Raw genomic sequence first — 72089 nt, 5'->3', positions numbered from 1 at the left:
TTTGTCTTTTTTAAAACCTTGGGAAGGGTTTGCATTTTCATCCAAAAAAATTAAATGAATAAAATTTCAAAATGTTTTATCCCAGGGGCCTAGAGTTTATCTTTTTTAAAACCTTGGGAAGGGTTTGCATTTTATTCCTCAATGCTCCATGAAAAACCAAGGCTCTGTTTGGTTGCAAGGGTAATTAAAGAGAAGGGAAGGAAAATTTTTCAAATCTTAAAAAGAAACTTTTGTAATCATTACCCCATGTGATTATATAAAATACGTAAATTTCTTACCTTATCTAGTAAATATACATTTTACATATAATATTTATTTTACATTTTAAACCAAAGGGAAATGGATGCAAAGGAAAGTGAAATTTAATAACCAAATATGGAATGATTTGGAGTTAGATATATTTTCACATCGTGTCACATGGGGTAATGATTAAAAATGTTCCTTTTTTAAGTATGAAAATTTCACTTCCCTTCCCTTTAATTCCCCTTGCAACCAAACGGAGCCCAAGTGAAATGAAAGAAAATTGGAACTTTTTCCACTTTTCAGGGGGGAAAAGTGTGAAGTCGTACTAATTAGCACATTTGATTATCTTTTTTTAAGAAGTGTCCAATTTATGAGCCTACTTACCGAACCGTAAGATTTAGTTCATTAAATATATTTGAAGTAGATCCTAGCCCCATGCATGGGTTGACATACCATTGAAGAAAGAAGAACTAGACCAGCCAAGATCAGTCAACACGAGCTTAGCCAGTCCTTAACTTTGGGGCAGAATTGGACCAGCCAATTTGCCTTCATCAAGATAGTTTCTCAACAGCTCTTGAGCAGCTTCATCAAGCCATTCCCTCAGCAGCTCCTACCAGTATCTCAACAGTTTCTACTAGTTTCTCAATAGCTTCTAGAAGCTCCATATTTTACAGTATTGTTTTGACTACAGGTGTACCCTATACCTGTCTTTTGACCACAACTAGTCCTTGACCAGTCAATTACTGAGGTTTGTAATTTCTTAGTTAGCAAGTATCTACTTCTATTCTCTTGGCTAAGTCCTCACTATATATAGAGGCCTTATTGTAATCTTTTTAACAGAATTGAATGAATGAATGAAAGAAATGAAGTTTGCTTTTGCAAACCATTGTCTTGAGAAAGGTTGAGAGAGCAACTGAGAGAGTTGAGGGTGAGAGGCCCAGGACTGAGATAGTCGTCTATCCATATTCCCCTTCTATCCCTCCATCTTCTCTTCTATCTTCTGTATTTTATTTTAGGGAAAATTATGTTTACCACCCCTATTGTTTGAATGTATTACATCTATCACCCCCGAAATTAATCTATTTAAGAAACTCCCCTGTATTTTAGAAAAACCTTACAACCGTACCCCTACTATTAGATTAGAACAGTTAAGTGATGATGTCATCGACCAATTTCAATCTAAATGCCCACATTACCCTTAATAAAACCTCATTCTTTATTTACCCTCACTTGGAATAAGTAATATTATTTTTTTACCTCAAAACACCATCTTCTCAAATCTCAAAATGGGAAAAAAAAAAAAAAAAAACGAAAATCAGAGGAGAACCTTCATCGCCTCTCACTCCTCTGTAGGTCGACATTATAGGGAGTCCTCCACAAGCCGCTTCTCTGGTTTCCTGAAGTCCGGCTCTGGCAAGATCTTACCTAATGTAGCCACCCGTGGTGGCCATCGCAAGAGCCATAAGCCTTGGAAGGAACCTTTCAATGCAATCGCAGAAGAAGGTCTACTCGCCGATGACGGTACTGAAAAGAGCCTTTCCCGTCGATGTTACCTTCTTGCTTTTGTTCTTGGGTTCATCATTCTTTTCTCCCTCTTTTCCTTGATTTTGTGTGCTACCAGTCAACCTCAGAAACCCATTATCACCCTACAGGTAAGAAATTGATTTCCATTCTCAAACCCATCTTCAATTCCATTTATGTTTTACCTTTTCCCCTTCTTGAGCTCAACGAATCGATGAACATTTCTCTGAAATTGGTGGGCTGATCACTAATGTAGAATGGATCAATCCATTCCTTCTCCCTATTGTGCGAGTCTCTCAATGGGCTTTGTACACCGGCCATCCTCGAGGCAGAGACGATGATGTCATACTCGTCACCTTTGAATTGGTCTTTGCATGCATTTTTTTTTTTGCTCGATCACTAGCCGATCTTCACTTTTGAAAACAGAGATTCAGAAACGCAAAGACAGAAGACAATCACCAAACTCTCAGAGAGAGAGAGAGAGAGAGAGCATAGTAGACTTTAGAGTTTAGAAAAATGGAGATCTTCTTCTTTTCAATTCCTGTATTTCCGTTACCTCTCTCGTTTCTCTCTGTCCAGAAAGTCATGCAAAATGACACTCTTTTCCAATAGGTATAACTCTTGAGGCTTTGTTGACCAATGTCACTCTTTTCCAATAGGTATAACTCTTGAGGCTTTGTTGATCCCTTGTGGTTTATGTCTAAAAGGGAAAGAGAGAAGAAGAAACCTCCTTCGATTCTTGCCTGCCAAAGTCCCAGCAAAGGGGCCGACGATCGCAGCTTTAAGTTTGCTTTGGAATTAATAAATCGAATAAAAAATTAAGATTAATTGTGTTGTGTTATTATTACTAGATTTGGATGAAGAAAATGAAGTCGAGGAAGAAGAAGCAGAAGTTACTGTAGACATAACTACGGTCCAGGGATCAAACCATGGCTCCCTAGGAAAACCAATTTTAAACCAATTAGGGTATTGCACTCCCTGGGATATCCCATGGTGTCCCATGGGTGCCCCATTTAAATTTTAGGGCTTCCCATGGTCGCCCATGGGAACCCTGGTGCATCTCTGCTAGGGTTTCTCCTTCCCTCATGTGTCCCAAAAAATTTATCATCACAGTAGGGATGGAGAAACTCATCTCTAATCTATCACATGGCAAGAGGGATCCATCCCATACTCGAATGCGCAACGAAAAATAATCGATTCGAGTTTCTTTCGCATCCCATAAATATTAATAATTAAATAACTGAAGGAATAATAAAGATCTGCTAACCTGGTGTGCCTCAAGTGTTGCTCCTCCAATAGACAATGATTCTTCCTCTAGTGAGCGCTCCAAGTAAATAGATATGAACCTCCAATGGTGTTACCAAGGTTCTACACGCCAATCCCAGATGCTCTCAAATTCCTCAGCACAGATCTGGGTTTCTAAAACCCTAACTCTCAAACACAAATGAGAGAAGGAAGAAGAAGAAGAAGAAGAAGAGATCACAAGAGGGAGAGAGAGAGAGACCAAAACGTAGGAGAGAGAGTGTCTGCCCAAAACGTGGACAGCTCTTCTCTCTTCTACGTTTTTGGTCCCCTTTTTATAATATTTGAATTAATTAAATCCCAGTAGGATTTAATAAATTTCCAGTGAGAGTCTGACTTTCTCTCTCTTTGTTTGACAGTTCTGTTTAAACTCAAAGTGCTACACAGGTAAAGAAGCATAATCTAATAGGGAAAGTATTAATTAATTATTTTATTTAATATTTAATAGATAATTACAACTAGCACCATATCCATTAATTAAATAAAGTACTAATTAAAATAGCAAATTCCAAATAACTCCCTATATGATAACTATTTATCATATACAACCCCCCACCAATCAACACCATCCTTATGGAATCTAGGGCATGTACACATGTACTGCCAAACCCCAATCCATAGTACATGTCCATATAAGAGAGTCTGTGCATCTGATCAGGTCCCGCAAAATTCGATTAAATACTTTGTTCAAATTAATATATATAATGTATCAGTTTATGTAAAATAGATTTTTGCGAAACCATTTCCAAAACGGCACTAGATCCAAATTCCGATCCGACCATACACAGACAGTCTCAATCTTGGTGTTCCCCAATCGGGCAGTGGTGACCATGTTGGATAACTCCTTCACTCACAAAGTGTTCACGCATTCCCAGAACATCGGCTTTGACTCACTTGAGTCTCAGTCATTGATGAACCAAAGCATGCGATTACACTTTACAGTGATAGGGTTCCCTCAGGCATAGGGTGTCGGTGACACATGTCTATCCCTTCCTACATCTGGCAGTAATACATGAGGGAATCGACACGGTAGATTCTTCGCCAATGTACACATCAAACATGTGAGCATTCGCATTCATACCCTGACATCACATGTCTAGGCATACCCAATGTGACGACCATATGATAAGGGTGCCCAGCCCAAACCCTAGTCGTGACTACCATTTTAAGTAAAACTCAGGGACACATAATGCTTAAAAAATTTAGGGAAATTTATGAAACACCCCCTAAAAGTGGATCAAAACTCGGATCACCCCCTGAAATTTGAAAATACTCAGATCACCCCCTAGAATAGAGCCCAATACTCAGATTCAACCCTACCGTTAGTGGTCCACCGTTAAACGATGAAGTCAGCCATTTAAATAATTTTTAAAATCCTAAACTACCTTGTGCAATGTAAAGTTACAATATTACCCTTACTGAGAAAACCCCCCAAAGTCTAATGTTATCTTCTTCGTTCTTCACTCTCTTCCCAAAAAACCTGCAACTCCAAAAGTGAACTTCGCCGGACTGAAGAAAGACAAGGAACTTGAAAAATGGGTTGCCGAGACTGCCTTGGCTCATGCCCTTATGAATGTTTTACCTTTTTTTTTTTTTTTTAGGATGCGAATTAAGTAGATGGAATCCAAAAAAATGTAATGAATATTGTGTTTTAAGTTAAAAACTTGACTATAATGATCAATGGAATATTGGGTTTTTAAGTTCTAATTTAATTATTGGGTTTTAAGTTCATTATTACATGTAATGTAATGAGATGCATGATTCCATCGAAAACCCTTCCCATGTATGCAAGCCATAAGCATAGGTTCAATGGAACATATAAAGAGGTGAAAATTTACTGAGACAAACCATTCGGTATACCGAATTTGGATCCGGTATACCGTTTCTGTTAATGTCTTCACATTAAAATGAACAAAAAGGGAAACAGTGTACGCCGGATCCAAATCCGGTATACCGTTGCAAAAAAATTTCAGATGTGAAATTACAGAGAGCAAAACGACATACGTCGGATCCAATCTCAGATTTGTTTTTGCAATTTTTTGTTTTTTTTTTTCTTTGTTATTTAACAATCGAAGAGAATGATCACTGAGATCAATTGAAATTTCTACAAATCTGCCCGATTCCAGGTATGATTCTCTATCATTCTTGGAATTTCTTGATCTATTTGAGATTCTGAAGTTTGATAATCGACGGTATCTCTCCGAAAAACTAATTTTTGCTCTATTCGATCAAACTCAGAGATGACATTTCTGTGATTTTTGACAAAATTGTTGCAATTCCTCAAACCATCTACAATGGTTCCATTCTCGAATTTCGATCTGAGATCCACTTTTTGCAAGGATTGAAGCTGCTAAAGCAAATCGATGAGAAGAACATCAACCAGATTTTTGTTACCCAGTTCAATGCTTATTACGAATCCCCCGAGTTGCAGAAAACTTCGGCGAAATTGCAATGATGAGGTCGGAGTTGCAAAGTGAGGATTACGGGGAGAGGAGGAAGAAATGGGTGAAAGTGGGTATTTTAGGTTGAAGATGAAGGAAAGGGTAGTATTGTAAATTTGATTATAATGATTTAGTACAAGGGTAAAATAGTCTTTTTACACAAATAACTAACAGCAGACTAACACCGTTAGTGTAGAGAGGGTGATCTAAGTATTTTCAAATTTCAGGGGGTGTTTCATAAATTTTCCAAAAGTTTATATCGCATGTGATAATATTAAACTAAAATGTATAAATGTTCAATACAAAGGTGAACCAGGTTGAACCGGATTGAACCGGGTTTGATGGACACACACTTGTCCAACAATCTCCCACTTGAACATCAAAGCCAATTCCCCATACATTTTAAACCCATGCCCTCCATGTGTTTCTTAAATACTGCTGGTGACAAACCCTTTGTCATGGCTTCAGACACATTTTCAGTTGTGTCCACTTTGGAGATGCTCACGTCGCCCTGCTGGATAATCTCTCTAATGAGGTGATACTTCCGCTGTACGTGCTTGTTCCTCTGATGAGCCCTAGGCTCCTTAGCTTGTGCAATGGCCCCTCTGTTATCACATAACAGGGGAATGGGGCCCTTGACAAGGTCAGGGACTACCTCCAAATCTGATAGGAATTTCCTTAGCCAAATACCTTCCTTTATTGCATCGCAAGCTGCAAGATATTCTGCTTCGGTAGTAGAATCGGCTGTAGACTTCAGTTTTGCACTCCGCCACACAATGGCACCTCCACCCATTAGATATACCATCCCGGATGTGGATTTTTTATCATCCTTATCAATTTGGAAATCCAAGTCTGTGTATCCCAAAACTGACAACTTATCAGATCCAAAAACCAAGAAATATTCCTTACTCCTTCTCAGGTACTTAAGGATATTCTTGATAGCACTCCAATGCATGCGTCCAGGGTTAGATTGATAACGACTTACCATACCTACTGCATAGCAAATGTCCGGCCTCGTACAGAACATAGCGTACATAATACTCCCTACTGCTGAGGCATAGGGAATCCTCTTCATCTCTTCAATGTCTGTCTGAGACTGAGGACATTGAGATCTGAAAAGATTGACTCCATGTCTGAAGGGAACACTTCCCCTCTTGGAGTTCTCCATGCTAAATCTGGCCAAGACTTTGTCTATATTGGTAGCCTGTGACAAGCCTAGCATCCTTCTCTGGCGATCTCTCATGAGTTTGATCCCAAGGATATAGCTAGCTTCACCAAAGTCTTTCATCGAAAACGTTGTGGATAACCACTGTTTTACTGATGAAAGAAATCCTACATCGTTACCAATCAACAATATGTCATCTACATATAAAACAAGAAAACATACTGCCCTCCCACTGATCTTCTTATGAACGCATGGTTCATCCATGTTTTGATCAAAACCAAATGATTTGATTGATTGATCAAACTTGATGTTCCAGCTCCTGGAAGCCTGCTTCAGTCCATAGATGGACCTCTACAACTTGCACACCTTTCTTTCTTCCTCCAAGGAAGAGAACCCCTCTGGCTGTTCCATGTAGATTTCCTCTTGCAGGAACCCATTCAGAAATGCAGTCTGCATATCCATCTGCCAGATCTCATAATCAAAGTGTGCAGCGATAGCTAATAAAATCCTGATTGATTTCATCATCGTCACTGGTGAAAAGGTTTCCTCATAGTCTATACCCTCTTTCTGGTTATAGCCCTTTGCCACCAATCTTGCTTTGAATCTTTCGACATTTTCATCTGCGCCCTTCTTCCTCTTGAAGATCCATTTGCATCCAATTGGCTTGACGCCAAGTGGTGGATCGACTAGAGTCCAGACCTTGTTGGAATGCATCGAATCGATTTCAGAGCATATTGCCTCCAGCCACCTAGTGGCATCAACATCCTTTAGAGCCTCAGAGTATGTCATCGGATCATCATCCAATTCCACCAATACCATGTGGAACTCTTCCACTGTTTGCTCTTCGATTAGAAGAGTGAGCCTTGTGGGTGGTCTAATAGTCCTCCCACTGCGTCGAGGTTCTTCAGGTGTTGGTATTTCAGCGAGTATGTTAATTGGTCTCACTTCTGGGAGTGACGTTTTTGAGCTATCTGATAGCTCCTTAATGACTACTGGTTCGGACCTCTGGGTCATCATTTCTTCCTCCAGAAATGTGACATGTTTACTTACAATGACCTTTTGGTCAACCAGGTCATTGAAATAATAGTCTATCATGCCTTTGGGGTAGCCTAAGAAATAGCATCTTGAAGTCCTGGATTCCAACTTATCTGTCTGTTGCTTTCGCACATGTGCTATGCAACCCCATACCCTAAGGTGTTAAACACTGGGCTTGCGCCCTTTCGACAACTCAAAGGGTGTCTTGGCTATAGACTTAGATGGAACCCTATTCAAGATATAAATTGCCATCTCTAAAGCATACCCCCAGAAAGAAAGAGGTAGCTCACTATAAGTGAGCATCGTCCAGACCATATCCAATAGGGTCCGATTGCGCCGTTCGGATACACCATTTTGTTCTGGTGTACCTGGATTAGTTAGTTGACTAACTATTCCCTGTGATATGAGATATTCTTTAAATTCATCCGATAGATACTCCCCTCCTGATCTGATCGTAAAGACTTGATGCGTTTATCGAGCTGTCTTTCGACCTCTGTTTGAAATTCTTTGAATCTATCAAAGGCTTCCAATTTCCTATACATCAAGTATATGTATCCATATCTAGAGTAATCATCGGTGAATGTGATAAAGTACTCATACCCATACCTCGCTTGTATGTTCATGGGTCCACATACATCAGTGTGTATTAACTCTAACAGATCTGTGACTCTAGTACCTTTATTGCTAAAGGGTTTTTTGGTCATTTTGCCCTGAAGGCATGACTCACAGGTGGGGAATGGTTCCACCCTCAGACTCTCTAAGGGCCCATCCTTCACCAATCTACTGATTCGGTCCACATTAATGTGACCTAATCTTAGATGCCACAGGTATGTTGAGTTCACTGGAGCTGCTTTCTGTTTCAAATCAACATTCAAAACAACATTCATTCTAACAGGGTAATCTAGAAAATACAAACCACTTTGCAAATATCCGGATGTCACAAAAGAATTATTAAAACGAATAATTAACTTAGAATTAAAGAAAAAACTATATCCGTCCAAAATAAGTTTTGAAACTGAAATTATCTTCCTCTTAAAAGAGGGTACATAGTAGCAATCCTTTAAAACTAAACAAGCAGAACTAAAATTCAAAATAAAAGTTCCCACAGCCATCGCCATGGTCTCAGCTCCAGTGCCCATCCGAAGATGCACTTCATTTCTTTCCAAGTTCCTTGTCTCCTTGAACCCCTGCAAATCATTGCAAATGTGAATAGTGGAACCACTATCCACCAACCAAGAATTAGTCGGTTCAAAAGACAAATCAGACTCATAAAGAATGTAAACATCATATGTACCTTCTTTAGCAGCCTGAGTTTCATCCGACTTCTTGTCTTTCACAGTAGCAAGGTAAGCACGACAGTTCCTTTTTCAGTGACCCTTCTTCTTGCAGTAGAAGCACTTGCCTTTGCCTTTATTGCCAGACTTCCCACCCTTGGTTTTTAGGGTCTTACCCTTACTTCCCTTTTTCTTCTTCTTTCCACTTGAAGAAGGCTTTACCTTAGTTGCATCGACCTCAGCCTTGTCCTTTTTTAAGGACGCTTCAGCCTCTACCAGCGCGTTAGCAAGCTCAATGAGCTCCATCTCCTTGTCAGACATCTTGTAAGACATCTTAAAGGTTGCATAGGCAGGGGTGAATGACGCTAAGATCACATCAGTCTTGTATCGCAGGCTGAAATCAGTCCCTATGGATTCCAATTTTTTAAACAAATTGATCATTTTCATTACATGATCTATCACTGGAGTCCCCTGGGACATCTTGATGTTATGGATTTGACTCACCACATCAAAATGGGTGTGTGTCAACTGCCTGTTGAATAATTCAGCAAGCTTATCCATCTTACCCCCAACAGTGCGTACATCCTTGACCGTGTCTACAAATGACTTTTCCAACGATCCTAGGATATAAAGTGATGCCTTGAAATCCCTCATGAGGAAGTCCTGCATCTCTTCATTTGCCTCAAAATCATTTGGGTCGGGTTGAGGAGGAACTTGTTCATCTAGAACTGTGTACAGTCCTTCAGCAGTCAAGAGCAACTTAATGCTTCGATACCAATCGACATAGTTCGTACCATTTAATTTGTATTCACTAATGAGTGCTAATAGGTTGGAATTAATGGCAGCCATTGTATAATTATCTACACATGCACAAGTAAAAATCACATGCTAATTAACAACCATTGAAATAAAATTTGAGCATACACACATCAATGGTCTTTCATGATTTGGGTTTCCCTCATAACCCAAAAGATGAATTGGATACCTACAACCCTTGCATGCATAATTTACCCTGTCGGGAGTCATTATACACACCTTGGTAGTGTGGACTAAGCTGTCCGCCTCATGGGCTTCCAATATTTTTGGCCACTTGGGTGTCATGTCCAGATCCTGTCGGCTGACATACACCCAAGTCATATACTTACCTATTGCATTAGTTAGAATCATGGAATCATGAAAGATGGCTCACTGTCGCAGTGCCCTCTCACTATCCATACCCTAACGTATCTAGATAGAGATAAATAAAGATAAATGCGTGACAGAGGTCCTGGCAATGTCCTGTCGGCTTATGCGGGGTCATGTCACACACTTTCTATATTTATCTTCAATAAGAGGCCATGGACATTTCTACCGATTAAGACTAGTCCATATCATATATGTATTGTGAATAAAGAGGGATTAATCAACTCTCACATATCATGGACGGATTTAAACATTCATAATTAATCAACATTAATTAATAGTGATTATGGGATGGCGGCATTTTTATTTAGAAGCAATTTAAAGAACCCTCCCAAATAAAAATAAACTAATAACTTGGGTGCATCAATCATGCCATGGATGCCACGCCTCGATCATCTCCTCTGCCCGATTACGTCTTCAAAGTAGGTGATTTGCATCTCCATAAGCTTTGAGCGCCATATGTGGATCACCATCAACATGCCCTGTGAGTCCTAACTCCTCTAAAATTACAATGGAAACCTAGGAAAAATTCTATACATTTTTCTTTCTAAAATAATAAAGAAATCCCGCATGGAAAAACCAACCCACCATTTGGGCTGCCCATGGGGTGGAGTACATTTGTTTATAAAAAAGATAGGGGGAGAGAGAGAGAAAGAGAGAGAAGCATCACATCCATCCATAACCCCATGTATCACATACATAAACAATCCATCCATTTATTAGAATGTCATTCCCATAATCACAACATAATATAATTTCATGTATAGCATTAAAGCAAATAAACCAATAAAAATAACATGGATCCCTTCAATCATTAAACCACCACATCACATGTGATAACATGAATCCAAGCCAATAAAATTAAAATCACAATTTTAATCACAAGTGGGTGGAGGGAAGAATCCCTTCACCCATCTTCTTCCTCTAAAAAATGAATAAAAATTCTGTTTTGAAAAATCTATTTTTTTTTTTTTTAATGTTAAACTGGAGGGAAAACAAGGGGGTGCATGCAGCCCACATGCGCAGGCTGCAGGCACTCCCTGCGCAGCCTGCAAGCCCATGGCCAAGCCCGTAGGCCTGCTGCCCATAGGCTTACTGCCCACAGACAGCACCCTGTAGGTTACAGCCCGCAGGCAGCAGCCCGCAAAGGGAATGCGTACATAGGCAGGCAATAGGGTGAGGGCGTGCGCAGAGGCTTGGCAGCATGCGCTCCCCCCCCCCCCCCCCACACATATAAATCATGTTCAAAATTTTTTTTTTTAAAATAATAACCAAACCCTATTTGGATATATGCTTCCATAATTGGAATAAACAAAATCATAACAAATCCATCATCACATGGGTAGGTTGTTACACTAACAACCTTGTAACTACCCATGTGCACATGGGAAGGTTGTTACAACAACCATAATCTAACCTACCATGTGCTCCTTGCATCCCACTCATGACAATCATATTAATCTATTAATTATGCAATATTCATGGGTGGAAAAGGTAGCTCTGATACCAAATTGTAGGCATAACTACGGTCCAGGGATCAAACCATGGCTCCCTAGGGAAACCAATTTTAAACCAATTAGGGTATTACACTCCCTGGGATATCCCATGGTGTCCTATGGGTGCCCCATTTAATTTTTAGGGCTTCCCATGGTCGCCCATGGGAACCCTGGTGCATCTTTGTTAGGGTTTCTCCTTCCCTCATGTGTCCCATAAAATTTATCATCACAGTAGGGATGGAGAAACTCATCTCTAGTCCATCACATGGTAAGAGGGATCCATCCCATGCTCGAATGCGCAGCGAAAAATAATCGATTCGAGTTTCTTTCGCATCCCATAAATATTAATAATTAAATAACTGAAGGAATTAATAAAGAACTACTAACCTGGTGAGCCTCAAGTGTTGCTCATCCAATAGACAGTGGTTCTTCCTCCAGTGAGTGATCCAAGTAAACAGATCTGAACCTCCAATGGTGCTACCAAGGTTCTACAAGCTAATCCCAGATGCTCTCAAATTCCTTAGCACAGATCTGAACCTCCAATGGTGCTACCAAGATTCTACAAGCCAATCCCAGATGCTCTCAAATTCCTCAGCACAGATCTGGGTTTCTAAAACCCTAACTCTCAAACACAAATGAGAGAAGGAAGAAGAAGAGAGATCACAAGAGGCAAAGAGGGAGAGACCAAAATGTAGGAGAGAGAGTGTCTGCCCAAAACGTGGAGAGCTCTTCTCTCTTCTATGTTTTTGGTCCCCTTTTTATAATATTTGAATTAATTAAATCCCAGTAGGATTTAATAAATTCCCAGTGAGAGTCTGACTCTCTCTCTCTTTGTTTGGCAGTTCTGTTTAAACTCAAAGTGCTACACAGGTGAAGAAGCAGAATCTAATAGGGAAAGTATTAATTAATTACTTTATTTAATATTTAATAAATAATTAAAATTAGCACCATATCCATTAATTAAATAAAGTACTAATTAAAATAGCAAATTTCAAATAACTCCCTATATGATAACTATTTATCATATACAACCCCCCCCACCAATCAACATCATCATTATGGAATCTAGGGCATGTACACATGTACTGCCAAACCCCAATCCATAGTACATGTCCATATAAGAAAGTCTGTGCATCTGATCGGGTCCCGTAAAATTCGATTAAACACTTTGTTCAAATTAATATATATAATGTATCATTTTATTTAAAATAGATTTTTGCAAAACCATTTCTAAATCGGCACTGGATCCAGATTCCGATCCGACCATACACAGACATTCTCAATCTTGGTGTTCCCCAATCGGGCAGTGGTGACCATGTTGGATAACTCCTTCACTCACAAAGTGTTCACGCATTCCCAGAACATCAGCTTTGACTCACTTGAGTCTCAGTCATTGATGAACCAAAGCATGCGATTACACTTTACAGTGACAGAGTTCCCCCAGGCATAGGGTGTCGGTGACACATGTCTATCCCTTCTTACATCTGGCAGTAATACATGAGGGAAACGACACGGTAGATTCTTCGCCAATGCACACATCAAACATGTGAGCATTCGCATTCACACCCTGACATCACATGTCTAGGCATACCCAATGCGACGACCATATGATAAGGATGCCCAGCCCAAACCCTAGTCGTGACTACTATTTTAAGTAAAACTCAGGGACACATAATGCTCAAAAAGTTTATATCGCATGTGATAATATTAAACTAAAATGTATAAATGTTCAATACAAAGGTGAACCGGGTTGAACCGGATCGAACCGGATTTGATGGACACACACTTGTCCAACAGTTACCTGTTGGATCAAGGGGTGACCGTCGTCGAAGCAGGAGGTGGTCGTCGCCGTAGAAGATTTGGATCATGGGTTAGTTTATTAATAGAGAATAGGAAGGGTAAAACTGATTTTTCAAATCAATAGGGAATATAGAAGGGCAAAATCGTCTTTTCAATTTAAACTAACAGAGTTAGTACTTAGGGGTACAGATGTAATTAATTAATTTATAGGGGTGGTAGACATAATAAATTTAAACTAGAAGGGTGGTAAACATAATTTTACCTTTATTTTATTTGTTGATTTATTCCTTTAATCTGAAATTCATTGATCATGATCAAGATCCTGCTTGGGGTTAGTTCATTCATGATTTAGCCTTACATTAAATTGGTATCAGAGCCTATGGAGGAAAGCTCCACTCCAAACCCTATGGATACTATCCTAGAAAAGTTACAGTAGATATCGGACAGGTTGGCTGTAGAAGAAGTTTCACAGGCCCAATAAGCACAACAAACGCAGCAATCCAATACCAATGCCAATGGTAACCGTGCCCCTAGGCTTGTTCTACCTTCAGCAAGACCTGCGATCCATAATGACTTGTACGAAGAAGACAAGGGTGATGAAGTAAATCCTCGACAATTTGGCAACAAACACAAGGTGAAGTTGGACCTGAAGGAATACAACGGGAAGCACGATCCACTAGCTTTCCGTGATTGACTCAACACCTTAAACAACTACTTCAAGTGGTTTCATCTATCATAGGAGCATAAGATGTAATTGACTACAACAAAGCTCATTGGAGGAGTTAAAGATTGGTGATGCAACCAAGAGGATAGGATGATACGACTATGTAGGGAGCCACATACTTAGTAAGATATAAAGAATTTCTCAAAGGGAAATTTTTGTCTGCTTCTTGTCGTCATTGGTTACATGAGCAACTAACTCAACATATTCAGGCAAGGCAACCTCACAGTAAAAGAGTACGTTGAGAAGTTCAATCACTTGGTTCATCATAGAAGTGTTGATAAGATGAGCAGCTTATAGATAGATTCAAATTGGGCTTACGACATGTTATAAGGGATAAGAGTGGTGTGATCAATATGCGAAACCTCGATGATTGTGTTGAAAAGGCTTTGGATGTAGAAGAATTACTCAAAGTAGCCCACATCACTACAATAACCAGTCTACTGAAGCAAGGAAACCTTTCATTCCTAATCGACCTACCAACAACTCTACCCAAGCTCCACAAGCTATACAAGATACCCCAAAGTCACAGGAGACAAGTCAACCACAAAGTGCTACCATTACAATGGGTTTGGCCATTATGCCAAATTCTATCTGAAGCATGGAAAGGAAAATTCAGTCATCACATCCATAAAATCTAACAGAGAGATGTAGATATGTGAGCCCCAACTTGACGATGATTGGACCGTGCACGCAGCCATGGAGGAAGATGATTTGGAAGACACTCACGAGGGTGACTATGATGATGACCCCTATGAGATTAACATTGTTTTAAGAATTTTGGTGGCAATAACTAAGGTGAAGATTGGAGATGTCATTGTATCTTCTATACATTGGCGAACATCGGATGTTTGGACGCACAAGTTATAGTGAATAACAGGACTTATGTGAACGTAGTATCACAAGCTTTCGTCATTGATAAATAGCTCAAGATGGAACCACACCCTTAACCACACAAGGTATCGTTGTTGAATAATAACACTTCAGAAATTAATCATTGGTGTTTTGTGGCTTAAAATCTCAAGTTACAAAGAACACATGTGGTGCGATGTGATTCCGATGGTCCTAACTAATGTGCTATTGGGAAAGCCTTGGATGTAGAATAACAACGTCTTGGTGGAAAGTACCAAGAACCAGTTTCGACTTAATCGGCAAACCTTTGGTAAATAATCCTCTTAATAAGCTGCTACTGAGCTCCATAGCTAAGCCTCAGTCTAAGTGGGATCTACCAATGAAGAATCGACAGAAAGGAGCTAGTACGTGTAGAGGACAACAATTCGAGATGAAGTTACTAGCCTTACCACATTGAAAATTCTTTGCTAATAGTGAAGAAACACTTCTGAACTTAACTATTGTTACTAAAGAAGTTGAGCCCAAGAAGAAGGTAACCTTTTTTAAGCCAATAAGGGAGTTACTAGCGGATTTTTTAGATTGGTACCCGACGAGCTATCCGATGAATTACTACCCATGAGGGATATTTAGCATGCAATCAATCTGCTACCTGGATCGATCCTCCCTAATCTGCCAACTTATCATCTCAGCCTATTGAGCATGTTGAACTCAAGAGACAAGTGGATAACCTACTCTGAAAAGGTGATATCGTGGAAAGCAACAGTCCTTGCGTCGTACCAGCCCTATTGACACCAAAGAAAAATAGAACGTAGAAATTTTTTTAGTAAAACGGTCACTTGATCAAATTTATTATATATAGTAGCATGAAGGGTTACATTTATCAACAATGGGTACCAGCTGCATGCAAGAGTTTAACCTATAGCTCAAGTCATAAGCAGATGAGAAAATGGTAAAGTAACCACTTCCAGCCCTACTCTTAAACATAAAATATTGTAGAAGATTAACCCAATCCATAGTACACCCACCACCATCATAAGAGTCAGGTTACCTTTACGCATGAAGTTCAAAAAGGCGTCGTTATGTTGGGAGCCACCTTCTTTAATAATGGTGGTGTTGAACATATTCCAATCCATTGCAGGCTCGATGGTCTCTGACGTGTTCCAATTGTTGCAGAGAAAACCTTGAGGATATGATTCCCCACTAGCATATGGGGAAGAGAAATGTAATTAGTTTAATTGGTGCAATGCAATCTTGAATCTTTAGCTTGGCTAGTAGGTCCTACCACAAGTGGTGATGCTGGGGCATTAGGCAATCCCTATAGGCTTAGTCGCAATGAAAGAAAAAAAATGTATGCAAGAAAAGGCATTGCGAAGATCGGATAGATATCCGTTGAAATAGTATAGGAAGGAGTGTATGACATTTGAAAGTTATTTTGCGTTTATATAGAGTTGGGATCTCATGGGGTTGTGGCTTTATTGAAATCCTTTACGGCATCCTAAGCAAAAAGACAGTAGATTCTAAGCTCCATAGTTAAGCCTCAGCCCGAGGAGGCCCCTCCAATGAAGAATCAGCAGAAAGAAGCTAGCACGAGGAGAGGGCAACAGTCCGAGATGAAGTTACTAGCCTTACCACATTGGGAATTCCTTGCTAATAGTGAAGAAACAAGTATGATCTTAGCTATTGTTACTAAAGAAGTTGAGCCCGAGAAGAAGGTAGCCTTCTCTAAGACAATAAGTGAGTTATTAGCAGATTTTTAGTTTTGGTATCCGACAAGCAACCCTATGAATTGCCACCCATGAGGGATATTCAGCATGCAGTCGATCTGCTACCTAGATCGATCCTCCCTATCGTCTCAGTCCTATTGAGCATGCTGAGCTCAAGAGACAAGTGGATGACCTACTCCAGAAAGGCAATATCGTGACAAGCATAAGTCTTTGTATTGTACCAGTCCTATTGACACCAAAGAAGGATGGAACATAGAGGATTTAGATTCAAAATTTTTTAGTACTAAACGGTCACTTGATCAAATTTATTATATATGGTAGCATGAAGGATTACATTTATCAACGGCGGGTACCAGTTGCATCCAAGAGTTTAACATATAGATCAAGCCATATGCAGATGAAGAAATGGCAAATTAATCACTTCCAATCATACGCTTAAATGTAAAATATTATAGAAGATTAGCCCAATCCATAGTACACCTACCACCATCGTAAGAGTCAGGTTGCCTTTGCACAAGAAGTTTAAAAAGGCGTCGTTATCTTGGCGGCCACCTTCTTTAATAGTGGTGGTGCTGAACATATTCCAATCCATAGCAGGCTCAATGGTCTCTAATGTGTTCTAACTATTGTAGAGAAAACCTTCAGGATATGATTCTCGACTAGCATCCGGGGAAGAGGAACTGTATGGTCCAATTGGTGCAGTGCAGTTTTGAATCTTTAGCTTGGTTAGTAGGTCCGGCTGCAAGTGGTGATGCTGGGGCATCAGGAAATCCCTACAGGCTTAGCAGCAATGAAAGGAAGAAAACATACCCTAGAAAAGGCATTGCAAAGATCGGATAGATATCCGTTGAAATAGTATGGGAAGGAGTGTACGACATTTGAAGGGTGTTTTGCATTTATATAGAGTTGGGATCTCATGAGGTTGTGTCTTCATTGGAATCCCTTACGGCATCCCAAGCAAAAAGGCAGTAGATTTTGAGTTTCATAGCTAAGTCTCAGTCCAAGGAGGCCCCTCCAATGAAGAATCAACAGAAAGGAGCTAGCACGAGTAGAGGATAGTAGTCCCAGATGAAGTTACTAGCCTTACCACATCAAAAATTCCTTGTTAATAGTGAAGAAACAGGTCTGATCTTAGCTATTGTTACTAAAGAAGCTGAGCCCGAGAAGAGGGTAACCTTCTCTAAGCCAATAAGGGAGTTACTAGCACTTTTTTTAGATTGGGTTATTTCCAAATGCCCCCTGAAAATGGCCAAACTTACAATTGCCCCCATAAACTTTCAATAATTCCACATGCACCCCTGCTTTCGAAACTAAGTACCACTATAGTCCCTCCCGTTAGACAGAGACGTTACGTTCTAACGTCTGACATTTTTTGTATATGATTAGACCATTCTGCCCTTGATAGAGTGGAATGACAAAAATGCCCTTACTTTAAAAAATAAAAAAAAACCTAACCCATCTTCCCCAAATCGATTGGGGAACATGAGTTGCAGGTATCCTTCAACCGCCATTTTCCTTCCTTCTTCGATTTCTTCCAATCTTCCTTTTCTTCTTCTTCCCTATGTTCTCTCGCTACTTATCCCATCTTCTTTGTTCAGCCTGTCAATATTCCATCTCTTCTGTTATTCTTCTTTCATACTTCTTTATTCTATTCTTATCCCATCTTCTCTGTCCCCACACTATTTATAGATCAGAAGTTTCGGATTCATTGACTCATAATATATAGAGATTACATTCGGTCTTCTCAAGTCTCGCATGTGAAATGAGCAGAGCATACAAATCCAACGGGATATTCAAAGACTGAAACAGTGAAACAAAGAATAAGAAAGAAGGAACATATTAGACTCTTGAAGCAAAACCCTAGTTTTCTGGTAAGCAATTCCTCTTATTTTCTTTTGTCTTTTCAGTTTATAATTTGGGGATATCAAGCTACGCATCTGGTCAGGATATTCAGAATGTTGTCTGGATTATACACAAGTCTCGAATTTATTCCAAAAGTTGCACAAGGGAAATCTGATTATTTCTGCTTAACCTCTTCTGAAGTTAATTAACTATAACGATTTCAAAAGATAAGATCATTTTGGGGTAATTTTTTGGTAGTCATAAATTCGGTAGAAAACTAGTTCTCTTACAATGTCTATATGTGATACGCTCCACTCGAGTGCTTGTGGCGTCAGTAAGTATCTGATGTTGTTTTGGCCATTCAAATTAATCGGTCAAAGCATAAAAAAATTGCTCTACTAGTGTTTCCAGAGAGACAATAGCGATTGGTAGAGTGGATTTCATTGCCGACTCAAAGAATAGAGTAAAGAAGTATGGAAGAAGAATAACAGTAGAAGAGAGATGGAATATTGACAGGCTGAACAGAGAAGATGGGAGGAAGAAGAAGAAAAGGAAAATGTGAGAAGCAGCGAAAGAACACAGGGAAGAAGACGAAGAAAAGGAAGATGGGAGAAGTAGCGAGAGAACACAAGGAAGAAGAAAAAAAGGAAGATTGGAAGAAATCGAAGAAGGAAGGAAAATGGGGGTTGAAGGATACCTGCAACTCATCTTCCCCAATCTATTTAGGGAAGATGGGTTGCAGGTTTTATTTTTTTATTTTTTTATTTTTTAAAGTAAGGGCATTTTTGTCATTCCACTCTATCAAGGGCAAAATGGTCTAACCATGTACAAAAAATGTCAAACATTAGAACATAACGTCTCTGTCTAACGGGAGGGACTATAGTGGTACTTAGTTTGGAAAGCAAGGGTGCACATGGAATTAGTGAAAGTTCAGGGGGGCAACTGTAAGTTTAGCCATTTTTAAGGAGGCATTTGGAAATAACCCTTTTAGATTTGGTACCCGATGAATTGCCACCCATGAGGGATATTCATCATGCAATCGATCTGCTACCTAGATTGATCCTCCCTGATTTGCCCACTTATCGTCTCAGCCCTATAGAGCATGTTAAGCTCAAGAGACAAGTGGATGACCTACCCTGGAAAGGTACTATTATGGAAAGCATGAGTCCTTGCGTTGTACCTGCCCCATTGACACCAAAGAAGGTTGAAACATTGACGTTTGTATTGATAGTCATCAACAAAATTACAGTTAATTATAGATTTTATATACTGTAATTGGACGACATGATAGATATGTTGAACGGAGCTACAATCTTTTCGAAAATTGACCTAAAGAGCAGATATCAACATATCCAAATCTGCCCTAGAGACGAGTGGAAGACAACATTTAAGACAAAAGATGGTCTTTACAAATGGAAGATTATGCTCTTTAATCTTACCAATGCCCCTAACACATTCATGCGTGTAATGACGTAGGTATTGAGCCCTTTTAAAGGTAAATTTCGTATACTTTACTTTGACGATATTCTTATTTACAACCACCATTCTGAAAAACATCTTGAACACCTACGCGATGAAAAGTTTTACATCAACTTGAAGAAATGTACCTTTATGCTGCCAAAGGTGATCTTTCTGGGCTTTATTGTATCATCACAAGGAGTTGAAGCTAGTCCATAGAAGATCAAGAGTATGGTGGATTGTTTAATACCCAAAACTGTATTTGAAGTTCGAAGTTTCCATGGCATTGCATCATTCTTCATCTAGAATTTCAGTGCTATAATGGAACCCATCATAAAGTGCATGAAAGAAAGCAATACAACATTCCAATGGACGTCCGCTGCCACAAAAGCCTTCAAGTTGATCAAGCAAAAGATAACCGAGGCACTAGTAGTACGATTACCCAATTTTGGTCTTATGTTCAAGGTGGCTATAGATGCATCCCATGTTGGAACAGGAGGTGTTCTTATGCAGTCTAGACACTCCATCGCTTTCTACAGCGAAAAGTTAAACAACGTCAAGAAGAGGTACTCTAACTATGATATAGAACTCTATGTCATGATCCAAGTTCTCAGGCATTGGATGCACTACTTGATCGGTAAGGAGTTCATCTTATTTTCTGACCTCGAGGCAGTCAAGTACCTACACTTTCAAAGATCCATTAGCCATCAACATGCTAAGTGGATTTCATATGTGCAAAATTTTGTTTTTGCCCTCAAATACAAGGCTGGTAAGGAGAATCAAGTAGCAGATGTCCTAAGTCGAAAGGTGTTGCTGGTGAATACCTTCTCCGCGTAGAGCACAAGCCTTGAACATATCAGGGACAAGTACATGAATGATGCTAATTTTTCTACGGTCTATACAAAATTACAATAAGGAGATTGGGATGATAAATGCACGGTCCACAATGGTTATATGTTCTTAGGGATAGGGTTGTGCATTCCCAATACGTCAATGAGGCAGTAACTAGTACGGGAGTTACATGGTGGAGGAATGGGAGGACACTTTGGTAAAGATAAGACACACTCGATGGTAACAAATTGATTGATTCGTGGTGTGCATCATATTATTCAGTGATTTTATACCTGTCAACTTGACAAAGGAGAAAAGAACATGGGTCTCTACACGCTATTCCCCGTACCACATGCACTATGACTAAATATTAGTATGGTCTTTGTCCTTGGTTTGCCACCCACACGAGAGCGCTACGATTCTATCTTTGTTGTGGTGAAATGATTTTTAAAGATGGCGCACTTCATCCCATGCCGAAAGACATTTGATGCAAGCCATATTGCCAAACTCTTTTTCAAAGAGGTCATGCGCATCCATGGATTGTCGGTCTATCGTATCTGACAAGGACGTGAAATTTGTGAGCTATTTCTAGAAGACACTATGGATGAAGACTAACACTAAGCTTAAGTTCTCTATAGCATTCCATCCCCAAATCATGGTCAGACGAGGGTTTTGAATAGAAGCCTTGGCAATCTTCTACGTTGCCTTGTTCGTGATTATGAGAAGACATGACCCTCTATTCTTGGCATAGCAGAATGTGCCTACAACAGTTTGATTAAACATACCTCCGGGCACACACCGTTCGAGATAGTCCATGGGCTCTAGCTTCAACGACCAATTGACTTAGTACCACTGTCACCTCATGCCTGCGTTAGTGTTGAAGCAGATGAGTTCCTTTGACACATCACAAAAGTACACGTTGACGCACTCAGACTCACCTGCAGAATATGGGTCCTTACAAGGTCTTAAAGCATATCGACCCTCATGCCTACATATTAGATTGCCTCTAAACATGAAGATCAACAACGTCTTCAACGTTGCCAACCTTACTATCTACTGGGCCATCATTCAGATGAAAGACATACAGAGCATACCTTTTGTCTACCCCAGTTTGTTATAAGATCTTGAAGCATATCGGTCATAATGCTTACATATTAGATTTGCCTCCAAACATGAAGATCAACAACGTCTTCAACGTTGTCGACCTTACTATCTACTGGGCCATCATTCAGATGAAAGAGATACAAAACATACTCTTTGGCTACCCCAATTTGTTACCCAAAGGACAATGTGATAGAACAAGTCCTTGATTATAAGATCATTACCATGCAAGATGGCGAGGGGTACTAGTCATTTCTAGTCAAATGGAAGGGATAGTCTATTGCAGATTGCATTTGGGTCCATGTCGATGATTTTCAGCGACTTGATTCGGATCTCTACAAGCGCTATATGTTGTTCTCCATTCGTCCAGCCCCCTGCATGTGCTGATATACCATCAAAGGAAGAAGAACCAAACCAGACATGACCAGTCAGCTCGAGCCTAGCTAGTACCTAATTTTGAGACAGAATTGGGCCAGCCAATTTGTCTCCATCAAGCCAGTTTCTCATCAGCTTCTGAGTAGCTTCATCAAGCCATTTCCTCAAAAGCTTCACCAGTTTCTCAGCAGCTTCATCAAGACATTTTCTTAGCAAACTTCTACTAGTTTCTCAGCAACTTCTGAGCACCTTCATCAAGCCATTCTCTCAGCAGCTTCTACCAATTTCTCAACAACTTCTAAAAGCCTCATATTTTGCAGTTCTATTTTGACCACAGTTGTACCCTATAGCTTTCCTTTGACCACAACTGGTCTTTGACCAGTCAATTACTTAGGTTTGTAATTTCTTAGTTAGAAAGTATCTACTTCTGTTCTAGAAATGGAAACAACTGCAACCTGACAACATCCAATCTAAACTTTCTTCCCTCAGTAGGTTACTGACTAATTGGAACAAAAATGTTTTTGGAAATGTCAATCAGCTCAAATCAAATTATTTTGATCAATTTGGTCTTCTTGAGAATTCTGACTCTTGGGGATGCAACTTTGAAGCTCTCCAATTTCTTGCCTATAAGGTCAAATGGATTTCTCCTGCGGAAGAAGCCTTTGGTTTCAAAATCGCGGTACGCCTTCATTTCAGATGGCAAAAAAAATACAAAATTCTACCATTCCAGTACCAAGAATAACTTTAGGAAGAGATGCATCCCCTTTGTCCTTTATGATTCAGGTTCAGGGTAGAAGACCCTAAGGGTATTGCTAGAATTTTTTCAAAGCATCTTGAGAAAATTTTCATTTCTTCTAACCCTTTGGACACAAATTTTGTAGAATGCCTTTTTCCTAAAGTTATCAACCCCCAGACTATTGCCTCACTCACTTCCATTCCTCAGCTAGTTGAAACCAAACAAGCAGTCTTCTCTATTAGGGCTTTTAAAGCCCATAGACCTGATGGCTTTCAAGCCTGTTTTTACCATCGATTCTGGGATGACATAGGGGGGGATGTTGAATCCTTTGTACACTCCTTTAGATCTGGTTTCCTCCCAGGTTGCAACCTAACACTTCTATGAATGATTCCCAAAAAGGAAAAGGCATCACTTGCCACTGATTTTCAACCTATCAGTCTATGTAATTTTTCTTACAAAATTGTGGCAAAAATTGTGGTTAACAGACTACACCACCTTCTAGCAACCCTCATCACACCTTTCCAAGCAGCCTTTTATACTTGGATGTCAAATTATTGATAACATTGTGGTGGCTCAAGAGATTTTCACTTATCTCAATCGAACAAAAGCGAAAACTGGGTATGCTACTATCAAGATTGATATGGCAATGGCGTATGATAGAGTTGAATGGAGGCTTATATGTAATTTACTTTAGTTTTTGGGCATCAATGAACACTGGATTTCTCTCATGTCCATCCTTATTTCTACAACCTCATTCTCCTTTAAAATTGAGGGAAGCCCATTTGATTTCCTTAAACCTCTAGAAGTCTTCGACAAGGGTGTTCCCTTAGTCTGTACCTCTTTTTAATGGCTATGGAGGTCCTTTCCAGAATTTCGAGCGCTTATAGACATTGGTCTCTTCAAAGGAATCAACATTGCTAAACATGCTCCAAAAATCTCACTTACTTTTTGCAGACGACATTTTTATTCTGCAAGGCTTCTGAGGATGATTTCCTTACCACCAAAACTATCTTGGACCTTTTCTCTAACATTATTGATCAATAAGTGAATTTCTCTAAGAATGAGATCTATTTTAGCAACAATGTGATTGGAAACGAAAATAGACATCTTTGCCCTCTCTTTCGAATGAAGGAAATGACCCTTGACCCCCTTTATTTAGGGGCCAAATTGAGCCATTCTCGATCCAAATATAAGGATTTGAGCTTTCTTGTTAATAAGGTAAGATCCAAACTCTCTCTTTGGAAAGCTAATTTTCTTTCTTATACTGGCTGTAGAATTTCAATTAAGTTTGTTTTAGCATTAACACCATCTTATCTGATGTCTTGTTTCTTAATTCCTTTGAAAGTATGCACATCTTTTAATTCCATTTATCTTAGTTTTTGGAACAATGACTCTAAGGAAAAGAAAAGATGTCATTTAATTAGGTGGAACAAGATCTGCCAACCCACTCTTTCTAGGGGCCTAGGCATTAGAATTTCTTTTACACACAATGAGGCCCTCATTCTAAAGTTAGGCTGGAGGATCCTCAATGAGACCTCTTCTATTCGGGCCAAGGTCTTAAAAGCTAAGTATTTTCTTAGAACTTCTATTTTTTACCTGAAACAGTATTCCAGCTGTTCTTCCAGATTTGAAAAAATTGGTATTCCTCCATGTGGGCAATGGAATGAATACTTTTTGTTGGTTCGATCCTTGGATACCATCTATCCCATGTAACACTATCTCTGTTGAGACAATTTATGATCCAAGTTTCAATAAAGTCAATGACTTTATAGTTAATGCAAACTGGAATATTGTAGCTCACTCCTCATGCTTTTTCGATTTGTTGGTTAATAATATTCTTAGAATTAACATTTCAAAACTTGAGGATCTCTGGAGATGTTCCCTCTAATAATGGATCGTTCTCAACCAAGCTCGCAGCCAAGTTCATTTCTACAAGTAATCATCCCTGCTCCATAATTTTCAATTGGTGGCAATTTTTTTGAAAAATTAATATTCATCCGAAATTTAATATATTCTTTTGTCGTGTCTTACATGCAGGACTACCTGTCAGAGCTTTTATTTTGAAATGGATGCCGGTCGAGACTACATGTGTTTTCTGTGGTTCTAGTGATGAATCAATTTGACATATTTTCTTATCATGTGATTGGACTAAGCATATTTGGGCATCTGGTCCCCTTGGATTTAGAACCGATCATCTCTTTGGGCCCTCATTTGCATATTTGTGTGCTTCCCTCCTCTCCTCTATTGTCTTTGATAAACAAGCTTTGATTTGTTTCTTTTATTTTTTAAATTTGTATTATTACATGTTATTTTTGTAAGGAACAAAGTTATTCTAGGATTGGCTAAGACTGATTCTATGCTGGTGCTAAGGGATGTATTTAAATGGCTTTCTGACGTAAGCATTAATCCACCTTTTAAGTCATCATCCAATTCGGCATCCCCACATTGCACACACATTTCAAATTTCTTTCCATTAGATGCTAATCTTAATTTGCAACTTCTTAGTTTAATCTCTTTTTTTTTTTATACCCCGAATATTACCTGGGACCTGGGCCAACCCCTAGAGTTATGTTAAAATCAATCAATGAATAAAGAATACAAGGGGGGGGGGGGACTTACCACCTTACCCCAACCCAAAGGAGACTTGCTCTTAACTCAACTCTGTACCCTACCCACGCATACTTATAGAAAAACTATTTCCTTAGAATTGGTAACCCAACCCTGCCCTCTCTAAGGATACGCTGCAGATCACCTAACAGCTGGCGGCAACGTGGGAACTAATGGAGGAAGCCGTATCACAAGCCAGGTTGGCCATCCAATCAGCCACCCTGTTACTTCCCCCATAAGCAAAGGAGACCAGTGCCCGAGTAGAGCAAACTAAGGTCATGACCTCTTGGAAACAATACCAACCCCTCCAGAGATTACACCTCTTATGGCTAATAATTCTAACAGTGGAAGCAAATTCCGAATTTACCACAACATCAGAAAGACCCAAATCTTAGCATAACTTCAAGCCATCTCTCAGAGCTCTCAACTCGGCCAAAGAGTTAGTGCAATCGCCATAGAAATGAGAGAAAGCAGCCAGCACAACACCTTCCTTATCCTTGACTACTCCACCACCCCCCTCCAACACCAGGATTGCCTCTACAGGCACCGTCCACATTAAGCTTCACCGAGATAAAAGGTGGGCACCAATAAACAGGAAGAGGGCTCTGCCGAGCAGGAGGAGCTGAGAGACCAAAAACTTGCAGAATTAAAGCCTCTCGAGGGGAAGATGAACTCCCAAGCTTGGACGGAAACTTAAGGCTTCTCACCCAACGCTTAACGCATTGAATAATAGCATAAGACGCCTGCCTGCTTTCCTATGTCTTCTGTTGTTCCTTTCCTTTCATAACTCCCAAACAATCAAGGAAGGAACAAGACCTGTAACATAGGCACATAGACTGCGACAGCCTGCCGACTCATGCCAAAGAGAAAACCGACCTCTGACCCCCTGCAAAAGCAACAGATCAAAATCAAAGGCATATGAAAAGAATCTCCAAACCTTCGCCGAAGTGCCTCTAGAGATGAGACAATGGTCAATGGTTTCTCTCTTAGGCCTCCCACAACAATTACATTTCAAAGCTGGGGGAATGCCCACAGACATTAGCGACTTCCTAGTTTAATCTACGCAGGCATATATGACCCTAAACTTAAATTAACAAGTTGGACTTTTTACATTTTGCTAGTTGGTCAAGATGTTCTAACAGATACAGGTAGCCTTACAACAATAGATGAAAAGGAAGATGAGCTACATGGAATTCTAAAAGGGTGGAAGTGTGCTATGCAGGCAAACATCAAAATCAAACAAGTATGGTGCCTCAACAAAGACCTGTGTGACCTACTTCGTCCTTCTGATTCCCTCCATCTCCCTTGGAACCTAATTAATCTATATTTTGAACTCACTGATGCAATAGATAACTTTACTAGTGTTAATTTTACGTAGTGTAAAAATTTATCTTTTCAGTAATATAAAACCATTTTTTTCTCATAAAAAAAATATATCTACTTCCATGCTCTTGGCTAAGCCTTCACTCTATATATAAAAGTCCTATTGTAAGAGTTTGGACAAAATTGAATGAATGAAACAAATGAAGCTTGCTTTTGCAAACCATTATCCTGAGAAAGGTTGAGAGAATTGAGGGTGAGAGACCCACGACTGAGATATCCCTCCATCCCCATTCCCCTTCTATCCCTCCATCTTCTCTTCTATCTTCTGTATTTTTTATTTTTTTTTATTTTTGCTGCTTTGTTCCTTTAATCTGAAATTTATTGATTGATTGTGATCAAGATCCTGCCTGAGGTTAGATCATTTGAGATTTAGCCTTACATTAAAAAGCAATAGATGAACTCATGTAATGCTTAAATTAATTATCTCAACTATTCATACGAAAGATTGTACCAGATTCACCCAAAAAACAGATTGCACCAGATGTTCCATTACAGTATTACACCTTTAGGCAAGAGTTATCTCATTTCCATCATATTACATATTTTAGCCTCCTTTAAGAAAGCCTAAAAATCGGAGAGCTCGTACATAGAAAGATGATAAATGTCAAAAGGCCTTTAGTGTAGCAACACTAGAATAAGGCACTCCATTCAACTAGAAGAATGCTTCCAGATAAATTTCGATAGAATTACAGTGCATTACATGTGTTCATTAGAAGCCGGTCAGCTGCAGCATTTTCCTTCACTTCAACTGAATCCCCATCTAACAGAACAAATTAAGTTTCAAATCAAATTCTGTCATGTTAACAATGAAATTGTCTTCTGAGATGGACAGTATTTTGTAAAGCCTATCTTGTATGTAGACCTTTCCATTTTGCTTTTAGTATGGCATAAAACCTGGCTAACTCATGACCATGCTTCCACATGATATTTACCAGCTTTTTCCAGTGCCCTTAGCCACCTGACAGAAGCTTCCTTAGAGACCCCACTCTCTTTCATTACAATTTCCTCCAGGCATGACTGAACATCTGTAGGCATTTTGGTTGAAGAACCAGCAACATATATGGAAGCACCAGCACTCAACAAGCTCCAAACCTTTTGGCTCTCTTCCTGCATCTTATGCTGCACATAAACCTTCTGCAGCTGGTCCCTTGAGAAGGCAACAAAAAAACCTCCACCCTTATCTTCTGAAAGAACCCCACCTCTTTGTGCATGAGACAACCAAAGATCTCTGTACAAGAAATCCATTTCCTCATTTCTGCACCCAAAGAAGAACAAAACTGGACCAGTTGATCCAATTGCACATTGTATTGCTCTTTCCTCGACAAATCCACAAAAAGGTGCACAACCCGTTCCTGGTCCAATGAGGAGGAGGGGGAGCGATGGTGGTGGGGGAGGAAGGGAACCCTTTAGGAACCACACCGGAAGATATACTCCTGTCCATGACCAAAAAGCCAATTAGATCACACACAAGATGCCTATGCAACTGTAATTGTATTCATGATACTCAAAAAGAACTATCAGTAAGTAACCATACTATCTTGAGGATTCAGTCCAGCCAACCACGTTGAGCAAAGACCTGTTCGCTTCCTCTTAAAAGGTGTATTCCATGATACAACATTCACGGTCAGATGCACTTGATTGGGATGTGCTGATGGGGAAGAAGAAATGGAGAAAGCTCTAGTTTTTAATGGAGGCACCAGCTGCACCAGCCACTCAAATGGCATTTGTGCAGATGGGAAGTCCTCTAATACCTGTACAACCGAAGATCAGTTCTTGAAATAAGAGCGGATAGTACAAGTGAAAAAGAAATTAAGAATTGACACATCTATTTTGGAAACCCATCCCCTCTACTAAAGTATTAGCATTAAAAATCTGTCCTTTTTTGTTCGTTTCTTAAAACAACTACAAAACACACCATAACTCATGTGCATCCTGAAATAACGTATGGCATATGCACAGTGCTAAGCTCGACACAGGAAGATACAGTTTATAAATATCCATAATGAACACACACACCTCCAGAACAGTTCTGTGCTCCTTCTGGTTGTATTCGTATAGATCATCTCTACCTTCAGGTGAAGCAAAATATTGAAGCCTCTCCTTTTCATGTTCAGCAGTTGCAAAAAAACTCAGAACCTGAACAGATGATCATGTCAGTATTTATGTTCCTTCACCGTAAGCAATCATAAATATTGTACAAGGGACAGCACTTGATAAATTCAAATATGGCACAGGGACAAAGAAAAGAAACTAAAAGCATATAATAAATTGGCCTGATATATTTTTACAAAAAGAAATTGTCAAATGATACATTTTAAGTTGAAAAGATTCAAATCAACAAGGATACCTAAACATGCAAATATGGATTTTCTTTCTCTATAGGATATATGCTCCCCCTTCACCCCTCCCCCACCTCCTCATGCGGACAAGGTCCTTTGGCTCCCTTCCCCCCAATGGCCCTTTTAGCACTAGCTCAGCCTGGAACTTTGTTCGAGACTCTGCTCCCATCGTCTCCTGGCACAAACTAATCTGGTTCAAAGGCCATATCCCTCGCCACAGCTTCACAGCATGGAGAACCCTTAGACTTTGCCTCCCAACCCAAGCCCCTTCCTGCTCCACGGAAACATCCCTGTCTCCTCACCTTGAGCCCTTTGTTGGAATGGCCTTGAGGATATAGCCCACCTTTTCTTTGCTTGCCCGTTCACATCCATCATAAGGAAAAAAGCCCTATCCTCGCTATGGCCCCGCTATACGAGACCTCTGGCCTTTGAGCGAAAATGGCTTTGGCTGGACATGACTTTTTCCAAGACCTCTATCTACGACACTATTGGGAAGCTGGTCTTTGGTGCTGCTATCTATCATATTTGGATGGAGCGAAACCTTAGGAGATGGACTGCCAACTCTTGATCTTTTGATCTGATTTGGAAAGCCATCTCCTTCGGCGTCTCTTCTAAGCTCAGTTTTACTTTCCATCGTCGCCTTTTAGATACTCCAAGGAACAGGCATATTGTTGTCTCCTGGGGTCCTGATTTGTCTATTTAACAGCCCACTACCTCTGCGTAGGTTGGATTGCTTGTTCTTGTCCCCCCCCCCTTTTTTTCCCTCCTTCATTGTATATCCCTCCCCGCTTTTTCTCCCTGCCCCCTCCTGGGGTTTGGTAATATATTTATTCACCAAAAAAAGATCAGATGTCAATAAATTAGAATATCAGACAGAAAGTTCTGTCTATCAGCATTTAAGTGTGTTTTATTGCAATAATTATCACAAGTTTAGATTCATGTCCACTTTCTTTTTGACCTTTTACAAATACAAATTTGGTCCCCTCTAGGCCTCTACTCTATTATTCTGAAAAGTAAACGGATGGTGTGTTTAGGAAAACTACATCAAGGTCATGTACCCCATGATTTGCTGGACCAAACTCGGATTCAGTGTCTAGATAGCTATGCAATTTAAGCTGTCATCCATGCATTAGCAGATCAATCTTCCACTAGAAGAGAAAATGGAGGGACTTAGACTCTGATTGTTGGGACGTAAAATGAATGGAAGTAGAAAAAAGAAAGAAATATATTTTCAACTTCCCAACTATTCGACAATCTTTGGGCATAAATAAAGGGCCCGCTGTCAAATTTTACAGTCCCTTGTTCTTAATTCCAATGAAACACAAAACACTATAATTTTAAATCTTACGTCTTCTTTTTAAACTTTCAGCCACACTTTATGTCCAAAAAAAAAAGGGTGGTTGCTGATGAGTCTTTTTTTATTTTTAATTTGGATGTATAATAATCAACTCTGACCATTGAGATAGAACTGTTTTCAGGATAACTTGATGGTTGGGTCTCTCCACTTTCACTACTTGAGCTATTCACCTGCAGTCAGCCCTTTCAGAGACTAAGGACAAATAGTATCAAAATGCTCAATCTCGCAATATGTTGGAGCATTTACCATTGGATGAGAGAGAACAGAGGACTGTCGAGAAGTTCCAGATGAAGTATGGTATGTGGACACCCAGTCTAAGAAAAATCTAGAAGATTCAGAACTAAGAGACAATGTAACTGTAATGTTGGCATTGAACAAGGCCAGGCTTAGGTAGCGTCCAGTGACAGAAGGCTCTGGACCTCAATCAACAGGGTTGAATCAGGGCCAAGGTAGAGGCAGAAGAATATGTACTTTTACAGTTAAATCTTATTTTCAGGCTATAGCCAATGTTAATGCAGAAATTTCTTTCCCCCATAGCTTCATTTGAAATCCGCATATCGCTTCCACAGTCTCCTCCATTTTGGCATGCTTATGAGGCCAAATACAACTAAAACCCTGGGATCGCCATAAAAAACTGTGGCCTCTAGATATTAAAATCATTTATGGTAAGAAGAACTTTTCTTCTTCCTCTCGACCACAAGTGTAATGGTAGAACCAGGATCGGAAATCAATTGCAGCCCGAGAAATCAGACTAAAAAAACCCTGAAATTCCAGAGCAAGAATCACCTAGGCCTATGGAACTGGCCCAGCAACAATTTATTCCAAGAATCAAGTGGTGGTCAAGTCACAGGCTACTGAAACTAAAGCCAGCGATAGTTGCAGGTTTCGGTTGCTCTTTGAACGAAATTTCTCTATAGAGAGGACAATAGGGACCACAATTATAGGTTATAGATCGTCCATCTGCTGAATCAAGCCCCACAGTTTGAGGCTGAAAGTAGGCACCCCGAAAGAGATCAGTACCTGTCTTGCGTGACTGCAGTACTGTTAGAACAATATGAAAGAAGAGAACAGAAAGTATACATTGTAGGGTAGTAACAAGGGAGAAGAAATAATGAATGGAGAGGGGGAAAAATAGGTCGTACCTGAGGGAGAAAGGAAGAAAAGGGTGCAAGAAATATCAGTCACTTCACACCCTAATCAATGAAGATAAGCCAAACCCAAAACTCATTCACTATTCCATTCTAAAAATTGAGTTTGTTGGTTACAAGTATACAACAACAACAAAAAACTCAGCCTTATCCCAACTTAATGGGGTCGGCTATATGGATCCAAACAAAACAAGGTAGGAAAAACTGAGGTCTAAACAAAAAAGGGGAATGAAGATATGGGAAAAGTGCGATGGGAAATGAAAGGAGAAATGAAAAATGAAAAATGAATGATGGAAAATAAAAAGATAAACGAAAGATGAAAATAAGAGGAAAGAGGCACAGCCCAGCAAGTCAGGAGAATCTCAGCCAAATGGGGTCTGCTCATGGATTCTTGCCCTCCAATAAACTCTATTCGAGGTCATACTTAAAACAAGACCTAGACTATGCATGTCTTTCCTCACAACTTCTCTTATGGTCATTTTAGACCTACCCCTAGCTCTTTTAGCTCCTTCAATCAGAAATTCAGAATCATATCACTCCTCCTTACTGGGGCATCCCTAGGCCTCAGTTGAACATGACCATATGATGTAAATAAGTCACCTAAAGGGTTTATTTTATTGAAAATGAACTTTGGGTTGGGTCAAATATGTATTGGGACTTTGATTCCATGGGTTTACCTTGTAATTGGCCAATTTAATGAGCCTAAAATATGGGTAGAAAGTAGGAAAACGGGATTTGCTTCATTAGTTTAATTAGAATCCTATTTTGAATCTATTTTCTTCATTATTTCACTTTCCTATTCAATTTAGGTTACTTTATTAGTTAAGGATAGGGTTACGCCTTTCCTTTTTAGAGTCTAAGTCTATTTTTTAGTCTTCTATATTGTAAGGGAGGCCAGCATTGAACACAAATTTGATTAATGAAATTTTGGCTTTAGCCTTTGTGAAAATCCTGAGATAGGATGAGTGAGATGCCCAGGCTGAGATAGCCTTCCCCAATCCCATCCCATAGATCTCCATTCAAGCTCCAGTTCTGCCCTAGTCGATCTCTTGAAGATACATACTCAGCTGCTGGAATCCTTTGCAACGATCAACAATACTTTCAGACAACAAGTGCATCATCCCCAACCCAAACCCTTCTTCTTCTAATCCTCTAAACTAAACCCTAGCATCCTCTCCATCTTTGAGCATCATTACCATAACCCAAATTCTCTGCCCAGACCAAACCAACCATCAGAAACAGCCCAAAATTGGACCGAACCTCCCTCTCACCCTTAGGGAAACTCGATCCAAGCCCCTGCCCTAAACTACCCTAGATTCCCCATTATTTTCTTTTAAAAAACCCAAAAAACCTAAACCTAATCTGCTGTCCATTCAAATTTACATACCTAACTCCATCAAAACATCTCAGGACCTTCACTGGAAGACTCCACTACATGAACTTACCCTAACCCTACCATCAAACCCTAACTGTAATTTTACACTTTCACCTATTTTAGCCTAACCAAACTACCTGTTAAGATCAGATACTGGTTACTTGGCTTCTAGTTGGTCTCCTACCAATCTAGAACTACATTACCATACCACCTCAAACAACTCTCTCGGAGCTTGTCATTAATCGGGGCAACTCCCAAGTCAGCTCTAATACAATCATTCCTTACTTCATCTTTCCTAGTAAAGTATATAGAGAGTAAAAATAAAATAAACACCAACTCCTATTCCAACTCTAAAACTAAAATAGAATTCAAAACTAACTAGCCTATCTCCTACGACCTTATCAACATAAACAATATAATAAAATGAAATAACCCAAAGTAGTAAATAACTACTACCAGCCCATTTTAGACCAGAAACACGAGTTGGACCGGTTCTGGCTGGTCCAACCATTCGAGTGTCGTGGCATCAGTTTTGCTAAAAGATGTACTCCATGTAGATGAGATAAAGAGTGTCCTGCATCTTCTTCTTCATTGCCCATGTACCTAGGTTGACTGCTTCCCATTACTTACAGTGTGTCAGACTCCTACAAGTTCCCGTTACTGGACCTGAAGATGCTCATGGGTACACAAGAATATTGGGTTCCAGCAGAAGAGGTGGCCTGTTAAGAATCTTGTTAATTGGAAGGAAATAACGCAGGGATTGTAGAAGACAAACAACCTACAGTTGAAGGGGTGATTGAGAGGGTATTGAGTATACTTGTTAAATGGATGCCCCTCTTGATTATGTTCATAGGTTTAAGGTTCACTTATTGTAAGGAAACTGCTCTAAAATCACCTATAGTGGTACTTCCGCTTATTAGTTAGTTGCTGGCTGATCACCTGCCTTAGTGATGCCTCCATTGTAATTGCTTTCCATCATGTCATGTAAATCCCAAACAATACCTATTAAATAGGACAGGAATTGGAACATATCTCTGTGCTCTAGGAGATCCATAACTTTTGGAAGTCTGAATATAATAATGGACAATATTGTCTCACATATCCTTGCACATACATATTTTGTTTGGGTACATCAATTACAGTGTCACTTCTGAGAGAAAATTAAATAAAGAAGGTCAACTATGACTATTGGGTATCAAATTTTCGTTTTCTTTGCTCCATTCATCACTCAATAGACATTTGGACATCATAGAACACTCAATAATCAGTAAGCTCAATAAATAAGTTGAAAAAATACAGGAATTAAAATGATGGTGACAGAAGTTAGAAATTCAAATTATCCTAAGAAAATTAAATGTGTTGAACGTACAATGATCTTGCCTCAAAGAAATAACGTCTAGGAGAAGCTGATGAAATATCCATGGCCAATTCCACAAAACTTTTTAATTTGACGGGGGCCTTTGAGGTTTTTTTAGAAGAATCAGGAGAGAAAATCTCAGTTCCTCCGGGATGTACCTGAAAGTAAGCATAACGTTATCCTTAAACTAAGAACAAAATGAAAACTGCAAGTACTCCTGCAACCAGAGGAACTTGAAACTCCATTCCTTGATGATTACAGATTCAAGTCCCAAAACACAATTGGATCCATGAAATGATTGATACCTTTCATAAATATATATATATAAAAGCACCCATAGTTAAATTTTACATAAGAGGAAAAGACATGGCATAGAACATCTAGTGTACAACTGAGTGTCAGGAAAATTGAAATTGATTAATGAATAATGGATATGATGCAGATTAATCATAGAAATGGACTAAAACTTGGGTTGTATTACATATGTGTTGAGCCTTTGGTCCAATGGGTTTTAATTGTATTTGACCACTTTAATGGGCCTAAAATATGGGTCGTAAATAGGAATACGGAACTTATTAAATAAAGTTGTCGGGTCTTCTAGATTTTTTTTTTTAAATTGTAAAGCCTATATTGGATTACAAATATGTTATTCCAGTCTGAGTTGGCCATCTTTTTCTCATTGGTTGTTAAGTCTTCAGGTCAATTTAGAGCTTTTCTATTAATTAGATGCTGTAATGGGTCAGATTTGAGCTTTTCTACTTGTTGGATGATGTAAGAGCTATAATCAGTCAATCACAGGCTTTTGGTAAAGCCATAAATATATGTAAGGCCATCAGGCCCTCACAACAATTGAATAATAAAGCTTTTCATTTCTGAAATCTATTTTTGTGGATTTAGACCTACCTCTATGGATTTAGTGGTGTTTACCTGATGAATTCTGGGTGTACTTGGTGGACTACAAGTGAAGAGACTAAGGAGGATTCCTTCATAGAAGAATGGATTCTCTTCGTAGGATTTGGTAGATTCCTAACCTGAGGTTTAGTTGGATTCTTAACCTGGTTTCTTCTTTCTTCTATCTCTTTCTCCATCTAATCAGATCAGAATTTCTCATCTTCTAAATCCTGCTGCTAGAGTGTTTAGCAAGCACGCTAGTAGCAGCTGTTGCTGCAGTTTCTCAAGAGCTCTGAGAGATCTGCCCTCTTGCTTCAATGCAAAAATAAAGTGTTTCAGTTTCGGATTTGACCTTGTCTTAGGTTATACCAGTTGATTTGTTTACTGATTGTACCTGCTATATCCTGATTTCAATTACAACTGAATGAGAGAATCGATGTCGTCCGTCCATAGTCCTAGGATGATGGATTCAAACTATCTGTTTGCAAGCTCTACCCTTCTAATCGAATTCTGGTTTTCCCAGTTAGAATAAAAGTCTGTTATTTCAACTCTGTGATTGTTCACTGATTCTGATCTTAGCTTACTGCTATAGTGTTAAGTTCAATTCTTAAAACTGAATTCTGTTTAGTTTCCTAAAATCCCCTAATTGATTTCTGCCCTGCTGATTTATTTTCTAGCTTCCTAGTTGAACTTGACATTTGAGCAGGGGATCATAAGCCCTACCTACCCAGAGAATTTGGGTCCCAACTGATCTGCAGAAGACAGATAATAGGTCTTCTCAAAAAAGACTTCCTAGGTGGGATCTATGAAACTGGAGCCCCAACAAAAAATACCAGGCATTAAAAAAAATATGCCTCTATACATAGCAGGTATCCGAAAAATTAATAAATTAAAGGAAAAGATGTAGAAACTTTAGGTCTAGCATCCCAAGAAAACAAAGTACAATAGCTCATGCTTCTGAAGTCAATGTTTGATGCTTTGGCCTATACTTGCCAACGAAGAAGCATAAGCAAAATTAAAAGAAAAATGTTAACAGAAATGATAATTTCAACTGGATATATTTGGTTCTCACTGTGACAAAGATTCCAAGAGAGAACTTGAGATTATCAGTCCGTACTCAGTATCTAAACACATTATGTAGAGAGGAATAAAACAACTGCTACAGTAGATGACTGTTTAGAAAATGTCAAATAAAAATTTGTACCCGGCTTGCTGTAATGCAAAACAATGCGCAGGAATGGAAAATAATTAAGAGAATAAAAACTACATACTGTGATCAACGAATCTGGGTTTAAATTACAACGCCTTATGAAAGCGTCTATTGCAGCAGGATTTTGACCAGGGAGAACCTCAAGAGCATCACCCACTTGATATTTGATACCCTGGGGGAAGAAATCACAATACTCGGTATGAAAATTAGAATTGATGTTGAATAGAGTCAGAACTTTCTCAAAAATAAAATCAAACTATTCAGAGCCAGAATGAAAACGATAATTTATACTTACAGAAGAAAGAGCTTCAAATTCAAAATGGCGAACATCTTTCCCACATCCTTCTCTGGTTAATTGTTGGTTTTTAATCTAACATAGATTAGTTTCAACACAAGGGAAAAGATATTAAATTCTAAAGCAAAACAAATGTGCGAAGCCTGAATATCAAGAATGAGACTAGAACTAACGTCCATAGCTGGTTCAGTATACATTGGAATTACATATATGTACAAACAGAAGAATCAAATAACACTTATATATATATATGCAAAAAGAAATGAAAACCATTATTGCTAAGACTGACTAGCAAGAATGAGACTTTATTTCCAGCATATCAAGAATGTGCAAAGTCTGAAACACAAGTACCAAAGGGCTACTGTGGGAATGATCTAAGAGGATAACAGGAAAAGAAAGCCAGACAAATAACAATGATCAACAATTATTCAATTATCATCAAGAGAAATGCTAAGACAGTAATTGTACCCAATGGTACTCAGCAGTTTCCAATGGATCTCATGAGATGCTTTTTGAATTCAGGATCCAAGATTGAACCAGCTAGTGTACACTAAGGTCCAGTTAGCATTACTCTTTTCATTTTATCATTGCATGAAAGAAGGTGAATGCTTGAGACATGAGATGGTCATTTAATCATGAGAACTGATTACATTGCATATTAATTGGCGGTGCAAAATGTCAAAAGAAAGAATTCCTAAAAAAAAGACAAGAATGCTACGAACAGACACATTAAAAAAGAGTGTATAACCTCTACCATTTGTAAGAAGCAGTGAGGCCTATTCTTATCATGACAAAGTCTTGCCGGGGACATAGAGCGAGCTCCCTCAATCTGCATCTCGATGCAGTCCAAATCTGAGACAAAGGTAGATAAAATCTTCCTGTCAATTGGTGAACCAGTATTTACATATTTTTCCAGTTCATTACACACTAAATTAGCTGCATCAATCAGTCAACAGGCTGAAGCCAATCTGAACCAATGGGAAGTTCAGTATAAAGCACCCTGAATAGGCTCTGCTTCAGTTCCATTCAGTTCCATGTAGAATCATGTAACAAATTTCTTTTATTTTCACCTTTACAGCCATGATAAGTAGAGGTGATGCAATTTGATTAGTATTTCATACAATTGCTTAACCATTGTTATCATCTATGAACACCATTCTGAAAGAACAGAAAGAAGAGTATTCTAAATATTTTTTTCTTGAATAGAATCAGTAGAAGTTATTCTCTGAAGGGGATTTCATTAATTTCTAATCACAAGAATTGCAATTTCACCAAGTAAATTGCTCAGAACTAGACAACTTACCTGAGGTTGTTGACTGCAGTGATTGCATCTCATCAATGTCATGATACATGATTTTAACTTTGGGACAATCCAAGACTTTCATATCAGAATCTGTAAGCACTGGACCTTTTGGAAAGAATGTAGGATTCATTTGATACAACCTAAGCCACAAAGATGATAACCAAGGATCCAGAGAACCTTCATACCTGCAAATGGAAGACAATGCTTATGGCACTCTTAACATCACTCAAAATTGAAATCAATAATTTTCTAGTACCAATACCAATCACCTCAATAAACAAATGTAGACAACCTTGAAGTTAAAGAAAAATGTAAAAAATGCTACAAGCTATATCAGATGAAAGCCATCAAACTCAACCTCAAAAAACATTCTTTTGCTCACATAAGAGCAAAGCAATAACTAATAAGGAAGTAGGAACTATAAAATCAGATTGTAATTGGCAATATAAGCATACTGACAGGAAGGAATCACAACAAATGTCAATTCAGTATGCAAAATCAGCTACTATAACTGCAACTCAAGAGATGGCTTAGATAACCAAGAAACCAATTTCATACTGCAAACCATAAGAAAACTGAAAAGCCCACACTTGGGTTCATCAAATGTCCTATGAAAAAAGTAAATGTTGTTAAACAAGACATTAAATCATACCCTGAAGGGTGCTGATCATCACCCAGGCCTCTTTCAACTATTGCCTTTGCCCCAAGATCTGAAAGTCTTTTGTCAAGCTTCTTTGCAGCAAACTGCAAAAAGGAAAACATTAATCAATTATATTAGTATTTACTATTTAGTAAAATTGGATACTAGATACAACTCAACTCAAACCCTTATCCCAAATAAATGGGTCGGCAGAATGGATCCTCTTTAGGAAAATTAGATACTAGAATAAACATGTATTTTCTCTGTATCACCAGCCCATTCAGTACCCAGATCCATTAGTAGAAGACAACACTAACTGTTCAAATGGAGGAGAGGAAAGCTGTTGTTTTATAGAATTTACTTGATAGGATAGCTGTTGTTTTGTTGAATTTATTTCCATGTGCGGGTTGTTTGGGTTTTGTGAAAGAGACGAATAAAATGATGTGCAATGATAAATCCGGAGTTTTCCCCAGGATTTGTAATTTTTGCAAATATTCCCAGGTATATAAATTGAATGGTAATTGGCTAGTAAAGAATTCAGCGAATTAGAAAAGAGTACTTTTTTCTTCCAGCTGAGATTCCTTGTTATATGGTCAATGTCGTTTTTTCTTGGTAGTCGATAGCTGAGTTTTACATGTAGAGCTGATAGTTTTATTTAGGGGATATGAATACCATCTAATCTGCAATTATGTCTTTCGTGATGAATGAAAGTCTAATTTTACTGTTAAAAAAAACAATAGCAATTGGATTTTTTTTTTTGGTAATTAATTATATTACCGATCCCCAAGAGGGAGCAGGAGAGAAAGAACGCGAGAACCAATGTACAAAAGGGAGAAGAAAAGGAGGGGGGGGGCGATAGAAAAGAAGGAAAAAAAGGCGGGGGCGATCCTCCAGCCTACGCAGAGGAGGAACGCAAAAGGGCATTATCAAGGCCCCAACAAGTCATAATGTGCTTGTTTCTAGGGATGTCCGAGAAGGGCCTCTGACGGATACAGCTGAGCTTGGAGGACACATCGAAGGAGATGGCTTTCCAAATCACATCAAAAGATCTAGAGTTGGAAGTCCATTTCCTGAGATTCCTTTCCATCCAAATATGGTGAACAACGGCACTAAAGACCAGCTTTCCAATAGTGTCACAAGTGGAGATAGCAATTGGATTTAATGAGAAATTATGTTTACTTATAGAGATTCTGATCAAATCAAGGTGCATTCTTAGATGAATCTTTAAGAGTTGGCATACAACAGTTCACCTACATGAACTTTTCTTAGCATGTGATCAAATGAGCCATTTTATACAAACTATCACCAAATTTTAAAGCCACATTCATGGTACAACCGTAACAATAACAACAAACAAAGCAACAACAGAACAGCAGTTATAATTTACAATCAGATTGACGCATAACAAGAAAGAAGGAAAATACAAGAGGATCCAGAAGAACATCAAACTTTGGGAATTGGGATGGTCAACGAATGTGTTGTAATATGGGTACAAGGATATATTCGTTGAGTAGGGTTTAGCTTGTGTTGCCCTAAGGGTATAATTGTAACTTGCACTTCATATTATAAATTATAAATAAAGAGGGCTTGTATCGCAGTATCAGAGTTAGGAGAATCGATTTTGGGATTCGAGCCTCCTTACCCATGAAACCCTAGAATTTCCTTACCTATGAAACCCTAGAATCACTATCGCCCTCCCTCTCTTGCGTCTCTCTTTCTCTCGCACCTCTAGATTTACCGGCCTCTCGGTTTCGCCATCACACACCGCCACCCTCCACTTCCACCTCACTCGTTTTTTATCGCCAAACATCATCGCCACTTTCTCCTTGCCCCTTCTTGCGATTTTCCCTCGGTGGTGATTTCCCCTCCACCAAGGGATCTTTCTAACTCCATGATTTAAATCTCCCATCCTAATTTTTTGAGATTTTCATGTGGTAATTTTTGGTCATTGTTACCCATATCTCCTTGTGATCAGCAGCCATGTCGGATCCATCAACTGCATCTACTGGACAAGGAGGAGTAGTCCTACAGATACTGCTGCCCAGAGATATCTCCTTGTTGATACTGCTGCAACAATCTGGAAGGTTGCAAAGGAAACATATTCCCAGGCTGATTGATGCACAATGCTATGAACTACGAAGGAAGATCCACAACATGCAACAGAAGGATCTCACTTTATACCAATATTATTCTGCTATACGAGGTCTATGGCAGACTTTGGATTTCTATGGGTGATTTACTGCAACTTGTGAGACAGACACTATTGCCTTTTGTAAGTGGGAAGATAAACATTGGGAATATGATTTTCTGGCTGGATTGAATATGGAGTTCGATCAGATCAAGGCGCATGTTATCAATCGAGATCCGTTTCCCACTCTCGAGCAAACCGATGTTATTGTTGCTTTTGAGGAGAATCGTCGTACTGCTACGGTTCATTCTGTGCCCATGGAACGATCTGCTCTTTGCATTGGTACTAGCACTCCTTCCCGCGGGAACTCCTCCCATGGAAGTCCTGCTCGTGGGACTGATAGTCCTAATTCTGAGAAAGCTCCTGTGAAGTGCGAGTACTGTGGGAAGGAGTGTCACACCAAATACTAGGGGTGTCAACCGGTCGGCACGGTCGGGTTCAGTCGGGCCTAGCCGGGCCTCACGGTGCTTAAAGCCTGCACCATGACCGCCCGTTTAAATATCCGGGTAGGGCCCGGTCGGGCTTCGGGCTATAATCGGGTAATATTATCAGGCCTTAAACGGTATTGAACCAGGCTATGGGTCTGTTTAAATATAAACGGTGCAGCCCATTAAAACTGAATATTTTAATTTTACAAAGAGGTGTACCATCTTGCCACCTCTTTTTTTACTTTTCCAATTAAAATTGAATATTCCAACCGTTTAAACAAGGCCGATTCATTAAAAATAGGTTGAAATAGTGCAGCTCGTGTTGGCCTATGTCCCATGATGGTATCTGAATTAAACATCATCTTGTAAAATATCTACTTCTCCTATAATGGTATCTGAGACCTTGTCAAAATAACTTCCCCAAGGCCAACCATAGCACACTTAAGTAGTCTAATCCCTTCTTTAAGCAGCAGACTATGAAGAGCATATTTAGTTAGTATACATCAACCAAAATTACACTAAGAACCTAATCAAACCCATACTAGAACTTCATTTAGAGTGATACAATGGGGATATACTCTTGGTATGTCAATCATCTTAATATCACAATGAACCACTACTTGGCAAACATAAACCACTACTTAAGTAGTTTGAGCCACAAGGACGCATGCTAATAATAGTTGTCATGGTGACGAGGCGACCCAAGGCGATGGCCAGGCGCCTAGGCATGCACAGGGTTACATGTAAAATATGAGATTAAGGAGGTAGTTACATTTAAGATATGAGATTTTAATATTTTACGGTGAAATTGTAAGGGGGCTAGATGTAAAATAAGGAATTTTATTTTATTTTGTTTTATTCTTTCTAACATTTTTATTTGTTTGTGTACAAAATTCTTATACAATGCAGTACAAGGAATCACCTTTTCAAAACAAACCTAAAGAAAATAAAAAAAAGGGTAGAACACGATTGAAAAGAGAGCTTAGCTCCTGCGACCTTCTTGTTGGGTGGGAGTTGTCATTGCCTTGGGTCCTCTTCATCTTAGAGTTCCTTCTTTCTTTTGTTTTTAATATTATTAAATACATATGATGATACAATGTATGACAGTGTATTTAAATAGTGTAAATCATTGATGCAGAATTAAGGGTGTATTCAAGGAAGAAGAAGAAGAACAACAAGACTTCTGCCTAGTAGCAGCCCACAGTTCTAGTTGGGTTGTTTTGTTTTAAATTTTTTAGTCATGTAATAAACCAATGAACCGATTGGTTCAATTGGTCTAGTTTAAGTCATGGTCAAGTCTTTTGACGAAGTTAGTACTTAGTAGTCTTACTTTGTATTTTCATTTTAGGGAGTTAGTTTCTATTATCATCGTAGGGATTAGTTTCTATTGTAACTCAAGCAAGGGTCAAAATTGAAAGTTTCTAATTTTAGGACTTTCTAATTTTGTCCCCTTGCCATTCTCTCTTTATTGAAGTCACTAAAAACAACCCAAGAGGCCATACTGGCCACGATTTTGATTCTCAACTACTATTGTTATGCATGTTTGCTTCTGTTGAAGTTTTCCTTGGCGTTTGATCCATGAAGAAAGGAACTAGTGTACGATCCAGTTGACTCCTTACGATGGGAAGCCCAGGAGGTTGGTTCCACTTGCTGTTCTTCATCCCCTTCAAGTTCAAGCTACCCTGTTGTTGCCCAACCTACTGTTCTAAGGTTACTTTCTATTTTTTAGCCTAACCTTCTAATTTCTTTCCCCCAACCCCCTATCCAATCTAGCCATTATTTTTCTTCAATCTTTTGAGAACACCTTCCCCTCTCCAAGACCCCCTAATGTAGGACTAGAATGAAGATTCAACCAGTCCCAAACAGGGTCTGAAATCAGGGAAAATTGGTTCAGTTCGATGGGTCAAAGCTGGGATGGTCTAATAGGGTATGGTCTAGTTCAAGGGTGAGGTTAGTATGGAGGAATAGATTTGGGACAGTAGGGAAGAACAAGGGGTTAGGAAAACAAATCTGCAGAAGGTTTTTTTTTCCTGCCAATTTGAGTAGCAGACTAGGAAATAGGGATTTAATGGGTTTTGGGGAGATATCTTGTGGAGGCCAATCAACAAATTAGAAGGGGCTGAAAGGGGGATCGAGTGGAGCTCTAGGATGGGGGAAAATGTGCTCAAAAGCTGGAGGAAAGGTGATGGTTGGATTGAGCAAGAGAAGGGGGTGTAATGAAATTAGTCAGTTAGGCTGAAAAAAGAAAGTAACATGAGAATGAAAGTCTGAGCAGCAGCAGAACAGCTCGGTTGAAGAGATGAGGCTTCTAATGGCTTGAGAACTTGAAATAGAAAGAGAACAAGGACTGAAGAGTAACCTCCTGGGTTTCCCACTGTAAGGAGTCAGCTTGGATCAAACACCAGCTCCTCACCAAGGATCGAACACCATGGAAATAGCTTCATTGAAGCAACATGCAAGCAGCAGTATTTTGGAGAATAGAACTGGCCTGTTAGGCCTCTTGGGTTGTATTTAGCAACTGTCATAAAGAGAGAAAAGACAAGGGAACAAAAATTAGAAAGTCCTAAATTAGAAACTTCTAATTTTGATCCTTGACTTGGATTACAAAATTACAAAAAACAATCAGCTTCTAACTGATGTGACTACTAATTTTAATCACCTACTAATTATGAAAATAGAAACTAACTACTAACATGAAATTAAAAAGTAAATATCCTAGACTACTAACTTAGCCCACATGGTTGACCATAACTTAAACTAGACCAATTGAACCAGCCAATTCATTGGTTTATTACATTACTAAAAAAATTAAAACATAACAACCCAATAGAACAGCACTGTTCATGTGAACAATACCACATGAACAGTGTTACACCAGCAGTAGTTGAGACTCAAAATTGTGGCTAGCTGCCAAGGTAGGTAGCAGCCTTCTTCTTTTTCTTCCTTGAGTACACCCTTGGTTCTGCATTAACTCTCCCCCGTCTTGAAAACATTCGTCTCCGACGAATGGGTGAAGATCATATAACATTCGTACAAGTCTGGATCAAGCTTCTTGAAGTCATCGGTATGTATCCAAGTGCTATCGGGTCGTGGGCAACCCGTCCATATGACGAGAAATGCATAGTAACCAGTGCAACGACGAATGGTTTTGTACATGTCGTCCAAAACCTCTTCAATGATGTCTTCCATAGGTGGCTTAAGTTGGGGCAGGCGTAGAAATTGTTCAGTGTCACCATCATCAGTGTGGCACCTACATAAAGGTGTAAATCAGCCACGTTGAAGACATTGCTTATACTCATATCATCAGGCAGCTCAAGTACATAAGCATTTGAGCCAACACGCTTCAACACCTTGTATGGACCCATCTTCCTTGGGTGGACTTTAGTGTTGACTCCTGGTTGGAACCTCTTCGGATTGACACAGACCATCACCATGTCTCCTAGCTGAAATTCCAGGCAGCGGCGATGACGATCAGTTGTAGCCTTGTAAACATCGTTGCGGAGAGCTATTTGTCGCCGAACATCAGCATGCACCTCTGTAATATGGCACAGAAATTCATTAGCTTCAATGTTGATTCGTGCTAGTGGTGGCAGTGGCACAAGGTCTATAGGCCACCGTGGTTGAACTCCAAGCAGTATCTCAAAAGGAGTGCGACCGGTAGTCCGATTCACGGAGCTGTTATAAGCAAACTCAGCTATATCAAGTATGGATGGCCATGAACATCAGCATGCACCTCTGTAATATGGCACAGAAATTCATCAGCTTCAATGTTGATTCGTGCTTGTGGTGGCAGTGGCACAAGGTCTATAGGCCGCCGATGTTGAACTCCAAGCAGTATCTCAAAAGGAGTGCGACCGGTAGTCCGATTCACAGAGCTGTTATAAGCAAACTCAGCTATATCAAGTATGGATGGCCATGTCTTCTCATAATCATGAGCGAAGCACCTCAATAAGTAACCCAAACTCCGATTAACCACCTCAGTTTGCCCGTCAGTTTGGGGATGAAAAGATGTGGAGAATTGGAGTTTTGTGTTTTGTTCTCAGCCACAAAGTTCTCTAGAAGTAACTCATAAATTTAACATCACGGTCAAACACATGTTGTTGGGCAAGCCATGAATTTGCACCACTTCCTTGAAGAACAGCTTGGCAATTTGCTTTGATACCACTTAATGTAGAACTAGAACGAAGATTCAACCAGTCCCAAACAGGATCTGAAATCAGGGAAAATTGGTTCAATTCAATGGGTTAAAGCTGGGATGGTCTAATAGGGTATGGTTTAGTCCAAGAGTGAGGTTGGTGTGGAGGAATAGGTCTGGGACAGTAGGGAAGACAAGGGGTTAGGAAAACAAATTTGCAGAAGGTTTTTTTCCTCTACCGATTTGAGTAGCAGACTAGGGAATTGGGATTTAATGGGTTTTGGGGAGATATCTTGTGGAGGCCAATCAACAGATTAGAAGGGGCTGAAAGGGGGATCGAGTGGAGCTCTAGGATGGGGGGAAATGTGCTCAAAAGATGGAGGAAAGGTGATGGTTGGATTGAGCAAGGGAAGGGTGTAATGGAATTAGAAGGTTCGGCTGAAAATAGAAAGTAACCTGAGAATGAAAGTCTGAGCAGCAACAGAACAACTCGGTTGAAGAGATGAGGCATCTAATGGCTTGAGAACTTGAAATAGAAAGAGAACAAGGACTACAAAGGAACCTCCTGGGCTTCCCACCGCAAGGAATCAGCTTGGATCAAACATCAGCTCCATCACCAAGGATCGAACACCATGGAAATAGCTTCATTGAAGCAACAAACAAGCAACAGTATTTTGGAGAATAGAAATCGTGGCTTGTTAGGCCTCTTGGGTTGTATTTATTGGCTGTCATAAAGAGAGAAAAGGCAAGAGAACAAAATTAGAAAGGTCCTAAATTAGAAACTTCTAATTTTGATCCTTGACTTGGATTACAAAATTACAAAATACAATCAGCTTCTAACTGATATGACTACTAATTTTAATCACCTAGTAATTATGAAATAGAAACTAACTACTAACATGAAATTATAAAGTAAAAATACTAGTCTACTAACTTAGCCCACATGGCTGACCATAACTTAAACTAGACCAATTGAACCAGCCTTTACATGACTAAAAAATTAAAACATAACAACCCAATAGAACAGCACTGTTCACGTGAACAGTGTTACACCAGCAGTAGTTGAGACTCAAAATTGTGGCTGGCTGCCAAGGTCGGCAGCAGCCTTCTTTTTTTCTTCCTTAAGTACACCCTTGGTTCTGCATCACACCCACTCGATCCAAGTTTCAACCTCACCTGCCCAGCAGATTGGCTGCTATTGGATTTCTCTCCAATTCTGCCCAAACTCAGTTTTCCTGGCCTTTTAGTGAAATCGGCAGAGGGGAAACCTGCTGTTTAACTGGATTTTGTTTAACCCTTGTAGTCTCCTACTGTTTCAGTCCCATTCCATCACCTTACCCTAATCCTAGACCAACCCCTTAACCCATCCGAGCATTCCAACCCTATTTCCATTAACCTAAGTCACCCCCACCCCCCGATTTCCGTTCCTGTTTTGGGACTGGTTGAACCTTCAATCCTGTCCTACATTAATCATCCTACCAAAATGCTAGAAAAGGCATCAAAATTTTTTAATTAAAAAAATCAAGGCTTTTGCACGCCCAGGTGTTGGAAAACCGCCTTGTCCCCGATGCCTTGACAACTATTCATGTTATTCAATATAAATTCACTTATCCATAACATAAGAAGGTTAATAGCATGTCCTGAACATTCTTTTCATATATTATTCAAAAGCATCTGGGAAAGAGGACGTCAGGGAAAATTATATGAATGACCCCAGCTAATGTTGAAAAAAAAGCATTCAGGGACAGGTGGATAGAAAAAGAGTTGGACATTTTACTACAGCTTGGAAACCAATATGTTGAAGAAGCAGAAACAGTTAATGGGAAAGCAACACCATCACTTTCAATACCTAATCAAAAATTCGTGATTACAAACTTCTCAGTCCCAATTAATCCCCATAAACACTGTTATTCTCATCATGCTTGGAACCAAAACAGAATACAACCCAAAAAAAAAAAAGTTACATTGTCATATGCAAATGTTTAGATGGATGAGGAATGACTACATAGATTTAAAAATGAATGCACGCATGGAACAAAGGGTGATATACTGAAAGAAATTAACTAAGATGGTTTGGTAATGCACAACAAAGACCAATGACTGGTTCCGGCTGTAGCAAGAAAGAATGTAAACATCTTTTATTCAGTCAACATGAATGCCGAAACATATCTCTCAGTTACAGTGAAATTGCTTACCGGCATTTGTATAACCGACCAAAGTAATTGGGATAAGGCTGCGTTGAGTTAAGTTAAAGAATACTTAAACAACTCAAAGAAACAAAACTGAGTTGCATCACAATTTCTTATGTGAATATGGTTGCAAACGTTTATGTTTTACACTATTTAGTTTGAAACTGGATTTAGGATATAGAGATCACAAGAAGGAAAGGTTACTACTATTGATAACTAATAAGGGGGGAGGGGAAGATGATAATAGTTAGAAAAGAAACCACCAGGGGAACAGAACTCTGTCAAAGCAAGAGTAACGCCACTCCATTGAAAAAGTGGCATCTTGCCACATGAATGAGGGCAGTAAACATAGGGCATGATACAGTTAAAGCACCACATGTTCAACTCCCAGGTAACTGCAAGACAGTTGATTATCAAAAATCAATGCAGTGCATACAATAGCTTCATGCTTGGCAAGGATGCATGTTGTAACGGAGCACAGAAATGGTAAGAAGTACAAAAAAAATTAATTACATAGTTCTTAATTCATTTTACTAGTATAAAAGATCTCTTACTCAGATTTCTGTCAGTAGTAAGAATGTGAAATATTGGTAATATCATAGTTTTCATGACTACCACAGAAAACATGGATGAAAGTAACGGGATTAAAGAAAAGAAACAGAAATCAATGAGTATTACTGAAGAGGGCTAACCATCAAAACCAAGTCAAAAACGAAGGGATTATTCTGCAATTTATCAATTTCAATACCACAACTAGGCCCAAACAAATAAGTAAATAAAATAACAGTAATTTCAAATATAACAAAGAGAAGTCTATAATTGTTACATTGTATTTCTGATAACCAGAATCTCCTAATCCAAACACAGCATAGTGAACTCCTTCTAGCCAATGCTGGCTGAGATTTCTCTGCAGAAGATACCTCCAGAACACCTAACCATAAAATGGAAGTTAAACACTGAATCAACGTTGATATGAAAGGCAGTTCAATTCTCTCAAAACACATTGATTAATTAAAATCAACCTTCATGGAATCTGGGTTATCCCCTTGTCCTGTTGTTGAAACAATAAAAATCACAATGTCTTCATCAGGCAAGCAATTCTGTGGGCAATAAAAAAGAGATGAGTAGATCAGCAATTTGTTTAAGTAATCATATTATCAAAATTCACACGATGAGAATAAAAAAACTAGCTATGATAGGTAGAGTTTATTGTAGAAACTAGAAATCCAAAACCAATCACTTGTAATCAATAGCTCAATAGAACTAATGAGCATTTAGAATACAAGCAGTAAAAGAATGATATCCAACAAGAAAATTTGATGTATATTGAGAAGATTTTGATAGGCAATATAAAGATGAGCATAATAAGAGGATTTTGAGAAATGCTGAGAGGCGAGCAGTGCTGATATCCCTCAATTATTCTATTTCATCAACAACAACCATTGCCACAAAGAGAACTATTTGAAAAAAAACAACCGCCAGACATGGTGCTTATGAAAAGATTTTCAAAGCTTCAAATCCAAGTAATCCTTGTTTTGACAAGTGCAGCCAAAATGGAGAACAAAGGGTTGCCCCTGCATGATCATTATCCGACATAAGTCGAGAACATTAACTTATTTGAGTTTTAGAGTGCCAGGCTCTAAAATATTTGTATTTGAAATCTTCATGGGAAGCAGTCTCAGAGCGGTTTCAAATGAGGTTCATGAATTACCAGAAGTTGATGCAACACTAGCATCAAACAAGATCATGTAAAGAAGGAGCTAGAGGATAAAAGGATAAACAATCCAGATAGGTCCTAAATAACATAAACGATTGGACTCCAAAAATCACCAATGACTACGAACCAGCCAGCATTTGGGCGTGGAAAAACAACTACGTCAACAGCTTCAGTCATCGAGACTCTTCAAAACTATAACCTTGTACCTCGAAATGTAAAGTTCAATTGATTGAAAACAATACAAGGTCAGAGACGTCGACTCTTCCCTCACATTATAAAGTGGTTCTTGGAAAGCTTTCTAATCCGTAATTGATGATTAATCGGAAATAAACGAGAAACAATAAGAGAAAGACTTACAGCATCGAATTCATCCATGGAAAGGACAACGGCAGGACAGGCCATCCGTCCTGCTTCGCGGCCGACACGTTCTGCCGCATCTAAAGCATTTCCGGTCTGCGAAGCGTAGAGTATCAACAACCGGGTCTTGTCTTCCATAGCTGAGGTCGATTCTCGGGCAATCACCAAGAACTGCAACTGCAACGACTGTTAGAAGAAGCTTTGAACTGCAATCTCGGAGAAGTTAGGCGCCGCAGTGTTTGCTGTACACCACCCACCCTGAAGGTTCAAGGCGTGTTCCAACCGCCCCAACCCGAGAAGAATCAAGACGTTTACCTGAATATTCTTATGAACAAATTACTTGGACCTCCCTGACCTTTCTGACAAATCAGGAACCTCTCCTATTTTTCAAACGTGGTTTTACTTAACCCCAGTCCGTTATTTGTGTTAGTAAAATATATGTTGTGACTAAAATACCCTTACTTATAAACGACCAAAATTTGTCTTTTTTTGATCCACACCTGACAAAACAAGTAGAGAGGGAGAGGGGTTAAAGAACAAGCGGCGACTGCAACTTCACCTCCGGCGACTGAAACTTCTCTCAATCCATCATTGGCCAAGAAGTAATCACTCCAGAGACCTTGTTCTTCACCTCCGCCGACTGCAAATTCACTTCTCTTTTCAGCCGATTAACTGTGTCCAGTCGAAGGAGATTCTGCAACTGTAGTTATGATGTTCTTCAAGGTTCAAATTTCTACCTGCAAAAATCCGATAACAAAATTAACGTCAGATGGGAAAGAATGAAATACCCAAAAATTCATAAACGAGAATTTCATAACCAAATCAAATAGGTTATGAATTTGCTGCTTTGAATAAAACTCAAACTTTGAGTTTTTTTTTTTTTTTTTTTTTTTTGGGGGGGGTGTGTTTGATTGCTTGTGGAATTGCAGGAAATTAGATAAAACTTCTTAAGTTTTCCTTTATGATTTTGAGTTTTTTTCTTCCTGGGTAATCGTTGTCTCACTTGTTTCATTTTCTTTCTCCTATCATTTTTGTTCCGGGTGCCCTCAGGCTTGTCAACCGTGAGATTTTCTTTTTGATGGGAATTGCAGAAATTTGTTGGTAGATTATGTGTATTTATTAAAAATAGTTGCTTTTCTAAGTTTCGCATTCTTCTCAGTGGACGGATTGACGGATTCTCCTGTAATTCGAAAATGAAAGAAGATTCAATTCCTTCTTTAATAAAGATTAAAGATTGACTTCGGCAGAATTAATCATCAGAACCACTCCGATGGCTGATCTAGGGAAAGATTTCTGATTTTCGACTCCGGAATTAGAATGCGATAATCGGCGGAGCGATCAAACAGAAAAGATTTACAAAATGACAATGGAAGTATTGTTAATTTTTATCCCTCTTTCTCCGGTATTAATAGGAAGAGGGAATGTTACGAAATGAGCCAGGGCCACAGTCAGGGTCCCACTCGCTGCAGCACACAGTACACACCACAGACTCTTCTTCCGGATTCAGATCCTCTACTTCCAAATTCTTGGCAGCCATCGAGCTGCCATGCTCCCATGGTGTGCCACGTGTATATATGCACATCTAACGGTTCTTTCTTTGAAAAATTCAAAACTTAAAATCTTTACATGGTTATCTCCACAACCAACCCCAACCGGTCCGGTTGATCAAATCAAACCAAGTCAAATGGGTCACAAAAAACAACCGTGAAGAGAAACCGTTTTCAAACCCTCGTCATTTTCCTTCCTCACCGTGCACGATTGCCGCCACTCATCTGCCTCTGCGGTTCCTCTCCTGCTTTTGACTTCTAATTTCTGTTTGAATCCCTGCGTTTTCAAGAAAGTTTCTCTTCTTTATCTCTTAATTCCCCCGAGTCTTTCCAATTCTGAAAACACAGTCTCACAATCACTGATCACCGTCTCACCTATTTATCCTCTCAACTTGCACACACAGAGATTTGAAGTAGCAGCTATAAGGAGAATAGTCCCTGGTGAGCAACTTGGATTATCTCAATGACTTCAACCCTTTCCAAAATCTTGAAATTCTCATCAAACAGTTTCCTTTGCCCACTCTCATCACTGTGCAAGTAATGTATTGAATGGTTCTCCTATTAGTTCTCTGTCTCTGCAAGTTTCCAATTTCGTCTGTTTTTTTATTTTATTTTTTATTTATACACTATTTCTTGAATCATGAAACATTGGAAGTATTTTTGCATGGACAAGTTAGAATGTCTTTTGCCATGACAAAGTTTTAGGTTGCATTTAAGCAGTGCGGTCCTTTATATTCACTAGAGAGTGTTCCAAAATTTGGATTCAAAAACTATTTTCCTAAAGAATTACAAGGCAAGCGACCCGCTGACATGTTGATAACTAATCAATCAGTTGGGCCACACTCAGTTGCTTCAATGAGTTGATGAATTAACACGCCGTATTGAATTTTATTTTCGTGGTTTGAACTCCCTTGCTTCTGTACTTGCATTTGGCTTTTGAGGTCCCAGTCTGAATTTGAAAACTATGTGAATTCCTTAATCAGTTTTGCGAGGCAATATGGCAAAACGTATTGGATCAGTGGCTTTATTTTAAACCTCAAAGTGAAGGGTTTTAATTGCTGATAAATGAGCCCCACAGAGGCAGTTCAGTGGCGGCGATCGCGCACGATGAGGAGAGGAAGAAGACGAGGGTCTGAAAATAGTTTTTCTCTTCACGGTTCCTCTCGATTTTTTGGAACCCATTTGATTTGGTTTGGTTTGATCAATTAACCGATTGAAATTGGTTGTGGAGATAACCAAGTAAAGATTTAAAATTTTGAAATTTTCTAAAAAATAACCGTTAGATGTGCATATATACAGGTGGCACACCATGGGAGCATGGCAGCTCGATGGCTGCCAAGAATTTGGAAGTAGAGGATCTGAATCCCTCTTCTTCCTTTATCCAAATCGGATTCAGATCCTCTACTGCCGAAAATGTTCCTGCCATCGTCCTGCCTGCAGCCATGAGCTTGACACCTGTCATTATCCATATCTTACGTCCAGTTTCAAATCCTCTAAAAGGCAAGGCATTTCCAATTTATGAGCATAGCAAACCAAGCCAACCAAACCCAAACCAAACCCGATCAACCAGAAAATGGAAACCGATAGGTTTTAAGTTTCAAAACAAAAGGAAATTCCCTTTTTCCCTCTCAAATCCCTTCTTCCCTCTTATCTTCCTCATCTCCCCACCGCCATGGAACCTTGAACAGCACTTGAACAGCACTGAGGGAACAGTGAACAAAGAGAAAGTTCTTCATCTCCTCACCGCCATGGAACCTTCAGCGCAACATAATCGTTTCTACTCCGACCACTAAGGAACTCGTTCAGAAGCTTGAGGTGAGTTTTCTGTTCTTGCTTTAGAAAGTTTCTGAAAAGAGAAATGGAAGATATTGTTTGTTACCCCCTTGTGTCGATTGATTAGGAGTACGTGCGTGTGCACGATCAAGTCGTCGCAATGGCGAGATAGGAGGTGAGCAGGCAGAGTTTATTGCATCCCTGCAGATGGGTTGCAGGTTTTTTTTTCAATATAGGGACGGTGATGGGGTGGGGTTTTTTTACAATTACCACCCCAAAAGGGTATTTTGGTCCTAGAAAATCCATGACAACGGCACACTATCACGACTAACCCTCTCCGTTACGGAAATGTAACGGTGGGGGCCAGTTAGTTATTAGTATGCAATAGGGGAGGGTAATAGTTGTTTGAAAGTTTTTAGGGGGGTAATAGTAGATATCAAAGTTTTTGGGTGGTAATTGTAAAAAACCCTTGATTAAATTGGATTTGCCTCTCTCTTCTTCAATGTTCCTTTTTTTTTTTTCTTTCTTAAAAGCATTGGTTTCTGCGTCTCTCAAATCTACCATTTTATCTAAATATCTTTTCTTCACTTTTGTCTTCCAGAGATCTTTCTAGGGTTTCTTCTTCGATTTCTCACAATAGAATAAGGCAAGTACTTCATATTATCTCCTACCAAAAAAAAGTACTTCATTTTATCTAGGGATGTCGCCGTTTCCCTTGGAATCCAATGTTTATAGGTTGTCGTCTTCTGTTACGGCTGCAATTTTAGAAGATATTTGTTTCATGATTTTGTTTTGCTTTTATTTCAGATTTTAAAAGTTGGATCCGTTTAATAAATTGATTGATCTTCTTTGAGGATTATCGGAATACTTCGCGAAGTTAAGAACTTTTTTTGTGAAGATTTCTTGATCTGGTGGAATGGAGGGATATGGTGTTCATCGCATTTGTACCTATAACTATCTTCCTTCTGGGTTCAACGATATAGGGAACCAGTGAGGAGCTCGACAATTTGATGTTTTCAGAATCAACCTCAGGCATAGTTGTCACGGCGTCACGGCGATCCAAGTCGGTGGAGGGGTGTCACGTCGATATATCGACATGTCGCCCGCCATGGCGTTGCCATGGCGAGCATGTCGACCATGTTTTATTTTTTATTTTCTCTATTTTTAATGTGTTAATAGATGTATACTCAAGCCATGTTTTATTTTTTCTCTATTGTTTCTCAAGTTTTAAGAAGAAAATTCAGAAATCGAAGAAGAAATCGAAGAGGGAAAGAAGAAATCGAAAGAAATCGAAGAGGGAAAGAAGACAGGAAGAAGAAATCGAAGAAGAAATCGAAAGAAATTGAAGAGGGAAAGAAAAAATCGAAGAGGGAAGAAGAAATCGAAGATAGGAAGAAGAAATCGAAGAGGGAAAGAGAGTCAGGAGGAAGAAATCAAAGAGGGTCGCCATGGCGTAGGTCGCCATGCAGCCCTCTCCAGCGCCAGGACGCCATGGCGTCGCCATGGCGACGCCATGACAACTATGACCTCAGGGGACTTTGGTTGGACAATTGAGTTACAAGTTCAATGATCGGAGAAGACGAACTAGGGTTGAGGGAGTTCGATCGAGAAAGGGTGATTTGGGTATTTTACTTATTTTAACTTATATTGTTTTCGTTTTTTAACTTAAGGGCATTTTGGTAATTTAGTCCTAAAAATGGTATGTCTGTAGAATACTTTTTTTAACGTTAGCATTTAACATCTGAAATTAACGGCGTGGACTTAAATGGCTTTAGGTTGACAGTAGGGGCGGCGTGAACTTAAATGGCTTTAGGTACGTGGAATTTTCAGGGGTGCGTGCAGAATTGTTAGAACCTTAGGGGGCATGAGGAATATTAGGTGCATTTTAGGGGTATGTGTATTTAAGCCCTTTTTTTCTTACCTGGGAGGCAACATAGAAGAAGACGAAAGGGAAACGCTGTAAGGGCAATAGGGTAACTTCTTATAGGAATAAATGTATCATTGTTGGTTGAAGGTGTCGTAGGAGTCGGATTCTTAAATTGGATCGGGTTCTTAACAATTTGGCTCATGTGGATTTGGATTTTGATAAAAAAACTTGTTTGATTACCCAAAATCTGTCAGGTGGAATCTAGCTCAAAAACTGTTTGGTTGTCCTGGTTCTGTCAGGTGGAATCCGGATGAATCCATATGTAAGACTGTTTGGTTACCCTAAGTCTGTCAGTTGGATTCCACTTGAATTTTGTCTGGAAAAATATTTTAACCTTGTTTTGTTATACCACATATGCATACATTTAATATGACTTTATAAAAAATAAGAATAAAAAAATTGGATTAAAATTCTCAAAAGAAAGTCTTTCCCAATTTTTCATGTGTCCATAAAAATTACAAAATTAGCACTAATTGGTGTTATGTTACTTCAACAAAGCAAAACTCATAGTACGGCATTTTCAAACAACAGAGATCTCTACATATGGTAAAAAAATCCATATCCATTTAATTTACGTACATACATATAAATTTTTTGTGAAATTTCAAAGATGTCATTAAATTTGGATTAGTGTCATAACTGACTAAGCTATGAACAGTTGAATAAAAAAAGCCTTGGTGGATTCGTACCACCATCCCTGGAACATGCTCATGTTCCAAGTGCTCTACCAATTTGAGCTAAAGACCCATCAAATGGAGATTGGAATTTACAAATAACTAAAATAAAAGAAAAAACTAACAAAAAACAAATCCTATGCTTCCACCATACTCATTCAAAGCCTTTCCAAGTTAATTCTCCAATTCTGAATTGAAGCCCACAAATCACAAGAACCATTGGTCCAGTAAGTCTAGAAATGAAGAGAGAGCAGCCACTTACATTAAAAGATAAAATAGAAAAGGGGGAAAACTGCTATTATTAGGTACCTAGAATAAACCATGGATCTATTTAAGTATTGAAAAGGAAATATAAAGACTCACAGTAATGTAGAATAGCCAAGCTGCAACCAATTCTACAGGAGGATCATAAACTCTTCAGTGAAGAAGAGCATCCACAGGGCATTTTGATTATTTCTTCAATCAGCAGGTATGGTAGCATGAAATCTCTATTGAATGAATGAATCCCAGCAGTAGTTTGGAACCTCAGTTGATCTCAGATTTGCAGGGAAATAAAAATCGGAAAAGAAACAAAGAAGAAAATAGAGAAGAAAGATAGGATTGGATCCCACTCTATCCCAGGTCTCTCACCCATGGCCTCTCACTGTAGCTCTCTCACCGAGAAACTGTCTCTCACAGCCACTGCATCTCACAGCAAAACCACAATAAGATTTCTCTTTCTTTTTTTATACTTTATGTCTTCTCTCCCGTATCTATTCTCTCTCGGATTTTTTGCCCCTGCTCTCATTCATTCGATACAGAGAATACATCACCCGATATTGACACTTAAAAAGTGTGGATATGCAGTTGAACCAACAAGTGGGAAATTTGCTTAATGTTTGAGTGCCAACCATGTAATGATTTATAATGCAATGTGTGAACAAGAATTCTCTCCGCAACCAGTTCCTCTGTTCGGGGATTGATTTAGAACACTTTCATGGCAAGATGGAAAGGCAGAAATCTAGGTAAAACAAAAGGAAAATATTTTCTGAATTTGGTAACTCCTTCTATCTGCAGGACCTAATGGAGAGACAAGGGCCCTTGTCTTGTTTAAGGAAAGAAGGGTGTGCTACCAGCAGTTCAGGGTTGGGATTTGACGGAGTTTCAAGGAAATGAAATCTTCACCTGCCAATGATTCAGGTTCCTGAATTCAAGTCCAGTAACATCCAGTTTAATTTTCATATTATATATAATGGTAATGATAATAATAATCACCAATAAACAAGGACTAAGTCTTCAATCTTGGAGAGAGCTGTCTACACCTTAAGTCTTCAATCTGACTTGGACAAGAGCTGGGGATAAAATCTATTCTAACCCGAAGGAATGGGACTTAAAGAATCAGAATTGAATGACTAAGCTGCCCAGTTTTTAAAAAATTTTCTACTTATTTGCACATCTTCTGGAAATTGTTTCCTTATGTCCCTGACTTTTAGAAAAGGCCAATCATAATCCCCTCCATCACAATTTGACCAACAACTGGATCTCGTCATCTCATTCATATTTCAATTCCAATGTGAAGTGGAAACATCCTAATGCTGTGCTCTTCCCTCACACACGTCATTATCTGAACATTTCCTCGAGAGATACTACTATTGTTTGTGGTGGGGGTTACAAGTCTCAAGGTAATATTCTATAGAATTTTCTCTGCTGTAATATACTTTAGCGAACAAGGAGCACTTAATTTTCCAAAGCTACATTTTCTGACTTGCACATATTTTATGTAGTCTGTCCTCTGTGGTGTACATAATTCCTAATATATCGTAAGATATGAAATATGTATAAAGAGATACATAAACATATGAATATATACCAGAATATCAATAGAAATATCAGTAACTCTTTGTATTGATCAACCATTTCTCACTGGTATGGCCTCTTTGGTTTTGCTTCAATAAAAATTTGGAGCACTATTTAACTTTGGTTATTAGTAACACGGAACACCTCTTTGGTTTTTCTAGTTTTTCCTTAGAAAAAATTTGGAGCATTATTTAACATTTTGGGGAGAAAGAGAGGTCTTAAGGAACGCAACACTGCAATACTACCAGGTGCACTCAACATGTGGGGTACGGAAGACAGAAAACAAAGCCAATAAAACAATGGATCCAGTACTGCAGATCGCAATTCACAGGAAACAGCAACACTGATAGCATATCTAAATCCATTTAAAAAAAACAAAGCCAAAACACATCCTCAGTCACAATTATTGGTACTCACCTGCTATATGACATGAAACAGCAGGTCTGATAACTGTATAATCCATAAACCAGATCTGAACTCAACTTCACAAGATAAAACCGTTGTTTTGATAGTTTGGATAACCAAGGGTACATGATGGGGTTTCTAGGGTCAACTAAGGTTTAAGGATCAGAAATCCCAACAAACCAGAATTGCAAGGAGCAGGAACCCTAACCACAAAACGAAGAAATATTATTACACAATAAAGACTGGTTTGATAGCGCAGATATTCTGGTCAAATAGCCAGCTTTACAGGGAGAACAGAATAGTTAAATATGGGACTGATCAAAGGGTCAGATTTCAATAAACTGGAAGACTCCTTGAAGTTGGATTTTTGAAAACCCAAAGAGATAAAGCAAATTGACAGCAGGGTTTTATATCCTCAGAACTGAATCAAATGATTGACTAATTAGGAATAAACATAACTCAGTTCTGGAATAACAAATCAGAAATTGAAAAGAAGTAGACTTCTTTTTTTTTGGATGAAAAGAAGTAGACTAGTAGTAGGAGTAGTTGGGATAAGGCAGAGTTGAGACTAGTAGTAGGACTGCTGAAATCGATGGGCAATTTCTGATTTTTTAACAGATATGAAACAAATTAGAATTGCTGCAATAAGATTATATATGTAGGAAAATAATGAAGGGATCTCAATGATCTTAGACTTCAATTTTCCAGCTCACTAGCAAAGGTAGGGTGGTTCAACACAGTTTTAGATGTACCCTTATAACTAGGCTCCCTTACAGCCTTAAAAAGGACAACTTAATGGAATCTATCATCTAACCATAGACAAGGTCATCAATCAATATAAAAGTGTTAGCTTTGCACCTAGAAATCCTAAACATGGAAAATGTTCCTTCTCCAGAATACATGGCTTAGTCATCAGTTACCTCTCTGAACAAGTCAATTACTACCACCACACTACCTAGTTGCTACAAAAAGAACAGTCCCAAGCATATGCAATAGCCTATATCAGATACCTAAAGAACTAAGCTCATATATTAGACCATCACATCTGCACCTTGAATTCTAAATGAAATAGTAGACATGGACTCAAATATACAAGATGATGTTGGAGAAGAACCCCTGATGGAAGAATGCAAGCAGCAACCACATAAATGGAGCGAAGTTTAAGGTTATTTCTAGGATTCTAGGGGGTTAAATTGTGGGGCTGAAAATCAAACAAAACAAAGAAAAAAAATTGAGGAAAAAAAAAAAAAACTCCATATGCGGACAAGGAGTATTATTCTATCATCAATACTATACATTTAATATCAAATATATTATTTCCTTCTTTCTTCACGATTATATAGGTGCTTTTGAATGCTATTTGGTCATGTAGAACTTGGTATAAGATAAACTAAATTTTATACAATAATAATCAGACAAGGGGAAGAGACTGATTCTCTGTTTAAATCCTAGTTGAAGATGCGGCTGGTACAAACTATTCAAAAATTCCATAAATGTGTCATAATGGTGTATGAATCAAGTTAGGTATTGCCACCCTTACAGCTGTTAATAAGCCAGAGAACAGTAACCCAGCAATAGAACAAAAATAGATAAGGAGAGAGAGAAGAATAGAGAAGAGGTCCCCTTCTTTTGCAATGGAACCTCAACAACACCCACAACAACAAATGCAGCGACAGCCAAAGCCAAACGGAGATAGGAGCAGTAGCAGTAATAGCAAAGGGACCAACTCAAGATAAGAGAGAGAGAGAAGAAATATGCCATACCAACCTTAATCCAAGATGTTCCTTCGACTGGAGATGTTTGAAGGTACCCGATTGAACTTCGTAGAACCTGAAATGGAGAAAAAATTAGTCAGCAATCAATAATTCCAATTTTTTTTTAAAAAAAACCCTAACTACATAGACACCGAGAGAGAGACAGAGACAAAAAAAAGAACGATAGAGAGGGACAGAGCAGAGAAGAACTTGCGCTTGGAGTTGCAGATTGCCTTCGTCACAGAGACAAAAAACGAGAACAATAGAGATGGAGAGAGCAGAGAAGAACCTGCGCTTCCTTGGAGTTGCGATCGTCTTCGTCTTCGGTTCCTTGGAGAAGAGATGGCTGAAGACCAGAGAGAGAAAGAGAGTCGTGATTTATATGAGGGCCTAGAATCCTGCACTCGATTTGGAATTCACCCCAAAGGGCGAATTCTTGTGGATTTCCGAATTTACACTAAAAAGTGGATTTTCATGGATTCTAGGAATCCAATACGAAACCGGGTTCCGAGAAACCAAACACATGAAAAAATATGGAATCCGGATTCTGTCGAATCTGACTCCTACAACACTTTCAACCAAACACACTCTCATGTTATTCAATTTTATCTGTTAATTGATATTAAATTACTAATAGATTTGGGTTAAGTGGAACCAAGTTGGAAAAGTAGTAAAGGTCTGAGTAGTTGTCAGAAGGGCATGGCAGGTTCCCTGAATTGTCAGAAATGTCAGGGGAGGTCCAAGTAGGGGTGTCAATTTTGGATCGAAATCGATAACCGAACCGAAACCATCCCACTAAAAACCGGAATCGATCCACCCAATAGCTTATTGGTCCGGATCTGGTCTTAGTGATAGGTTACTGGTCCGAATCTGGTATGGTCCCCGAAACTGGTAAGGAACCGTTGGAACCGAAAGAAATGGATACACTTGAACTTGTCTTGCACCATTTTTTCTATTTTAAATATTAAAAGATGATCCTTGCTATTTTAACATACAGTTAAAGTGACTTTTATTATACAGTTGTTGTCCAGTTGCTATTAGAACATGACCCAAGACAAAGCAAGACACTTGGCCCCTCAAATTCTAGTATTTTATGTCTCTCATATCTGTTGCACATAAAGGACACACACCAATAGTTAATTAATTGTTTTTGAAAGATTCTAGCTTGCTTGAGATTTCTCATTCTAATGGGAAAAATGTTTTACATTTGGCTGCTCAACAATGGCATGTTTGGACCCGATCAGGAACCGGAACCAGACCACCCATTAGTTAATGGTCCTGAATCTTAGATTTGGAACTACTGAGCTTGTTGGTCCGAATCTGGTCTTGACACCTTAGAGTCGGAACCGCTAGACAACTGGACCGATGGCCCAGAACCAAACCAGTTGACACCCCTAGGTCTAAGTAATTTGTTCCATTTTTTTTGGGGGATTTTTTTCACGTACCTCCCCTAGTATCGTAACTACAAAAATACCCCTTAGTTTTGAAAAATTCCACATGTCCCTAAGGTTCTTAAAAGTTAACACATGGCCCCATCCTGTTAGTTTCTAAAAGCATTAAAATCAAGGGGTAAAGTGACAAAAATGCCCTAGTATAAAAAAAAAACTGCAACTCATCTTCCCCAGATCGTTTAAGGTTTGAAAAAAGGGAAGATGAGTTGCAGGTATCCTTCCTGGTCTGAAAACTAGGCACCAAATTCGGTTTGGATCGACGGTATGTTTAGTATGTTATTAATTGCAGATTAAATCAAACTTAGAGGACTTAATCAGTTATGCCTTATCATTCCTCCACATGGCAAAGATGCTTATCCTTTCTTGCTTTACATGTAAGCCTTTAAATGGGCTTCAAGAACCATCCATGGTTGACTGGGAAAAATTTCCTGGTTTGAATGGTTGATTTGAGTCTGTCCTTTGGCTGAAAATTAGAAACGTCCGTACCTGTAACTCATCTTTCCCAAATCGTTTAGGGTTTGAAAAAAGGGAAGATGAGTTGCAAATATTCTTGCAGGGAATACCATGGAAGCTGAGATCTCTGAGAGGCTGGTCGAACTCAAGTTCAATCCTTCGAACTGGGGTTGTTCCCACAGCTTATTCATCCTGTAACTGATGAACTGCAAATTTCTGCAAATACAATAAAGGCAAGGCGAGCTTCACGGTTGCCTTCTCCAAATTCCTGAATTTGTTGAAGTGAACTAATCATTGAAGAAAGGGAACAAATGGGAGCCACCTTCAGGCTTAGAGATAGGATTGCTCAGATAAAAAATTTGGGGCAGAGAACTGCAAAGTAACGTTAATCACTACCTTATTTCCAAGCATTGGCGTACATTAATAGTGTCTAGATAATAAAATCAGGTTGATCAGAATACCAACTCATCTTCCCTTTCTTCAAACACTAAACAATTTGGGGCAGATGAGTTGCAGTTTTTTTTTTTTTTGGATAAATTACACATTAGCCCCTGATTTTGGAGAAAACTTAAATCACCCTATCTACAATAACGGTGTTAGTTTGCTGTTAGTTATTGGTGTGAAATGACTATTTTACCTTTGTATTAGAAAATTAAATTAAATTTACAGTACTACGCTTCCTTCATCTTCAACAATGGTCAAGGGTAGTTTAGGAATTTAAATTTATTTAACTGGTTGACATCATCACTTAACAGCATAAAACTAGCGGTAGAGACTATTTGTAATATTGGGTCTAAACCAGGGGATGATTTGAGTTTTTTCAAAAACCAGGGGGTGATCTGAGTTTCGTTTGAAAATCAAGAGGTGAAGTGTAATTTACCCTTTTTTTTTTTGCAAGAGCATTTTGGTCACTTTACCCGTTGATTTTAACAATATTAGTCCACAACTAATGGAATGGGGGCATGCATTAACTTTTAAGAACCTCGAGGGGGTATGCAAAATTTTTCAAAACTAAGAGGTGTTCTTGTAATTATGTGATACCTCGAGAGAGGTATGTGGAAAAAAGCCCTTTTTTTAAAGGATTTATTGAAGAATCACTTGTGGGTGGGAAAGTTGCAACCCAGGATTGCGAGTCTGCGACTATTTCTGATTTATTGACCAAAATGATCATACTTCACAATAAAAGAGTGTTAAATGGTCCGGTTCGATTTTGGATGCTTATAAGGCCCTATATTTAGAGGGGAAGGTGAGGTGGGATTGTAGGGAAGGTGGCACCCCCTACTTTTCCCTTGACTAGTAATCAAAGTGGATAAGGGTCGCCAACAAAGCGTTTAATGATGTTCCATGAGCTTTCCTAAAATCACCGCCTCTAGTTAATCAAACAAAGTTGGGGTGGGATTTTGAAGTGCCAAATGGGCATTTTCCCACCCCACAAAGGTTTGAAACCAAAACCAAACCTTTTAACTAAATGGTTTCAACAACAAACTTGAACCATTTACTAAACAGTTTTATTAGGTTTTGTTTTTTATAATTTATTTATGGATTGAAATGGATGTAAATTTAACATTAAATTGAATTGCTTAGTCCTTATTTATTGAAATTTGAAACCAAAACTAAACCTTTTAACTAAATGGTTTCAACAACAAACTTGAACCATTTACTAAACAGTTTTATTAGGTTTTGTTTTTTCTAATTTATTTATGGATTGAAATGGATGTAAATTTAACATTAAATTGAATTGTTTAGCTCTTATTTATTGAAATGGATGTAAATTTAACATTAAATTTAATTGCTTATTGTTAGGGTTATTGTTACGTCTACATCCAACTTTAGCCCGAACCCTAATTGTGGGTTAGGAACCCAAGGTCATAGTCACCAGTACCTTGTGGAGTATTAATTAGGTGATTGTTCGAGAAGACGGAACCCTGGTGGTGCAATATTATATGCTAGCGAGGAGACGAATGCCTATTCCATACAATTGCAAAGTCCACCACCAAATGTACAGCTCATGGTAAGTACCCCTAGTTGACTAACCCTAACCGTAAACTTAATATATACTAAATTTGGGGATCATGTTGGGGATGTTAATATGCGACGACATAAAAACCGGAGTGTTTCGACAGTGATTCTGTAAGATATTACACCCAGGTCGATGTAGACCACTCCTATCAACCTGAGTGTTGTACTGACAAATCCCTGTCCTGTGAGTGCGGGGCCTGGCATCACGTGTTGAGGACCTCATTGTCGTGTCCCAAATACACAGTAGAGGTGTTTCCCCGACAATGTGGGTAAGCGGACCCATGTATCGACCCGTGCACACAGGAATCGGGAAATAATGCAATTTGGGCAATTAGACCCCAATCCAAACAAATCCTTAATTAGGCCCATTTCTAAATAAACCCAACTAAAGTGCTAAAAGCCATTTCTTGCTGTTCAAAACGTTCGAAGAAGAAGAAGGAGAGGAAGAAGGAGAAGAAGAAGAGGAGGGAATTCAAGAACTCTTACCTGGTTTTGAAATTTGGTAAGGGATTACCCTCTCTCTCTCATCTAGCTAATTTGGTCTTCATTTATAAATCCATACTAAAACCATGTTTACTGTTTCGATATCCAGTCATGTGGGTGAACCCATTGTGGAATCTCGTCTCTTTGCTTCTAATCTCAAGGTAAACCACAACCTAATCAGGTCCCATCTTCAAATTCTTTTCTTAGGTTTTAAATCAATTTTGATTTTTGATTAAAGCTATAAAAATTATTATCTACTATACTTACATGAGAATTAGTTTAGAATCTATGAAATTGAAACCCAATCCCTTCATGCATGTTCAATCCAAACCCATTAACCTAAACCGAATTACGTATTAACCTAATTTCCCGCCATCCCTCATTCTATATGTTAAGTTGTAACATTTGGAAACCATTCCCAGCCATGCATGGCTGAATTTATAAGTTTGGAACCCAAACCCCCATGCATGGATGACTCATCCTTCAAGTCACCAAATCCTTCATCCCATAGACCAAATTAGGGTGTCAATTTCATAGATTAGATTGATTATTCATCATCCCTGTCATCATTTGGGTGTATTCATAATTAATAAATCTGCATATTATACGTGTGTAATATGCGAATCCAAACGTTTAATTGAAAATATTCCCATATATCATATAAGTCGTCGGATCTAGATAAATACATGGATCTTAAGGATTGAAATATTATATACGTATAAAATGCATATTATACAGTTTTTTTAAGAAAATAAATCTAAAACAGATGACCAATCTAAGTCCTTTTCCAATGGACTTCGTGAAAGAGGAGGGTATTTGCAGCAGTGGCGGAGGGACAGAGAGATAAAAAGAGATCCGATAGATTCTATGAAAGAGGGGATTTGCAACTGCAGCAGCTAGAGAGAGATCCGGCGTACTCGTTGAAGGAGGCGGGGCTTTGTAGAGACAACGACAGTCGCAAGAGATAGAAAGAGATGTTGTCGTCGATGCTGCCAGATGAACTCCACCAAAACTTGAGTAGCAGAACCCAAAGTCATGGAGAAAAAGATATCCAACGCAAGGCTCTAGAGGCTTTTACCATTTTGGAATTTCGATTGTGAATAAAGAAGTTGATGCGGCTTGTCTGCCATTTTGGAATTTGGATTTTGAATAAATATGTTGATGTGATTAGTTGAAATACAGTGTGTGGCTTTGGCCCTTGTGCTTTAATGAAATTGGAGATTTTTCTATTTGTATGTGTAAAATCCAACGCATTGGATTCTCATTTGGGTAGATTTTGACACTTTCGGGGTCTCCCATATGTGTACCTGTAGAACTATTTTTCTATGCATTATTATATCATTTCAGATTGATTTCGATATTTAAAAGGAAGTTTCTTAAGCTCTCTTTTGACTTGAAATGCCAAATATACATCTATTATATGTAAATATATAGTCGTATTTTTTATTTAGTGAAATCGTATTAAACATGTACACTAATATTACTGTATGTTTTTAATTCCGTCAGATATTTGAAAAGTAATTTTACCATCTAGTCTGTTTAATTGCCGTATGTATCCATACCCGTTCAATTGTCGTTTCTGAACTTACTAACTATGTCTAAGACGACGCTGTTGAAGGAAGATGGAGAGGTAGGAGAAGAAGGACAGAATTGTCTTTTAAAAATAATTAACTTGCTGACATAACTACTTAATAACCCTTGACTAACACTAAGAGGTACTCCAATTTGGGTACTTTGGAGATACCCCAATTTGGCACGGATAATTTTACTTTTTTTTAAAATCCCTATTTTAAAGAATTTTGAGAATTATATAAGGGTGATCGAAAGAATGTTACAAATTTTAATTTCACCATTGTAATTACAACAAGAAGTGCACATCAGGTGAGAAAGTCGAATGGAATTTGGAGGTGTCAAACCTTGATCGAATTGGTTAAACTGATTGAAAGAAGTCCAAATTGAACTGAAACGATTCCTTATCAGGATAGTTCGATTTGGGCTATTATACGTCGGTTGAAAACTGACCACACTAGATCGATCAAAAAATGCACTAGACATGGAAAATCAAACTGAAATCCAACCCAAACCGACATAAACTGATGAGAAACTATATCAACTTGTTAAATAATCATGTTTCCCTTGTAATTATGTGTGTATATATATATATACATATATATACATATATATACATATATATACATTGAAAATCAAACTTAAATCAGACCGAACCCGATATCAAACCAATAATAGAAGACCAAAATAAGTTGACACTGTAACCAAACCTTTCCTCATTGGTTTGGTTCCGGATTCTCCCATTTTCAATATGAAATCGATTCAGTCTGATTGAAACTAGGCCGAACCAACCGATTGACACCCCTAAATCGAATTACGTTTACTTGGCAATTCAGTTGGGGCGATGGATTAAGGTATCAGTATTGTCGGATACCAATACCAGTATCGCTACTCCCGGATACCAGATATGTATTGATATCGATATCGATACTTCTGATACCGAGACATATAACCTTTTGTAGGGCAACGCCGGGAATCCACTATGTGTTTGGAGTTTGGACCGACGGGTTTTTAAAAAACTACAAACCTGTGCTGCACTTTAAACTTCTCTCTTAAACCTTAACGCAAGGCATAAAACCTAAGGCCTCGAGTTATCTACTTCGCCCTTAAGGTTCACCATAGGAGACCAAACACGGAAGCTGATCACTTGGAGTTAGATTTTGGAACCCTGGTCTGTTCCCTTCTTCTCCGGCTCCGTTCCCGGATGATTTCAATGGCAGACGGCGACTGAAGCTCCACATTGTAGAACTCCATCGGTGATTGCAGCTGCGGAAAGGCGACCGGCGAACCCCTGCCCTGGTGCCCCCCTTTTTCTTCTCCGTCTCCGTCGAGTCAATCAGGGCCTAGCGCCTGTAAGTTTTTAGATGGATGCATCTCTCTCTTTCTCTGACCAGCGATGCTCTATACTCAGTTTTGCAGAGCTTTATCTTTTTTAGAGCTGCTACCCTCTTTGCCAGTTTTGGTGAATGGATGAAAACTCCGTGAAATGAAAACTCCTTATTTGTTGGTTTCTCATTCTCTGTGCTCTTTTTAAAATAAAAAAAAATCAATTCATAGGTGAAGAAAGCAAAGGGAATTTTTATTCATTAAAATAAGGAAACAGAACGAACATAAGAGTGACGGCACTCTGTTTCTTAGTGTCTGATGTTGTTTTTTTTAGTGTTTGCACATTAATATCTGGTTGTACCATGGCCTTGACTTTGGAAATTCAGTGGGCTGTACAGTGGTAGAACTCTTGATAATCCTGTGTAAAATAATTCTTAGTGCTTAATTGTGACACCCATGTCCCTATCCCCTGCTAGTGAACGAGGTTATTGGTTAGGTTTAACTTGTTTTCTCATCCTTTTAATAGAGATGTCTTCATTTTTTATGCTTTGTTTCTTTTGTTAATGAAAAGTATTAACCAGTGTCAACAGAAAGTCATGTTTTTCTGGCTGTTATAGTGGTCAAAATTGGTTGGGTCGCTGGTCCATTTTTCATGTTGTTCAAAATGACTCTTTGTTTTTCCCTCAAGATTCTAACCACGGAACCTTTTTTTCCTTCTGTGTCTATTGACAGTGACCTTGTTAAGCCAATAGTTAGGCAATGTATGGTTGTCCATTTTTAGCTCAGCAAACACAGTCAGTAGAGAAAAGTTAGAGCATCCCACACCAATAAACAAATTTGCTTTTGTTTATTAGAATTTCTTATAACAGGTTACAAACTTTACCAACTTTACCAAACTCTTTAGATAATAAACAAATAATGCAGCAGGATAGAGTAGACATTGGTTGATGTATGTCTGCCTTGGGTCTTTTACCTTTATTTTATTGTGTTTATTAGGTGTACATGCTTGTTGCATAGTAAATATATGCCTATATTTTTTGCTCTCGGATTTTTACAGAGCAACCATATTAAACATGGAAGTGTAATTTTAACCTCTTCACTCTTTATCTCTTCCATTTTTTAAAATTAAATAAAAAATCCAAAAAAAGATATGAAAAAAATCTTTTTTTTTTTTAATTCTTTAAAATTGATGAAAGCCTTGTTAGTGTATTTCAAATTGAAAATGATGATTTATGTCTCATTTAATTATGATTTTTGATGAGTTATGGTATTATTTTTCTACAAAATATATAATTATTTTTAATTAAGAGAAAAAAAAGGGGTTAGGAAAAAAATAGGAAATAACTATATGATTGTTTTAAGAGTTTATAAAATGATGTTGAATAGCTATAATACATGAATAGTTTGATGTAATGTAACAGTATAAAAAGGTTTAAGATGGTTGCACAATGGATGAGTGTAGAGGTGGAAATATATCATGGAAAGCCTATAAGAAACGACAAGAAATAGTCAAGGTGTAGGTATTGTCAGAAGGTGCTCAATTTTGGAAGGACCACTAGATTGAAGCAGCATTTGGCTGATAGATGCAATGACGTGGCCAAAAGCAACCAAATTTCTTATAGGGTGCAGCAGCCCATGAGCACATAAGGGAGGAAGGCTAGTTCCACAAGGTTCGGCCAGGTTGGAATAAGTGGTTTGAAGGCTGTGAAGTGGGTTAGATGGGTGGGGTGATGTAAGAAGTTTATTCGTCAAAAGGTGGGTCTAAGTGAGATGGGACAACGAAAAAGGGCATGAAGGTCAGAGGGGGGACACGTGGAAGGACAAAAGGTGGGTTTTAGCTAAAGGGAACCTCGTAGAAAGTGACATCAGGGGAGAATGGGAGGTAGGAGAAGGGGAAAGGGTATGAAGCGAAGGCAAAAGAGGGGTTGCAGGCAAAGAGGCCGTAGGAGACTGCAGATCAGTCTCAAGGTTCATCCAGGGCTCATGAGGAGCAGATGAGACAACGACTTCACAGTCGGCACCAAGATCGAGGCTCTGAAGAACTGCAAACCTGTTGTGGCCAGCGTCAGATGTTCTGCGTGGTAGGTGGGCATCGGGCAACTCGTCGGGGATGGAGACCTCCTTAGAAGCACGGAGACTTTTCCGGTGACGGTTTCTCTTTTTTTCCCAGCCACGAGAGAGGATTGGAGAACCATCATACTCCATTGAGTTGTAAGGGTCAGCCGTGGAAGTCTTCCTTGGTTGTTCCACAGCCGTAGCAGCGGCAGAGGCATGAAGGGTAGTCACTGCAGCAGCGTCATCGGCTTCTTCCTCTTCGTCAGCCAGCGTCGCTTCTCAAAGGTCTTCGACAAAGGCATCAACCTCGACCAAAGGCCCTGGAGCTAGAGGGGAAGGGTTCGAGGTAACCTTGGAACCAACAGAACCTGAAGAGCATTGCGTCAAGGGACGGCCGAATATTTTGCAGACGGAGCAGTGCTGGGGCAGCTACTCATAGAGAACTCTCTGAGAGAAGGAGTGGCCTTCTTCAAAATCTGAAGAAGGTTCATCAGCGTTGATTTCGACACAAATTTGAGCAAAAGAAAGTCGATCCATTCTCTTGGTGCATTAGTCAGAGAATAGAGGAGTGCCGATGGTCGATCCGACGATGCTGAGCCCAGAAGGGCACCAATAGTGAAAGAGAAGACCAGGAAAGTTGACCCAAATGGGGATGGACTTGAGGTCAATTCTGCTGAGAGAGGAGCGATGATCCCATTGCTGGAGGAAGATTGGTTTCTTGCCAATCTGCCAGGGACCACCCTCCAAAGCACGAGCTTTGTCGGATTCATCGGAGAACCTGAATATGAAGATTCTGCCGGACAGCAGGTAGCCACTGTTTATGGAGAGAAGATTTGACAACATGGAAAGGAGCGCGGGTGCCAAGGAAGTGGCCCACAAGGCAACACTGCCATTTTGAAATTTCATCTTCAAGCAAGCCCTTGGGGCAGAAACCAACTTTGGAAACGTCGAGGGTGGAAGGGGGGACGAAATGGAGGGAGTGTCTAGCAGTGGTGCAGAGGTTTTGCCGGAGAAGAGGGAACTCCAAGAATTGGAAGGGGTGTTATGCGGCTGGATGGAGGGGAGATGGAAGGTGCAGGGGATGAAGCAGCTATGCAGGCAGCAACTGAGGCTGCCGGAGGGGAAAGGGGCATTCTCGGAGATCAGTGGTCCTACCTTCTGTACCAATCATGAACAAGGCAATTTCTCATCTTAAATATAACCATCATTTCCCCTTTCTTATTTCCTACTTATTCGGTTCTTCTACTTGAATAACAGGTCAGTAAAATTATCTTTACTTCTTGTGCATACTTTTATCTCCATAATCAGTTCTCTTTTGCTTTTAATGATATTCTGTTATTTTATTCTTTCTTTTAGGTATTCAAGATCTGTTTCTGAAATCAAAGCATGCTCTTTATAATCGCAACTTGAAGTCCTGCTCCAACTAGGACTTCTGAGTTCTCGAGATTCAGGATTAGTTACTGGTCTTAATTCTCTTCATTTTATATTATTCTATTCTCTGTTTAGACCTAGTTCATAATCTGCTTTCAAAATCTCGTATTGGTATCAATTTTCAGCTGTCTATGATCTCCTAACATCAAGCTTTGATTTCTATTTTCGAGTTTCAGTTTCAGATTTCTGTTAATTGCTTCTGCAGAGCTTCTACGTTTATTTAGTCCTTATTCCAAGAATACTTCATTGCTGCTCTAGATCTTCTATTTCCTGCTATCAATTTCTAGTTCTTGAACTATCCTACTTACACTAGGATTCTTCGGTAACTAAGCAACTGACCATCGGATCCACGTCTGACTGTGAGGAACTGTTCTTCCCTATTTATGTGACCTTCAACCAGCACATTGGCCACATTTGACTTTTTTATTTTCTGATATCAATTTTCCCTTGAATCTGGAATTTTTACTGGTTTCAATTCTGGAGTTTTCTGTAGTTTCTAAACCCTAGCCCTAAGGTGTTCTGATATCAGTTAAAGGCACTGTTAAAAGTTCTCAAAAATACAAGGTTTCCATTTCACTGTAATAAAAGCTAATTGAATTTTTGTAACTTTCTGGAACTTTAAACTCACTTTTAAGGCACTCTCATGTTATGGACTGAAACTTGACTATGAGAAGTGTCTAAGGTCCTATATCACATGGACCCACCCATGTTTGCTGAAGTGGCAGGTTGTGATACATTATAGTTGTCACTAAGAGGTTGTTGCATATAATTCAACCTTTTTTTTTGGGCGGGGGGGGTGTTCATACAAACACAGATTGACCAAAAAGATCCTAGAAAGAGATTAGATAAATTAGGTAAATGCCAACTTTAATATCCTTGTACTGCAAGCCTGACTCTGTAGTTATCATAGGTACCTTCGTAATACAGAAGGATGAGGCTTAGTTCCAACCGTTAACTTTCAAAATCATCTATTATTGTCAACAGCAACCCATACCAACTGAATGTAAGAATTTCATTTTTGTTATCTGAAATGTATCCAACTAGCATATGGAAATCTAAAATTCCACATACAACAAGATAGGCTGTCAATAGGGTCATGACGTGTCATTTTATGGGTCTGAAGTAGGAAATCACTCGGTCCAACTACAGCATTCTCTTGCCTGGTCAGAAAGCATTTCGAATATTGAAAAAAAAAATCCAATGGTCACAATACTCCATCTGTTCTTCACACATTCCCTGCATCGACTACTATATCATGGTGCAGTCTGAGTCTCTAAGGGCGTGTTTGGTTCGGAGAACCAATTGGTGGTTGCATTGATGTTGGTGTTGACCCAATTGGTGTTGTACCAATGGATCCATTGTCTTGAC

The 72089-nt window shown here is 39.0% G+C and overlaps 1 protein-coding gene across 3 annotated transcripts; it reads right to left on the bottom strand.

Moving 5' to 3' along the window:
* Positions 1 to 27809: 27809 nt before the first annotated feature.
* On the bottom strand, positions 27810 to 50299 carry LOC122649686 (NADPH-dependent diflavin oxidoreductase 1-like). Of its 3 annotated transcripts, XM_043842923.1 has the most exons (12): positions 50019 to 50299; positions 48967 to 49044; positions 48771 to 48875; positions 39017 to 39108; positions 38365 to 38549; positions 37816 to 37913; positions 37062 to 37136; positions 36828 to 36938; positions 34689 to 34823; positions 29106 to 29225; positions 28624 to 28840; positions 27810 to 28522 (listed from the first exon to the last, which is right to left on the bottom strand). In XM_043842923.1, the coding sequence occupies exons 1-12, from the start codon at positions 50154 to 50156 to the stop codon at positions 27993 to 27995; spliced, it is 1884 nt and encodes a 627-aa protein (XP_043698858.1). In that variant the 5' UTR covers positions 50157 to 50299; the 3' UTR covers positions 27810 to 27992. The 3 variants fall into 3 exon arrangements, with proteins under 3 accessions (XP_043698858.1, XP_043698859.1, XP_043698860.1); XM_043842924.1 differs by lacking the exons at positions 37816 to 37913; positions 39017 to 39108; positions 48771 to 48875; positions 48967 to 49044; positions 50019 to 50299 and having other exon boundaries at positions 27811 to 28522; positions 38365 to 38541; XM_043842925.1 differs by lacking the exons at positions 38365 to 38549; positions 39017 to 39108; positions 48771 to 48875; positions 48967 to 49044; positions 50019 to 50299 and having other exon boundaries at positions 27811 to 28522; positions 37810 to 37833.
* Positions 50300 to 72089: the final 21790 nt, after the last annotated feature.

Source organism: Telopea speciosissima, chromosome 2 (assembly GCF_018873765.1).
Source record: "Telopea speciosissima isolate NSW1024214 ecotype Mountain lineage chromosome 2, Tspe_v1, whole genome shotgun sequence".
Classification (NCBI taxonomy): Eukaryota; Viridiplantae; Streptophyta; class Magnoliopsida; order Proteales; family Proteaceae; genus Telopea; species Telopea speciosissima.
The sequence above is the reverse complement of the archived record's forward strand: the minus strand, read 5'-3'. Positions and strand labels throughout refer to the sequence as shown.

Bases quoted from the DNA above. Each gene is read 5' to 3' on its own strand.
- LOC122649686 (XM_043842923.1), bottom strand. From the start codon at position 50,156: ATGGAAGACAAGACCCGGTTGTTGATACTCTACGCTTCGCAGACCGGA. The intron at 37,137-37,815 runs GTAGAGGTTATA...AATCTATGTTAG, and splicing joins CTCACTGCTTCTTACAAATG to ATTAAAAACCAACAATTAAC. The intron at 34,824-36,827 runs GTATGTAGTTTT...GCTTACTTTCAG, and splicing joins ACCCAGATTCGTTGATCACA to GTACATCCCGGAGGAACTGA.